Genomic DNA, 70891 nt, shown 5'->3' on the forward strand with positions numbered 1-70891 from the left:
GTCATTATTTGTGCCGTTAACTCATTCATTTTGTTACGAATGCTACGTGCATTCAGATAAAGAACTTTCAAATATGTTTTGTAACACTTAGTTCCTGTTTTTTCCCTTTTTAGTACTTTACTTTTTACTCCATACCTTCTGTCCCTTCCTGACACATTCTGTTTTTTAATTCCCCCACTGCTACCTAAGTCTATGACCTTCTCTGTTGTCATTTCTATTATTTGCTCTCTAGAAACCTCCCCCCCACTAATTAGTTTAAATGAGTGTGTTTTGGTGTGACTGGAGATGGTGAGTGTGTGTTGGTGTGACTGGAGATGGTGAGTGTGTGTTGGGGGTGTGACTGGAGATGGTGAGTGTGTGTTGGGGGTGTGACTGGAGATGGTGAGTGTGTTGGCGTGACTGGAGATGGTGAGTGTGTGTTGGGGGTGTGACTGGAGATGGTGAGTGTGTGTTGGAGTGACTGGAGATGGTGAGCGTGTCTTGGGGGTGTGACTGGAGATGGTGAGTGTGTGTTGGGATGTGACTGGAGATGGTGAGTGTGTGTTGGTGTGACGAGATGGTGAGCGTGTGTTGGGGGTGTGACTGGAGATGGTGAGTGTGTGTTGGTGTGACTGGAGATGGTGAGCGTGTGTTGGGGGTGTGACTGGAGATGGTGAGTGTGTGTTGGAGTGACTGGAGATGGTGAGCGTGTGTTGGGGGTGTGACTGGAGATGGTGAGTGTGTGTTGGAGTGACTGGAGATGGTGAGCGTGTGTTGGGGGTGTGACTGGAGATGGTGAGTGTGTGTTGGAGTGACTGGAGATGGTGAGTGTGTGTTGGGGTTGTGACTGGAGATGGTGAGTGTGTGTTGGGGGTGTGACTGGAGATGGTGAGTGTGTGTTGGGGGTGTGACGAGATGGTGAGTGTTTTGGGGGTGTGACTGGAGATGGTGAGTGTGTGTTGGTGTGACTGGAGATGGTGAGCGTGTGTTGGGGTGTGACTGGAGATGGTGAGTGTGTGTTGGAGTAACTGGAGATGGTGAGTGTGTGTTGGGGTTGTGACGAGATGGTGAGTGTGTGTTGGGGGTGTGACTGGAGATGGTGTGTGTGTGTTGGGGGTGTTACTGGAGATAGTGAGTGTGTGTTGGTGTGACGAGATGGTGAGTGTGTGTTGGGGGTGTGACTGGAGATGGTGAGTGTGTGTTGGGGGTGTGACTGGAGATGGTGAGTGTGTGTTGGGAGTGTGACTGGAGATGGTGACTGTGTGTTGGGGGTGTGACTGGAGATGGTGAGTGTGTGTTGGGGGTGTGACTGGAGATGGTGAGTGTGTGTTGGAGTGACTGGAGATGGTGAGAGTGTGTTGCGAGTGTGACGAGATGGTGAGTGTGTGTTGGGGGTGTGACTGGAGATGGTGTGTGTGTGTTGGGGGTGTTACTGGAGATGGTGAGTGTGTGTTGGGAGTGTGACTGGAGATGGTGACTGTGTGTTGGGGGTGTGACTGGAGATGGTGAGTGTGTGTTGGGGGTGTGACTGGAGATGGTGAGTGTGTGTTGGGGGTGTGACTGGAGATGGTGAGTGTCTGTTGGGGGTGTGACTGGAGATGCTGAGTGTGTGTTGGTGTGACTGGAGATGGTGAGTGTGTGTTGGTGTGACTGGAGATGGTGAGTGTGTGTTGGGGGTGTGACTGGAGATGGTGAGCGTGTGTTGTGGGTGTGACTGGAGATGGTGAGTGTGTGTTGGGGGTGTGACTGGAGATGGTGAGTGTGTGTTGGGGGTGTGACTGGAGATGGTGAGCGTGTGTTGAGGGTGTGACTGGAGATGGTGAGCGTGTGTTGGGGTTGTGACTGGAGATGTTGTGTGTGTGTTGGGGGTGTGACGAGATGGTGAGTGTGTGTTGGGGGGGTGACTGGAGATGGTGAGTGTGTGTTGGGGGTGAGACTGGAGATGGTGAGTGTGTGTTGGGGGTGAGACTGGAGATGGTGCGTGTGTGTTGGGGTGTGACTGGAGATGGTGAGTGTGTGTTGGGCGTGTGACTGGAGATGGTGAGTGTGTGTTGGGAGTGTGACTGGAGATGGTGAGTGTGTGTTGGGGGTGTGACTGGAGATGGTGAGTGTGTGTTGAGGGTGTGACTGGAGATGGTGAGTGTGTGTTGGGCGTGTGACTGGAGATGGTGAGCGTGTGTTGGGGGTGTGACTGGAGATGGTGTGTGTGTGTTGGACGTGTGACGAGATGGTGAGTGTGTTTTGGGGGTGTGACTGGAGATGGTGAGTGTGTGTTGAGGGTGTGACTGGAGATGGTGAGCGTGTGTTGGGGGTGTGACTGGAGATGGTGTGTGTGTGTTGGAGGTGTGACGAGATGGTGAGTGTGTGTTGGGGGTGTGACTGGAGATGGTGAGTGTGGGGGTGTGACTGGAGATGGTGAGTGTGTGTTGGGGGTGTGACTGGAGATGGTGAGTGTGTGTTGGGTGTGTGACTGGAGATGGTGAGCGTGTGTTGGGGTGTGACTGGAGATGGTGAGCGTGTGTTGGGGGTTTGACTGGAGATGATGAGCGTGTGTTGGGGGTGTGACTGGAGATGGTGACTGTGTTGCGGGTGTGACTGGAGATGGTGAGTGTGTGTTGGGGGTGTGACTGGAGATGGTGAGTGTGTGTTGGGGGTGTGACTGGAGATGGTGAGTGTATGTTGGGGGTGTGACTGGAGATGGTGAGCGTGTGTTGGGGGTGTGACTGGAGATGGTGAGCGTGTGTTGGGGGTGTGACTGGAGATGGTGAGTGTGTGTTGGGGGTGTGACTGGAGATGGTGAGCGTGTGTTGGGGGTGTGACTGGAGATGGCGAGTGTGCGTTGGGGCTGTGACTGGAGATGGTGAGTGTGTGTTGGGGGTGTGACGAGATGGTGAGCATGTGTTGGGGGTGTGACTGGAGATGGTGAGTGTGTGTTGCGGGTGTGACTGGAGATGATGAGTGTGTGTTGGGGGTGTGACTGGAGATGGTGAGCATGTGTTGGGGGTGTGACTGGGGATGGTGAGTGTGTGTTGGGGCTGTGACTGGAGATGGTGAGTGTGTGTTGGGGTTGTGACTGGAGATGGTGAGTATGTGTTGGGGGTGTGACTGGAGATGGTGAGTTTGTGCTGGGGTGTGACTGGAGATGGTGAGTGTGTGTTGGGGGTGTGACTGGAGATGGTGAGTGTCTGTTGGGGGTGTGACTGGAGATGGTGAGTGTGTGTTGGGGATGTGACTGGAGATGGTGAGTGTGTGTTGGGGGTGTGACTGGAGATGGTGAGTGTGTGTTGGGGGTGTGACTGGAGATGGTGAGTGTGTGTTGGGGTGTGACTGGAGATGGTGAGAGTGTGTTGTGGGTGTGACTGGAGATGGTGAGTGTGTGTTGGGGTGTGACTGGAGATGGTGAGTGTGTGTTGGGGGTGTGACTGGAGATGGTGAGTGCCTGTTGGGGGTGTGACTGGAGATGGTGAGTGTGTGTTGGGGATGTGACTGGAGATGGTGAGTGTGTGTTGGGGGTGTGACTGGAGATGGTGAGTGTGTGTTGGGGGTGTGACTGGAGATGGTGAGTGTGTGTTGGGGGTGTGACTGGAGATGGTGAGCGTGTGTTGGGGGTGTGACTGGAGATGGTGAGTGTGTTTTGGGGGTGTGACTGGAGATGGTGAGTGTGTGTTGAGGGTGTGACTGGAGATGGTGAGCGTGTGTTGGGGGTGTGACTGGAGATGGTGTGTGTGTGTTGGAGGTGTGACGAGATGGTGAGTGTGTGTTGGGGGTGTGACTGGAGATGGTGAGTGTGGGGGTGTGACTGGAGATGGTGAGTGTGTGTTGGGGGTGTGACTGGAGATGGTGAGTGTGTGTTGGGTGTGTGACTGGAGATGGTGAGCGTATGTTGGGGGTGTGCCTGGAGATGGTGAGCGTGTGTTGGGGGTTTGACTGGAGATGATGAGCGTGTGTTGGGGGTGTGACTGGAGATGGTGACTGTGTTGCGGGTGTGACTGGAGATGGTGAGTGTGTGTTGGGGGTGTGACTGGAGATGGTGAGTGTGTGTTGGGGGTGTGACTGGAGATGGTGAGTGTATGTTGGGGGTGTGACTGGAGATGGTGAGCGTGTGTTGGGGTGTGACTGGAGATGGTGAGCGTGTGTTGGGGGTGTGACTGGAGATGGTGAGTGTGTGTTGGGGGTGTGACTGGAGATGGTGAGCGTGTGTTGGGGGTGTGACTGGAGATGGCGAGTGTGCGTTGGGGCTGTGACTGGAGATGGTGAGTGTGTGTTGGGGGTGTGACGAGATGGTGAGCGTGTGTTGGGGGTGTGACTGGAGATGGTGAGTGTGTGTTGCGGGTGTGACTGGAGATGATGAGTGTGTGTTGGGGGTGTGACTGGAGATGGTGAGCATGTGTTGGGGGTGTGATTGGAGATGGTGAGTGTGTGCTGGGGTGTGACTGGAGATGGTGAGTGTGTGTTGGGGGTGTGACTGGAGATGGTGAGTGTCTGTTGGGGGTGTGACTGGAGATGGTGAGTGTGTGTTGGGGATGTGACTGGAGATGGTGAGTGTGTGTTGGGGGTGTGACTGGAGATGGTGAGCATGTGTTGGGGGTGTGACTGGAGATGGTGAGTGTGTGTTGGGGCTGTGACTGGAGATGGTGAGTGTGTGTTGGGGTTGTGACTGGAGATGGTGAGTATGTGTTGGGGGTGTGACTGGAGATGGTGAGTTTGTGCTGGGGTGTGACTGGAGATGGTGAGTGTGTGTTGGGGGTGTGACTGGAGATGGTGAGTGTCTGTTGGGGGTGTGACTGGAGATGGTGAGTGTGTGTTGGGGATGTGACTGGAGATGGTGAGTGTGTGTTGGGGGTGTGACTGGAGATGGTGAGTGTGTGTTGGGGGTGTGACTGGAGATGGTGAGTGTGTGTTGGGGTGTGACTGGAGATGGTGAGAGTGTGTTGTGGGTGTGACTGGAGATGGTGAGTGTGTGTTGGGGTGTGACTGGAGATGGTGAGTGTGTGTTGGGGGTGTGACTGGAGATGGTGAGTGCCTGTTGGGGGTGTGACTGGAGATGGTGAGTGTGTGTTGTGGATGTGACTGGAGATGGTGAGTGTGTGTTGGGGGTGTGACTGGAGATGGTGAGTGTGTGTTGGGGGTGTGACTGGAGATGGTGAGTGTGTGTTGGGGGTGTGACTGGAGATGGTGAGCGTGTGTTGGGGGTGTGACTGGAGATGGTGAGTGTGTTTTGGGGGTGTGACTGGAGATGGTGAGTGTGTGTTGAAGGTGTGACTGGAGATGGTGAGCGTGTGTTGGGGGTGTGACTGGAGATGGTGTGTGTGTGTTGGAGGTGTGACGAGATGGTGAGTGTGTGTTGGGGGTGTGACTGGAGATGGTGAGTGTGGGGGTGTGACTGGAGATGGTGAGTGTGTGTTGGGGGTGTGACTGGAGATGGTGAGTGTGTGTTGGGTGTGTGACTGGAGATGGTGAGCGTATGTTGGGGGTGTGACTGGAGATGGTGAGCGTGTGTTGGGGGTTTGACTGGAGATGATGAGCGTGTGTTGGGGGTGTGACTGGAGATGGTGACTGTGTTGCGGGTGTGACTGGAGATGGTGAGTGTGTGTTGGGGGTGTGACTGGAGATGGTGAGTGTGTGTTGGGGGTGTGACTGGAGATGGTGAGTGTATGTTGGGGGTGTGACTGGAGATGGTGAGCGTGTGTTGGGGTGTGACTGGAGATGGTGAGCGTGTGTTGGGGGTGTGACTGGAGATGGTGAGTGTGTGTTGGGGGTGTGACTGGAGATGGTGAGCGTGTGTTGGGGGTGTGACTGGAGATGGCGAGTGTGCGTTGGGGCTGTGACTGGAGATGGTGAGTGTGTGTTGGGGGTGTGACGAGATGGTGAGCGTGTGTTGGGGGTGTGACTGGAGATGGTGAGTGTGTGTTGCGGGTGTGACTGGAGATGATGAGTGTGTGTTGGGGGTGTGACTGGAGATGGTGAGCATGTGTTGGGGGTGTGACTGGAGATGGTGAGTGTGTGTTGGGGCTGTGACTGGAGATGGTGAGTGTGTGATGGGGTTGTGACTGGAGATGGTGAGTATGTGTTGGGGGTGTGACTGGAGATGGTGAGTGTGTGCTGGGGTGTGACTGGAGATGGTGAGTGTGTGTTGGGGGTGTGACTGGAGATGGTGAGTGTCTGTTGGGGGTGTGACTGGAGATGGTGAGTGTGTGTTGGGGATGTGACTGGAGATGGTGAGTGTGTGTTGGGGGTGTGACTGGAGATGGTGAGTGTGTGTTGGGGGTGTGACTGGAGATGGTGAGTGTGTGTTGCGGTGTGACTGGAGATGGTGAGAGTGTGTTGTGGGTGTGACTGGAGATGGTGAGTGTGTGTTGGGGTGTGACTGGAGATGGTGAGTGTGTGTTGGGGGTGTGACTGGAGATGGTGAGTGCCTGTTGGGTGTGTGACTGGAGATGGTGAGTGTGTGTTGGGGATGTGACTGGAGATGGTGAGTGTGTGTTGGGGGTGTGACTGGAGATGGTGAGTGTGTGTTGGGGGTGTGACTGGAGATGGTGAGTGTGTGTTGGGGGTGTGACTGGAGATGGTGAGCGTGTGTTGGGGGTGTGACTGGAGATGGTGAGCGTGTGTTGGGGGTGTGACTGGAGATGGTGAGTGTGTGTTGGGGGTGTGACTGGAGATGGTGAGCGTGTGTTGCGGGTGTGACGGGAGATGGTGAGCTTTTTTTGGGGTGTGACTGGAGATGGTGAGCGTGTGTTGGGGGTGTGACTGGAGATGGTGAGTGTGTGTTGGGGGTGTGACTGGAGATGGTGATCGTGTGTTGGGGGTGTGACTGGAGATGGTGAGTGTGTGTTGGGGGTGTGACTGGAGATGGTGAGTGTGTGTTGGGGGTGTGACTGGAGATGGTGAGTGTGTGTTGAGGGTGTGACTGGAGATGGTTAGTGTGTGTTGGACGTGTGACGAGATGGTGAGTGTGTTTTGGGGGTGTGACTGGAGATGGTGAGTGTGTGTTGAGGGTGTGACTGGAGATGGTGAGCGTGTGTTGCGGGTGTGACTGGAGATGGTGTGTGTGTGTTGGAGGTGTGACTGGAGATGGTGAGTGTGTGTTGGGGGTGTGACTGGAGATGGTGAGTGTGTGTTGGGGTGTGACTGGAGATGGCGAGTGTGTGTTGGGGGTGTGACTGGAGATGGTGAGTATGTGTTGGGTGTGTGACTGGAGATGGTGAGCGTGTGTTGGGGTTGTGACTGGAGATGGTGAGTTTGTGTTGGGGGTGTGACGAGATGGTGAGCGTGTGTTGGGGTTTGACTGGAGATGGTGAGCGTGTGTTGGGGGTGTGACTGGAGATGGCGAGTGTGCGTTGGGGCTGTGACTGGAGATGGTGAGTGTGTGTTGGGGGTGTGACTGGAGATGGTGAGTGTGTGTTGGGGGTGTGACTGGAGATGCTGAGTGTGTGTTGGGGGTGTGACTGGAGATGATGAGTGTGTGTTGGGGGTGTGATTGGAGATGGTGAGCATGTGTTGGGGGTGTGACTGGAGATGGTGAGTGTGTGTTGGGGCTGTGACTGGAGATGGTGAGTGTGTGTTGGGGTTGTGACTGGAGATGGTGAGTTTGTGTTGGGGGTGTGACTGGAGATGGTGAGTGTGTGCTGGGGTGTGACTGGAGATGGTGAGTGTGTGTTGGGGGTGTGACTGGAGATGTTGAGTGTCTGTTGGGGGTGTGACTGGAGATGGTGAGTGTGTGTTGGGGATGTGACTGCAGATGGTGAGTGTGTGTTGGGGGTGTGACTGGAGATCGTGAGTGTGTGTTGGGGGTGTGACTGGAGATGGTGAGTGTGTGTTGGGGTGTGACTGGAGATGGTGAGAGTGTGTTGTGGGTGTGACTGGAGATGGTGAGTGTGTGTTGGGGCTGTGACTGGAGATGGTGAGTGTGTGTTGGGGTTGTGACTGGAGATGGTGAGTGTGTGTTGGGGGTGTGACTGGAGATGGTGAGCTTTTTTTGGGGTGTGACTGGAGATGGTGAGCGTGTGTTGGGGGTGTGACTGGAGATGGTGAGCGTGTGTTGGGGGTGTGACTGGAGATGATGAGTGTGTGTTGGGGGTGTGACTGGAGATGGTGAGCATGTGTTGGGGGTGTGACTGGAGATGGTGAGTGTGTGTTGGGGCTGTGACTGGAGATGGTGAGTGTGTGTTGGGGTTGTGACTGGAGATGGTGAGTGTGTGTTGGGGGTGTGACTGGAGATGGTGAGTGTGTGTTGGGGTGTGACTGGAGATGGTGAGTGAGTGTTGGGGGTGTGACTGGAGATGGTGAGTGTCTGTTGGGGGTGTGACTGGAGATGGTGAGTGTGTGTTGGGGATGTGACTGGAGATGGTGAGTGTGTGTTGGGGGAGTGACTGGAGATGGTGAGTGTGTGTTGGGGGTGTGACTGGAGATGGTGAGTGTGTGTTGGGGTGTGACTGGAGATGGTGAGCGTGTGTTGGGGGTGTGACTGGAGATGGTGAGCGTGTGTTGCGGGTGTGACTGGAGATTGTGAGCGTGTGTTGGGTGTGTGACTGGAGATGGTGAGTGTGTGTTGGAGGTGTGACTGGAGATGGTGAGGGTGGGTTGGGGGTGTGACTGGAGATGGTGAGTGTGTGTTGGGGGTGTGACTGGAGATGGTGAGCGTGTGTTGGGGGTGTGACTGGAGATGGTGAGTGTGTGTTGGGGGTGTGACTGGAGATGGTGAGCGTGTGTTGGGGGTGTGACTGGAGATGGTGAGTGTGTGTTGGGGGTGTGACTGGAGATGGTGAGTGTGTGTTGGGGGTGTGACTGGAGATGGTGAGTGTGTGTTGGGGGTGTGACTGGAGATGGTGAGCGTGTGTTGGTGTGACTGGAGATGGTGAGTGTGTGTTGATGTGACTGGAGATGGTGAGTGTGTGTTGGGGGTGTGACGAGATGGCGAGCGTGTGTTGTGGGTGTGACTGGAGATGTGTGTGTGTTGGGGGTGTGACAAGATGGTGAGTGTGTGTTGGGGGGGTGACGAGATGGTGAGTGTGTGTTGGGGGTGTGACTGGAGATGGTGAGTGTGTGTTGGGGGCGTGACTGGAGATGGTGAGCGTGTGTTGAGGGTGTGACGAGATGGTGAGCGTGTGTTGGGGTTGTGACTGGAGATGTGTGTGTGTTGGGGGTGTGACGAGATGGTGAGTGTGTGTTGGGGGGGTGACTGGAGATGGTGAGTGTGTGTTGGGGGTGTGACTGGAGATGGTGAGTGTGTGTTGGGGGTGAGACTGGAGATGGTGAGTGTGTGTTGGGGTGTGACTGGAGATGGTGAGTGTGTGTTGGGCGTGTGACTGGAGATGGTCAGTGTGTGTTGGGAGTGTGACTGGAGATGGTGAGTGTGTGTTGGGGGTGTGACTGCAGATGGTGAGTGTGTGTTGAGGGTGTGACTGGAGATGGTGAGTGTGTGTTGGGGGTGTGACGAGATGGTGAACGTATGTTGGGGGTGTGACTGGAGATGGTGTGTGTGTGTTGGACGTGTGACGAGATGGTGAGTGTGTTTTGGGGGTGTGACGAGATGGTGAGTGTGTGTTGAGGGTGTGACTGGAGATGGTGAGCATGTGTTGGGGGTGTGACTGGAGATGGTGTGTGTGTGTTGGAGGTGTGACTGGAGATGGTGAGTGTGTGTTGGGGGTGTGACTGGAGATGGTGAGTGTGTGTTGGGGTGTGACTGGAGATGGTGAGTGTGTGTTGGGGGTGTGACTGGAGATGGTGAGTGTGTGTTGGGTGTGTGACTGGAGATGGTGAGCGTGTGTTGGGGGTGTGACTGGAGATGGTGAGCGTGTGTTGCTGGTTTGACTGGAGATGGTGACTGTGTTGCGGGTGTGACTGGAGATGGTGAGTGTGTGTTGGGGGTGTGACTGGAGATGGTGAGTGTGTGTTGGGGGTGTGATTGGAGATGATGAGTGTATGTTGGGGGTGTGACTGGAGATGGTGAGCGTGTGTTGGGGGTGTGACTGGAGATGGTGAGCGTGTGTTGGGGGTGTGACTGGAGATGGTGAGTGTGTGTTGGGGGTGTGACTGGAGATGGTGAGCGTGTGTTGGGGGTGTGACTGGAGATGGCGAGTGTGCATTGGGGCTGTGACTGGAGATGGTGAGTGTGTGTTGGGGGTGTGACTGGAGATGGTGAGCGTGTGTTGGGGGTGTGACTGGAGATGGTGAGTGTGTGTTGGGGGTGTGACTGGAGATGATGAGTGTGTGTTGGGGGTGTGACTGGAGATGGTGAGCATGTGTTGGGGTTGTGACTGGAGATGGTGCGTGTGTGTTGGGGCTGTGACTGGAGATGGTGAGTGTGTGTTGGGCATGTGACTGGAGATGGTGAGTGTGTGTTGGGGGTGTGACTGGAGATGGTGAGTGTGTGTTGGGGGTGTGACGAGATGGTGAGTGTGTGTTGGGGGTGTGACTGGAGATGGTGAGTGTGTGTTGGGGGTGTGACTGGAGATGGTGAGTGTGTTGGGGGTGTGACTGGAGATGGTGATCGTGTGTTGGGGGTGTGACTGGAGATGGTGAGTGTGTGTTGGGGGTGTGACTGGAGATGGTGAGTGTGTGTTGGGGGTGTGACTGGAGATGGTGAGAGTGTGTTGGGGGTGTGACTGGAGATGGTGAGCGTGTGTTGGGTGTGTGACTGGAGATGGTGAGCGTGTGTTGGGGGTGTGACTGGAGATGGTGAGCGTGTGTTGTGGGTGTGACTGGAGATTGTGAGCGTGTGTTGGGTGTGTGACGAGATGGTGAGTGTGTGTTGGAGGTGTGACTGGAGATGGTGAGGGTGTGTTGGGGGTGTGACTGGAGATGGTGAGTGTGTGTTGGGGGTGTGACTGGAGATGGTGAGCGTGTGTTGGGGGTGTGACGAGATGGTGAGTGTGTGTTGGGGGTGTGACGAGATGGTGAGCGTGTGTTGGGGGTGTGACTGGAGATGGTGAGTGTGTGTTGGGGGTGTGACTGGAGATGGTGAGTGTGTGTTGGGGGTGTGACTGGAGATGGTGAGCGTGTGTTGGGGTTTGAGCAGGAGGAGTGACGTTGGGCCTGATATACCTATCAATTCAGTTCATGAAAAGCGACGAGTTAAGTTAGTAACTATATGTTTTTATTGGCTAAATAACAGAGCCCACCCTCATGGGTGATCGGATCCAACAAGGAGGAATACCAGCCAGTCGACCACCTTTATACCTGGGCAAGCAGGCGGAGCCATGGGCGGAGTCAGCTGTGGTCAGCCCAGGTATAACAGCGTGGCAAGAGGTGACCTTGTGTAGTGATACAACAGTGTAAACAGTGATAACCATAGTGTAATGATATAAACAGTGATAACCATAGTGTAACGATAGTGAACGATAAAAGTGGTTTACCACATTCACCCCTTGTTTAAATTTGAGTCCGGCGGGGTGAAGTGTACTACCAGTTCGGGTATGTCAGTCTGTCCGGAGGCCTCGTAAGCCTTTCTGATCGGCGCAGCAGCGGCGGCGGTGGCGCAGTATCCGATGTTAATGCAGGTGTCTGCGTGGTCGGCGAAGGCTCGTGGGGTTCCGGCATGCCGTCTACCTGGGCTGGATTTGCGGGGGTGGTGGGGCGTAACGGTGGTGTCTCAGGGGTGCCCGAGGGTGCGAGGTCTCGTAAGGAGACTGTGTCCTCCCGCCCGTCTGTGTATGCCACATAGGCGTACTGGGGGTTGGCGTGCACGAGGTCCACCCTCTCGACCAGGGGGACTGTTTTATGGGCCCTCGCGTGCTTTCGCAGCAAGACGGGCCCCGGAGAAGTCAGCCATGTTGGTAGCGAGGTTCCCGTAGTCGACTTCCTGGGGAAAACAAACATTCGTTCATGGGGCGTGGCGTTAATGGCCGTGCAAAGCAGTGACCGGATGGAATGCAGCGCTGCCGGGAGGACTTCCTGCCAGCGAGAGGTTGGGAGGCCCTTAGACTTTAAGGCTAAGAGAACGGCCTTCCAGACAGTCGCGTTCTCTCTTTCCACCTGGCCGTTCCCTCGGGGGTTGTAGCTGGTGGTCCTGCTTGCAGCAATACCTCTCGCTAGTAGGAACTGGCGAAGTTCCTCGCTCATGAAGGATGAGCCCCGGTCGCTATGCATATAGTTCGGGAACCCGAACAAGGCGAAGAGGTTGTTCAGGCATTTGATGACCGTGGTACTGGTCATGTCTGGGCAGGGGATGGCAAAGGGGAAATGGGAGTACTCATCAATAATGTTGAGGAAGTACACATTACGGTCAGAGGACGGGAGGGGCCCCTTAAAATCGATGCTCAAGCGCTCGAAGGGGCGGGTGGCCTTGATCAGGCTTGCTCTGTCCGGCCTAAAGAAATGCGGTTTGCATTCGGCACAGGTTTGGCAGTTCCTGGTCATGGTCCTGACCTCCTCGATGGAGTAGGGCAGGTTGCGGGCCTTAATGAAGTGGTAAAGTCTGGTGACCCCGGGGTGGCAGAGGTCGTTGTGGAGGGTCTGCAGTCTATCAATTTGCGCGTTGGCGCATGTACTTCGTGATAGAGCATCTGGGGGTTCGTTCAGTTTACCAGGCCGGTACAAGATATCATAATCGTAGGTGGAGAGCTCGATTCTCCACCTCAAGATCTTGTCGTTCTTGATTTTGCCCCTCAGCTTGTTATTAAACATAAAAGCGACCGAGCGCTGGTCGGTGAGGAGGGTAAATCGTTTGCCTGCCAGGTAATGCCTCCAGCGTCGTACTGCCTCCACGATCGCCTGGGCCTCCTTCTCGACCGAAGAGTGTCGGATCTCAGAGCCCTGGAGGGTCCTTGAGAAGAAGGCCACAGGCCTCCCCGCCTGGTTAAGGGTTGCAGCTAGGGCGAAGTCGGATGCATCGCTCTCCACTTGGAAAGGGATAGACTCATCCACCGCGTGCATTGTGGCCTTAGCAATGTCTCCCTTTATGAGGGAGAAGGCTGCGCATGCTTCTGCCGTCAGGGGGAAGGAGGTGGACTTCATGAGGGGTCTGGCTTTGTCCGCATAATTGGGCACCCATTGGGCATAGTAGGCGAAGAGCCCCAGGGTTCTCTTCAGCGCCTTTGGACAGTGGGGGAGGGGAAGCTCCATGAGGGGGCGCATTCTTTCGGGGTCGGGGCCGATGACTCCGTTCTCTACTACGCAGCTGAGGATGGCAAGACGCGAGGTGTTAAACACACATTTCTGCTTATTGTAGGTGAGGTTCAGCCGTTGGGCCGTACGGAGGAATCTCTCCAGATTAACATCATGGTCCTGCCGGTCACGGCCGCAGATGGTGACGTTATCTAGATAAGGGAACGTGGCATGCAGCCCGTTCTGTTCAATCATCCGGTCCATCTCCCTTTGGAAGACCGAAACCCCGTTGATGACGCCGAAGGGAACCCTAAGGAAGTGGTAGAGGCGGCCATTCGCCTCGAAGGCGGTATACTGGCGGTCCTCAGGGCGGATAGGGAGTTGGTGATAGGCCGACTTAAGGTCGATGGTAGAGAATACCCGGTACTGTGCAATCTGATTGACCATATCAGATATGCGGGGAACGGGGTATGCGTCCAGCTGGGTGTACCGGTTTATGGTTTGGCTGTAGTCGATGACCAGGCGGTTTTTATTGCCGGTCTTAACGACTACGGCCTGGGCACGCCAGGGGCTGGTGCTCCCCTCGATGATGCCCTCCTTCAGGAGACGCTGCACCTCAGAGCTAATAAAAGCTCTGTCCCCGGCGCTGTACCGCCTGCTCTTGGTAGCGACGGGTTTACAGTCGCGGGTGAGGTTAGCAAAGAGGGAGGGGGTGGGACCTTGAGGGTGGATAGGCCGCAGGTGGTACGCGGTGGGCGGTTTAAAAGCTGCTGGTTGTAGACTGTGAGTGGGGGGAGGGGTCCACCGTATGCCAAAGTGACACTTTGAAGGTGGGATTGGAAATCCAGCCCTAGTAGGATGGCAGCGCAGAGCTGGGGCAGGACGAGAAGTTTAAAATTTTTATACTCCGTGCCCCTAACCGACAGGGTCACAACACAGTAGCCGCTGATGTCTGTAGAATGAGACCTCGACGCCATCGAGATCCGGTTGCGCGTTGGCCGGACAGTGAGGGAGTAGTGGCTCACCGTGTCTGGATGGATGAAACTCTCCGTGCTTCCGCTGTCGAACAGGCAGGTCGTGGCGTGGCCGTTTACTTTGATGTCCATCATGGACTTGGACAGGTGATGCGGGCGAGCTTGGTCAAGTGTGACGGAGGCTAGTGTATGGCTGAGCGAGCTGCTGTAGTCTGCGGGTGAGGCGGTGGTCAGTTCTGGAGACAAGGTGGCGGTCGAGTGTGGTGAACAAAATGGCGGCGCCCACGATGTTGAATAAAATGGCGGAAAAGATGGCCGCCCCCACAACTCACATGAGGCACTGCCGGCGTCGGTGGCCTTGATCAAAGATGGCCGCCCCATGACTCACACGAGGGGATACTGGCATCTGTGGCCTTGATGAAAGATGGCCGCCCCCACAACTCGCATGAGGCACTGCTGGCGTCTGTGGCTTTCCCCCTGCAGGCCTTCGCGAAGTGGCCTTTCTTGTGGCAGTCGGAGCAGGTCACATTTCTTGCAGGGCAGCGCGCCCTCGGGTGTTTCGCCTGGCCACAGAAAAAGCAGCCGGCGGCCCGATCGCGGGGCTCCGATGTTGCAGCCGGTACCGGGGGTGGCGGTCCCGATCGGTTCCGGGACACCGACGCTGTGGTAGGTCCCAGAGGCGGCGGTGCGAGGGGTATTGCGGCCGGGGTCGGGCCCGAGTCCCAGGGTCGCGCAGCACAGTACCTGGAGTACGCCTCGAGGTCCCGATGGGCCACTTCCAAGGAGCGAGCGAGGATAGCAGCTGTTTTCAGGTCGAGGTCCTTTGATTCCAGCAGTCTTTGCCATGAGTAGTCTGACCGAAGGCATCTCGGATGTTTCCATCTGTATGTTCTGCAGCTGTTACGGCTTTAAAGTCACAGTCCCTGCCGAGTATTTGCAGCGCCCGTAAGAAATCATCAACCGACTCTCCTGGCTGTTGCGAGCGGGATCTTAGGAGATGCCTGGCGTACATTGAGTTTACAGGGCTCCGTTACTGTTCTTTTAGCAGGTTGAGGGCGTCCTTGTATGTGGCAATGTCCCGGATGAGTGCAAATACTTTAGGGCTCACCTGAGCGGTCAGAACTCTTAGTTTGGATGCCGGAGGCACGCCGGATTCTCCCAGGTAGGCTTCGAAGCAGCTCAGCCAGTGTTCGAAGTCGAGGGCTGAATTCGCAGCCTGTGGGTTTAGATCCAGGTACGGCGGCCGGAGGGCTCGTAGCCAGGCCGGCTGCTGGGGCTGTTGTAGACGGCCGTTTGGCTGGGGCTGTACGTCTGACTGGTCGTTTGGCTGCTCCGTTGTAGACATTTCAAAATTTAGCCAATAAAATTGATATACCTATCAATTCAGTTCATGAAAAGCAACGAGTTAAGTTAGTAACTATAGGTTTTTATTGGCTAAATAACAGAGCCCACCCTCGTGGGTGATCGGATCCAACAAGGAGGAATACCAGCCAGTCGACCACCTTTATACCTGGGCAAGCAGGCGGAGCCATGGGCGGAGTCAGCTGTGGTCAGCCCAGGTATAACAGCGTGGCAAGAGGTGACCTTGTGTAGTGATACAACAGTGTGAACAGTGATAACCATAGTGTAACGATATAACAGTGATAACCATAGTGTAACGATAGTGAATGATAAAAGTGGTTTACCACAGGGCCCAGAAGGTGACGGTGGATTGTGCTGCTCGAGCTGAAGGGGAACAGCATTACATGGGAGGAAGTGAGACATTCAGAGACTATTCCTGCTCGCAGTGCAGCAGTTTATAAAATCCTGGAGTATTTATTATAGAAAATGGGTTATAAATATCCCCGTTACTAGTCTGTGTATCAGTCACAGCCCAGAGTAACACCTTGTGTCGTGAAACAGGCCGTGGGAGGGTCACCAAACCCAGAGTGTGACCGTGTTTAAAGGGGTAACTTTTTTAAACTAAGAATCAGAATAATTTTGCTTTTCCAGTGTGAGCTGCGGCTGAGATTGAGGGGAGATGATGGAGGGAGGAGAAGAGATTTTGATTCTGCTGTTCCTCCTCCGCTCTCCTGAAGGAACTGACTCAATCACAGTCCAGAGTCTCGAGCACAGAATCCAGGCTGACACTCCCAGTGCAGTCCTGAGGGAGCGCAGCACTGTCAGAGGGGCAGTACTGAGGGAGTGCTGCACTGTCGGAGGGGCAGTACTGAGGGAGCGCTGCACTGTCGGAGGGGCAGTATGGAGGGAGTGCTGCACTGTCGGAGGGGCAGTATGGAGGGAGTGCTGCACTGTCGGAGGGGCAGTACTGAGGGAGTGCTGCACTGTCAGAGGGGCAGTACTGAGGGAGTGCTGCACTGTCGGAGGGGCAGTACTGAGGGAGCGCTGCACTGTCGGAGGGGCAGTACTGAGGGAGTGCTGCACTGTCGGAGGGGCAGTACTGAGGGAGTGCTGCACTGTCGGAGGGGCAGTACTGAGGGAGCGCTGCACTGTCGGAGGGGCAGTACTGAGGGAGCGCTGCACTGTCGGAGGGGTGGGACTGAGGGAGCACTGCACTGTCGGAGGGGCAGTACTGAGGGAGCGCTGCACTGTCGGAGGGGCAGTACTGAGGGAGTGCTGCACTGTCGGAGGGGCAGTACTGAGGGAGCGCTGCACTGTCGGAGGGGCAGTACTGAGGGAGTGCTGCACTGTCGGAGGGGCAGTACTGAGGGAGTGCTGCACTGTCAGAGGGGCAGCACTGAGGGAGCGCTGCACTGTCGGAGGGGCAGTATGGAGGGAGTGCTGCACTGTCGGAGGGGCAGTATGGAGGGAGTGCTGCACTGTCGGAGGGGCAGTACTGAGGGAGTGCTGCACTGTCAGAGGGGCAGTACTGAGGGAGTGCTGCACTGTCGGAGGGGCAGTACTGAGGGAGCGCTGCACTGTCGGAGGGGCAGTACTGAGGGAGTGCTGCACTGTCGGAGGGGCAGTACTGAGGGAGTGCTGCACTGTCGGAGGGGCAGTACTGAGGGAGCGCTGCACTGTCGGAGGGGCAGTACTGAGGGAGCGCTGCACTGTCGGAGGGGTGGGACTGAGGGAGCACTGCACTGTCGGAGGGGCAGTACTGAGGGAGCGCTGCACTGTTGGAGGGGCAGTACTGAGGGAGTGCTGCACTGTCGGAGGGGCAGTACTGAGGGAGCGCTGCACTGTCGGAGGGGCAGTACTGAGGGAGTGCTGCACTGTCGGAGGGGCAGTACTGAGGGAGTGCTGCACTGTCAGAGGGGCAGCACTGAGGGAGTGCTGCACTGTCGGAGGGGCAGTACTGAAGGAGTGCTGCACTGTCGGAGGGGCAGGACTGAGGGAGTGCTGCACTGTCGGAGGGGCAGTACTGAGGGAGTGCTGCACTCTTGGAGGGGCAGTATGGAGGGAGCGCTGCACTGTCGGAGGGGCAGTACTGAGGGAGTGCTGCACTGTCAGAGGAGCAGTACTGAGGGAGCGCTGCACTGTCGGAGGGGTGGGACTGAGGGAGCACTGCAGTGTCGGATGGGCAGTACTGAGGGAGCGCTGCACTGTCGGAGGGGCAGTACTGAGGGAGCACTGCACTGTCAGAGGAGCAGTACTGAGGGAGCGCTGCACTGTCGGAGGGGTGGGACTGAGGGAGCACTGCAGTGTCGGATGGGCAGTACTGAGGGAGCGCTGCACTGTTGGAGAGGCAGTACTGAGGGAGCGCTGCACTGTCAGACGTTCAGTACTGAGGGAGTGGCGCACTGTCGGAGGGGCAGTACTGAGGGGGCGCTGCACTGTCAGAGGGGCAGTACTGAGGGAGTGCTGCACTGTCAGAGGGGCAGTACTGAGGGAGTGCTGCACTGTCAGAGAGGCAGTACTGAGGGAGCGCTGCACTGTCAGAGGGGCAGTACTGAGGGAGTGCTGCACTGTCGGAGGGGCAGTACTGAGGGAGTGCTGCACTGTCAGAGGTGCTGTCCTTTGGATGAGACGTTAAGCTGAAACCCCATCTATTCTCTCAGGTGGATGTAAAAATCCCACGACAATATTCGAAGAAGAGCAGGGGAGTTATCCCCGGAGTCCTGACCAATATTTATCCCTCAACCAACATCATTAAATAAAGGATAATTTGCCACTTATGTCATTTGGTATCTTCACGAAAGTCATTGAGCCGCCTCCTATTGGCTGCTGTGATTCACAACTGGTGATTATTTCTGTAACGCTGCAGCTAATGGGAGGCGGAGTCTGAGGGTGGGGTCAAAGGCCGAAGGTCGATGATCGAAGGTCAGGAGCAGCACCTATTCCAAAATTCATTCATTTTTTTTCTCTCCAAACAGGGAACTGATGCCTGAAGGAAGAGATGATCGATGGGAAACAGACTCTGGGCAGTAAACAGTCATCACATTGGGTCCCAGTACTGACTGATCAGCCAATCAGAACATCTGTCTGACAGCGAACAGCTGGGGGAAAACAGCTGGAATCCCAACACCCAGCACATCTGCACCAACACTGAGAAAACAGCTGGAATCCCAACACCTGGCACATCTGCACCAACACTGGGGAAACAGCTGGAATCCCAACACCCGGCACATCTGCACCAACACTGGGAAAACAGCTGGAATCCCAACACCCGGCACATCTGCACCAACACTGGGAAAACAGCCGGAATCCCAACACCCGGCGCATCTGCACCAACACTGGGAAAACAGCTGGAATCCCAACACCCGGCACATCTGCACCAACACTGGGAAAACAGCTGGAATCCCAACACCTGGAACATCTGCACCAACACTGGGATAAACAGCTGGAATCCCAACACCCGGCACATCTGCACCAACACTGGGATAAACAGCTGGAATCCCAACACCCGACACATCTGCACCAACACTGGGATAAACAGCTGGAATCCCAACACCCGGCGCATCTGCACCAACACTGGGAAAACAGCTGGAATCCCAACACCTGGCACATCTGCACCAACACTGGGAAAACAGCTGGAATCCCAGCACCCGGCGCATCTGCACCAACACTGGGGAAACAGCTGGAATCCCAACACCCAGCACATCTGCACCAACACTGGGGAAACAGCTGGAATCCCAACACCTGGAACATCTGCACCAACACTGGGAAAACAGCTGGAATCCCAACACCCAGCACATCTGCACCAACACTGGGAAAACAGCTGGAATCCCAACACCCGGCGCATCTGCACCAACACTGGGAAAACAGCTGGAATCCCAACACCTGGCACATCTGCACCAACACTGGGAAAACAGCTGGAATCCCAGCACCCGGCGCATCTGCACCAACACTGGGGAAACAGCTGGAATCCCAACACCCAGCACATCTGCACCAACACTGGGGAAACAGCTGGAATCCCAACACCTGGAACATCTGCACCAACACTGGGAAAACAGCTGGAATCCCAACACCCAGCACATCTGCACCAACACTGGGAAAACAGCTGGAATCTCAACACCTGGAACATCTGCACACATTGCTCCATGTTACTGGAAGAACATGTGGAATCCTACCAACAGGAAGAGCGATAAATAGCTGGAATCCTAACACCTGGCTCATCTGCAACCACCGAGATCACCGCTCTCTGTGTGGGGTCTAGTCGGAGCAGAGACCCCCTGAATCACCCCCAGACAGACCGAGATCATCGCTCTCTATGTGGGGTCTAGTCGGAGCAGAGACCCCCTGAATCACCCCCAGACGGACCGAGATCACCGCTCTCTGTGTGGGATCCAGTCGGAGCAGAGACCCCCTGAATCACCCCCAGACAGACGGAGATCACCGCTCTCTGTGCGGGGTCCAGTCGGAGCAGAGACCCCCTGAATCGCCCCCAGACAGACCGAGATCACCGCTCTCTGTGCGGGGTCCAGTTGGAGCGATGCGTCTGTCCGGTTTGTTGCCCCTTCAGGCCCTTTGGGCGGCCCTGTCTCTCGCCGCTCAGCACTTCCCGTCCTGGGGTCACTACGACCTGTGTAAGGCTCAGGTTCACTGGGACCAGGGGCTGAGTTGGGATTACATGGCCTGCCAGCCCGAGGCCGCCCTGCTCACCAGGTTCCTGAAGGTCAGGTTGGATCCCTCTGACAGTACGTGTGGAGAGACCCCCGAGATGTACTGTACGCTGGTGAGTAGAAGCCTTTCTGAGCCAGCCTCTGTTGTGTGTCGCGCTGTGAATGGACGCTCACTGAACGGCCTTTATCAAAGGGAATTCCATCCAAACTCCTACATTTGCTTCATGAACAGAGGCATCAAGTCCAAAAGCAAGCGAGTTATGGTGAACCTTTATAAATCACTGGTGAGGCCCCAGCTGGAGTATTGTGGCCAATTCTGGGCACCACACTTTAGGAAGGATGTCAAGGCCTTGGAGAGGGTGCAGAGAAGATTTACTAGAATGTTGCCAGGGATGAGGGACTTCAGTTATGTGGAGAGACTGGAGAAGCTGGGATTGTTCTACTTAGAGCAGAAAAGGTTAAGAGAAGATTTAATAGAGGTGTTTAAAATCATGAAGTGTTTTGATCGAGTAAATAAGGAGAAACTGTTTCCAGTGGCAGGAGGGTCGGTAACCAGAGGACACAGAATTAAGATAATTAGCAAAAGAACCAGAGGGGAGATGAGGAGAATGTTTTTATGCAGTTTTTGTGATCTGGAATGCGCTGCCTGAAAGGGCGGTGGAAGCAGATTCAATAATAACTTTCAAAAGGGACTTGGAGAAACGCTAGAAAAGGAAAGATTTGCAGGGCTCTGGGGAAAGAGCAGGGAGTGGGACTAATTGGAGAGCTCTTTCAAAGAGCCGGCACAGGCACGATGGGCCGAACGGCCATCTTCTGTCCTGTCTGATCCTATGATTCTATTCAGTGTGGTCTTTGAATAAATCCTTCAAGCAAACTTTAAATATCGAGGCCCTAAACGGAGCAACATTTGGAGTCCGGCGATTCTCCCTTGTGGATTATTATCTTGGTGGAGTTTTTTTATTCATTCTCGGTATGTGGGAATTGTCAGCAAGACCTGCATCTATTGCCCATCCCTAGTTGCCCCTTGAAAAGTGGTGCTGGGTGTTCCTCTTGAACCGAAGGAGACATTACGACAGGTAACCAAAATCTTGGTCACAGAGGTCGGTTTTAAGGAAGGACTGTAAGGAGGAGAGAGAGGTAGAGAGGCGGAGTGGTTTAGGGAGAGAATTCCAGAGCTTAGGGCCCAGGCAGCTGAAGGCACGGCCGCCAATGGTGGGGCGAAGGAATTGGGGGATGGGCAGAGGCCAGAGTTGGAGGAGCGCAGAGATCTCGGAGGGTTACAGGGCTGAAGGAGTTTACAGAGATAGAGAGGGGCAATTTTACTGGACTGGGAGCCAATGTAGTTCAGTGAGCACAGGAGTGATTGGTGGATGGGACTTGGTCTGAGTTACGATATGGGCAGCAGAGTTTGGGATGAGCTACCGGAGGGTGCAAGGTGGGTGGCTGGCCAGGAGAGCGTTGGAATAATCGAGTATAGAGGTGAGAAAGGTGAGGGTTTCAGCAGCAGTTGAGCTGAGCCGGCTGGAGACGGGCGATGTTACGGAGGTGGAAGTAGGCGGTCTTGGTGATGGTGAGGACATGGAGATGGAATAACAGTCTGATAAGTTGCATTTAGTGAGACTGTGAGGATATGTAACCCTGCTGGACTGAACAGCAAAGGTCAGGACACGTAAAACACAAAACTAGCTGCTTCACAGCATCTCGGCATAAGGGGTGGCAGTGATTGTAAAATTAGACACAGTAATAGATGTGAGGAGGAAGGTCGAATGTTTATAAACACCCCCCTGGAGCCCCTGGCCCTGTGTCTGAACCCTGTCCAATATCTCCAGTGGGGAATATGTCCAATTGTGTCTGAACCCTGTCCAATATCTCCAGTGGGGAATATGTCCAATTGTGTCTGAACCCTGTCCAATATCTCCAGTGGGGAATATGTCCAATTGTGTCTGAACCCTGTCCAATATCTCCAGTGGGGAATATGTCCAATTGTGTCTGAACCCTGTCCAATATCTCCAGTGGGGAATATGTCCAATTGTGTCTGAACCCTGTCCAATATCTCCAGTGGGGAATATGTCCAATTGTCTCTGAACCCTGTCCAATATCTCCAATGGGGAATATGTCCAATTGTGTCTGAACCCTGTCCAATATCTCCAGTGGGGAATATGTCCAATTGTGTCTCTGAACCCTGTCCAATATCTCCAGTGGGGAATATGTCCAATTGTGTCTCTGAACCCTGTCCAATATCTCCAGTGGGGAATATGTCCAATTGTGTGTCTGAACCCTGTCCAATATCTCCAGTGGGGAATATGTCCAATTGTGTCTCTGAACCCTGTCCAATATCTCCAGTGGAGAATATGTCCAATTGTGTTTCTGAACTCTGTCCAATATCTCCAGTGGGGAATATGTCCAATTGTGTCTCTGAACCCTGTCCAATATCTCCAGTGGGGAATATATCCAATTGTGTCTGAATCCTGACCAATATCTCCAGTGGGGAATATGTCCAATTGTGTCCCTGAATCCTGTCCAATATCTCCAGTGGGGAATATGTCCAATTGTGTCTGAACCCTGTCCAATATCTCCAGTGGGGAATATGTCCAATTGTGTCTGAACCCTGTCCAATATCTCCAGTGGGGAATATGTCCAATTGTGTCTCCGAACCCTGTCCAATATCTCCAGTGGGGAATATGTCCAATTGTGTCTCTGAACCCTGTCCAATATCTCCAGTGGGGAATATGTCCAATTGTGTCTGAACCCTGTCCAATATCTCCAGTGGAGAATATGTCCAATTGTGTTTCTGAACCCTGTCCAATATCTCCAGTGGGGAATATGTCCAATTGTGTCTCCGAACCCTGTCCAATATCTCCAGTGGGGAATATGTCCAATTGTGTCTCTGAACCCTGTCCAATATCTCCAGTGGGGAATATGTCCAATTGTGTCTCTGAACCCTGTCCAATATCTCCAGTGGGGAATATGTCCAATTGTGTCTCTGAACCCTGTCCAATATCTCCAGTGGGGAATATGTCCAATTGTGTTTCTGGTCACTGATGTTTATAATGTTCAGTCTCTCTGGGGCTGCTGGGAGACTTTTCATTTCCTGAGGATCCGATTTCACCCAAAAGACACCAGACTGGATCCCAATCAGTGTTGCTGTAATCTCACCGTGCCTGACAATCTGATCTGAGCGGGTTTCAGTCCGATATAAACTGTCCTGCAAATGAAGTCATTGAGATGTAAATTCAGGACTGTTTCTAAATGTTAATTATCCTCTCGTTGAGTTAATCATCTCCTCAAGATAACTGGTTCCTACATCATTGCTGGAGGCAAAACTCCTTGTTTAATCATCAGCCATATGTTTCACCAATAATTTAAAATGTGTAATTTATTGCAGAACATGCAGTTTATCAGAGGGAATTATTCTCCAGCTCAATTAGTAATCTGTTATATAAATACTAGGGCCTAGAAATTCAGTTGGCGCCGCGCCAGGGCTTTAGCGCCGGAAAGTTAGCGCCGGCGCTAAGTCCCCCTGCGCGCGCCAAAAATTCAGTAGCGCCGCGCCCAAATGGCTGCCGGCGCTACTGAAGGGTGTTTGCGCCTGAAAATGGGCGCTACCTGCCGCTTTGCGGCGCTATTCCGGCGCTGCGGCGCCCGATGCGGTGCGGCAGGCTCGGGAAGTGCAGGCCTCCTCCTTCAGTTAAGGAGGAGCTGCCTGCACCCGCCCGCTGGCTGGTAAACTCATCAGAAAAATGAGCCCGGCACCTCGGGGAAGTGCCGGGCTCGCAGCCCGGAAGCATCTGTTCCGCGGGGGGGGGGGGTGGAGGAGTCCGGGGAGGGAGGTGCGGGCAGGCGGCCGGCGGGAAAGCGGCCGGCCGCCGCGCGACCTTAAGGCGCAGGCGCTAACTGATGTAAGACTCTGTTGCCAGAGTCTTAGTTGCGGCTGCCACGGGCGAGGCGGCCGCAACTGAATTTCGGCGCTGGGGCCCATCGGCATGGCAACCGGGACGCTGTGCACACCGATGACGTCATCGGTGCCGGCGCAGCGCAACCGGTCTACCGCCGATTCTAGGGCCCCAGGGAATTTCTAAACTGGCCATAACTCCGGCGCTAGGCCCTCTAGCGCCTCAAATGCGGCGCTAAGGCTACTCAATTTCTAGGCCTAGGAGTCTTTGAGGTGAATCTTGTAGCAGTTCCACATTGCACTGTGGGAGCTGTGTGTGAAACACTGCCCGGACCCAGTGAGACCAGACTCGGTGTCACTGTGTCAGCTTCACCTCCTCAGGACCTCCCAAAACACTTCACAGCCAATGAAGTACTTTTTGAAGTAAATCATTTTTCTGTCAACGATATGGCGGCCGCTGCACTTTATCGGCCTTTATCCCGTAGTTTGCATGTTTGAATATGGAACAGTTTTTTCCACGTGTACTCGCTCCTTCTTTCCCAATCTGTTCCGTCTCCTGAACTTCTGTTCTCTGATTCTGTATTCACTGTGAGTGGGTGAGTGAGACGGAAAGACTCCAGGGTGAGAATGTATTCAGACTGTGACTGTAAACATGGTGCAAAGACATTCATTCCTGCTCAGAATCTGTAGATTTTAAAATTCTCATCCTTGCGTTCAAACCGCTACAGCCCTACAACCCTCCGTGATCTCTGCGAACCTCCAATTCTGGCCTCTTGTCCATCCCCGATTTTAATCGCTCCACCATTGCCGGCCGTGCCTTCAGCTGCCTGGGCCCTAAGCTCTGGAATTCCCTCCCTAAACCTCTCCGCCTCTCTCTCCTCCTTTAAGATGCTCCTTAAAACCTCCCTCTTTGACCCAGCCTTTGGTCACCTGTCCTAATATCTCCTCATGTGTCTCGGGGTCAGTTTGTCTGATTTACGCTCCTGTGAAGCACCTTGGGAGGTTTTACTGTGTTAAAGGCGCTATATAAATGCAGGTTGTTGTTGCGGCGATGTGATGTGCCGGGATACGGTGGTGCAGGGTGATGTGCCTCAATTATTCCGAGACTCGAAGTTAGCAGAACAAAAGTAAGGCTTTTATTAACTCAGAACATAACACGTAAAATAGAGAGATGTCTACTTTCAGGAGGCTGATGCCGGACTGAAGTTAGATTACAAAGGAGCCAGGTATGGGCGGAGCCCTGCACACAACCAGTTCCAGCACATTCCAATACATAATACATGAGGACTGGGGGAAGGGAAAAGACACAGAAAGCAGGCAGTTACAAGACACAGAAAACAGGCAGTGATGAATGGAATATATTTCATCACATTCACCCCTTCTATAGATTTAGTCTGTTCGGGGGTTTGATAGTCCTCTGCGACCGACGTGGCTGTTGTGGTGCCGCGGGTGTCGGTTGGGTGTCCCCGGTAGCCTCCTGGGTCTCTGCCGGGGGTGCCGCCGGGGTTGTTGAAGGGGTAGTTGGTGGGGGTGCCGTTGGTCGATGTTCTTCCGGGGGTGATGAAAGAATAGTGGGTGGGTAAGGGTTGCTGTGATCGTCGTCGCTGCTATTGCCGTGGTTGTTGTCGATGCCGGCTGGGGCGACGTCTTTTATGGACACGGTGTCCTCCCTTCCGTCGGCGTGCCGGACATATGCGTATTGGGGGTTGGCGTGGAGTAGGTGTACTGGCTCCACGAGAGGGTCCGTCTTGTGGCCCCTCACATGCCTTCGCACGAGTACTGGACCTGGGGTGGAGAGCCATGACGGCATGGATACGCCTGAGGTGGATTTCCGAGGAAAGACAAACATTCGTTCATGAGGCGTGGCATTAGTGGCCGTACACAATAGCGACCGTATCGAATGGAGCACATCCGAGAGGACTTCCTGCCAGCGGGAGATAGGGAGGCCCTTGGTCCTTAGAGCTAGAGTGACTGCTTTCCACACTGTCCCGTTCTCTCGCTCCACCTGGCCATTACCCCGGGGGTTGTAGCTGGTGGTACGGCTCGTGGCGATCCCCTTGGACAGCATGTACTGGCGTAGCTCTTCACTCATGAAGGACGCCCCCCTATCCGTGTGGATATAGCTCGGCATACCGAACAGGCAGAACAGGCTGTTGAGGCATTTAATGACCGTGGCGCTGGTCATGTCTGGGCAGGGGAAGGCGAATGGGAAATGGGAGTATTCGTCCACAATGTTCAGGAAGTAAACATTGCGGTCGACGGACGGGAGGGGGCCCTTGAAATCTAAGCTGAGCCGCTCGAAGGGCCGTGTAGCTTTGATTAAGTGGGCTCTATCTGGGCGGTAGAACCGAGGCTTGCACTCAGCGCAAGTGCGGCAGTTCCTGGTCAGAGACCGAACTTCCTCAATCGAGTAGGGTAAGTTACGGGACTTTATGAAGTGGAACAGCCGCGTGACCCCTGGGTGGCAGAGGTCGTTGTGGAGGGTCTGTAGCCGATCCTCGGTGGCGCTGGCACACATCCCTCGTGAGAGGGCATCAGGGGATTCGTTAAGGGCCCCTGGCCGGTAAATGATGTCGTACTCGAAAGTGGAGAGCTCGATCCGCCACCTAAGAATCTTATCATTTTTAATCTTCCCCCTCTGTTTATTGTTGAACATAAACGCTACCGATCGCTGGTCGGTAAGTAGGGTGAAGCGTCTGCCGGCTAGGTAGTGGCGCCAGTGGCGCACTGCCTCCACGATGGCTTGGGTCTCCTTTTCCACGGAGGAGTGTCTGATCTCGGGGCCTTGGAGGGTCCTCGAGAAGAAAGCTACGGGCCGCCCCGCCTGGTTGAGGGTGGCCGCCAAGGCGAAGTCGGACGCATCACTTTCCACTTGAAATGGAGTGTTCTCATCCACTGCCTGTAGCGTGGCCCGCTCAATATCCTGCTTAATGCTTTTGAAGGCGGCGTGGGCCTCAGCAGAGAGCGGAAAAGAGGATGCTTTCAAGAGGGGGCGGGCTTTGTCGGAGTAGTTGGGGACCCATTGGGAATAGTAAGAAAATAACCCCAGGCACCTTTTCAGGGCTTTGGGAGTGTTGGGCAGGGGCAGCTCCCGTAGGGGGCGCAGTCGGTCGGGGTCTGGTCCGATTTCCCCATTCTCCACCACGCTGCCTAGTATGCAGAGGCGCGTGGTGTTGTAAACACACTTGTCCTCGTTGTAGGTGAGGTTGAGTTTTTGTGCGGTTTTCAGGAACCTCTCGAGGTTCGAGTCGTGATCCTGCTGGTTGTGACCGCAGATGGTGACGTTGTCGAGGTAGGGGAAGGTTGCCTGCAAGTGGTGGTCATCGACCATGCGATCCATCTCCCTCTGAAAGACCGAGACCCCGTTCGTCACCCCAAAGGGGACTCTGAGGAATTGGTAGAGGCGTCCGTTCGCCTCGAAGGCGGTGTACGGGCGGTCCTCTGGTCTGATAGGGAGCTGGTGGTACGCTGACTTGAGGTCGATGGTGGAGAACACCCGGTATTGGGCGATTTGGTTCACCATTTCTGATATGCGGGGTAGCGGGTAGGCGTCTAGTAGGGTGTACCTGTTGATCGTTTGACTATAGTCGATCACCATCCGTTTCTTCTCGCTACCCCTTACCACTACCACTTGGGCGCGCCACGGGCTGTTGCTGTGTTCAATAATGCGCTCTTTCAGGAGCCTGTCTACCTCGGTCGCGATAAACCGCCTGTCCTCCCAGCTGTACCTCCTGCTTTTGGTCGCTATTGGCCGGCAGTTAGGGGTAAGGTTCGCAAATAGCGAAGGCGGCTTTACCTTCAGGGTAGCCAGACCGCACACTGTGAGGGGCGGCTGGGACCCACCGTACTTGAGCGTGATGCTTTGGTGGTTGCACTGGAAATCCAAACGCAAGATCACGCTCGCACATAGATTCTTCATGATTAATACTTTAAAATTATCATACACAGTTCCGTTAACGCACAATTGTATCGTGCAGTAACCCAGAATGGTCGATGTCTGGGTTTTATCGGCCATAGAGATGGTACCCTGAGCAGGGACCACCTTTAGGGAGAGTTGTTGTGCCAGTTCAGGGTGGATAAAACTCTCCGTGCTTCCACTGTCAATTAAGCATTTAACCCGGCACCCGTTTACCTCGATGTCCACCATTGATTTAGATAGCGGATGTGGCCTGGTCTGGTCCACTGTGACCGATGCCACTGTAGGGCCCTGATCGAGACAAGATGGCGTCCACACTGTCTGCTCATAAGATGGCGGACCCCACGAGGTCGGGCAAGATGGCGTCCAAGATGGCCGCTCCCACGGCGCACACGCGGCGGTGGCTGGTTTTCCGGCGGTTGGTTTTCCGGCGGGGTTCCCTCTGCACACCTTCCCGAAGTGCCCCTTCTTACCGCACTTAAAGCAGGTGGTGCCTTTCGCCGGGCACAGGTTTCTGGTGTGCTTTGGCTGCCCGCAGAAGTAGCAGTTGGGTCCTTGACGCGTCGCGGCTGTCGTAGGGCTTCTGGGGGTAGAGCTGGGCCCCGCCGGTGTCGGGCTGCCGGGCGGGGAAGATGCCTTCCAAGATGGCGGCGCCCTCGGCGCACACGTGGCGGCGTGGGCGGCGCGGGCTGAAGAGTAGGCGTCCGAGTTTCTCTGGGCCATCTCCAGGGACCGCGCGGTGTCCGCAGCCTGTTTCAGGTCCAACCCCGTTTTTTCCAGCAGTCTTTGCCGGATGTGAGTGGAGCTGAGGCCTGTGATAAAGGCATCGCGAACAAGCTCGTCGGTGTGCACTGCGGCTTTTACATCTCGGCACTTACAGTCCTTGCCAAGCTTTTTCAGGATGCTTAGGAACTCCTCCACCGATTCCCCAGGTCGCTGTGCGCGAGTAGCGAGTAAATGCCTAGCATACACCTCATTCGTAGGCTGCTGGTAATGCACCTTTAAGGTGTTGCAGGCGGCCAGGTACGTATCGGCGTTTTGGATGAGGGGGTAAACCCGGTGGCTTACCCAATTCCGTAGCATTCCGAGTCTCATCTTCGCAGTGTCCGTAGCGTCTTTGACGGCTGCGGAATTGTCCAGGAAGAATTCCATACAGTCAAACCAGTGTCCGAAGCGTGCTGATGCGTCCGGAGCATGTTGATCCAAATCCAAACGTTCGGGTTTCAGGAGTTGATCCATAGTGTTGAAAATTGAGTTAATAAAATTGATGTGCCTCAATTATTCCGAGACTCGAAGTTAGCAGAACAAAAGTAAGGCTTTTATTAACTCAGAACATAACACGTAAAATAGAGAGATGTCTACCTTCAGGAGGCTGATGCCGGACTGAAGTTAGATTACAAAGGAGCCAGGTATGGGCGGAGCCCTGCACACAACCAGTTCCAGCACATTCCAATACATAATACATGAGGACTGGGGGAAGGGAAAAGACACAGAAAGCAGGCAGTTACAAGACACAGAAAACAGGCAGTGATGAATGGAATATATTTCATCACACAGGGATTCTGTTCCCGGACTAATAATCCTGAGAACGTGAGTTCAAATCCCACCGTGGGGCAGTTTGAAAAATTGAAATAAAATCTGGGATCAGAGACCATGAATCTGTCGGATTGTTGTAATAAACCCAACTGGTTCACAATGTCCTTTAGGGAAGGAAACCTGCCGTCCTTACCCGGGCTGGGCCGATATGTGACTCCAGGCCGTGAGGACAGGGCCCTTTAATACGGGTCCAGGTTTTTAAATCTCTGCTGTTTTATCTTTAGCTGTGAGCTGTAAAATCAGACTGAACAAAGATCCAGTGATGGGCGAGTTTCTCTGAAGTGTGGGAGCGAGGTTAGAGTTCAGACAATGCGCTCTATTTATATAAAAAGGCCGCGGCTTCACAGAGTCTGACTCGGATTCTCTGCTCCACTTCCCTCAATATCACTCATTTTACCAAAGTCTCTCGGCAGCAGCATGTCGGGGAATGAGACCAGCCTGGTTATAGCTCACACAGGGACAGGAGGAGGCCATTCAGCCCCTCCAGCCTGTTCCACCATTCATAGGAACACAGGGGCAGGAGGAGGCCATTCAGCCCCTCCAGCCTGTTCCACCATTCATAGGAACACAGGGACAGGAGGAGGCCATTCAGCCCCTCCAGCCTGTTCCACCATTCATAGGGACACAGGGACAGGAGGAGGCCATTCAGCCCCTCCAGCCTGTTCCACCATTCATAGGAACACAGGGACAGGAGGAGGCCATTCAGCTCCTCCAGCCTGTTCCACCATTCATAGGAACACAGGGACAGGAGGAGGCCATTCAGCCCCTCCAGCCTGTTCCACCATTCATTGGGACACAGGGACAGGAGGAGGCCATTCAGCCCCTCCAGCCTGTTCCACCATTCATAGGAGCACAGGTACAGGAGGAGGCCATTCAGCCCCTCCAGCCTGTTCCACCATTCATAGGGACACAGGGACAGGAGGAGGCCATTCAGCCCCTCCAGCCTGTTCTGCTATTTAATCAGATCATGACTGATCTGTATCTCCACTCTATTTACCTGCCTTGTCTCCGTATCCATTGATACCCTTACCCAACAATAATCTCTCGAAATAACAACAGAAAATGCTGGAAAAACTCAGCAGGCCAGGCAACATCCATGGAGAGAAATTAGAGTCGATGTTTCGGGTCGAAACCCTTTTTCAAAACTGGAAAGGAAATGAAATAGATCGAAGGCCGGGCTGCGATAGAACAAAAGAAGTAAAAGAGACATTAAGAGGTATTCAAAACCAGACGAGATGGTGATAGGACAGTGGAGACAAAAGACGGCTGAGATTAGGTGTGAAGTGTACTGGCAGGATGGGAGACAGCTGCCATGTGGGAGAGAGAAAAAAAAGGAAAAGGGCGGAGGGAGGGAAGACCCAAAACAAAGGGGTGGAAAAAAATATAAGTAAAAATGTAATAGGGGCCGAGGTTATGATCTGAAATTGTTGAACTCGATATTGAGTCCGGAAAGCTGCAAAGTGCCTAATCGGAAGATGAGGTGCTGTTCCTCGAGTTTACGTTGAGCTTCTGTGGAACAATGCAAGAGGCCAAGGATGGTGAGGTCCGAGTGGGAATGGAGCGGTGAATTAAAATGACAGGCGACCGGAAGCTCGGGGTCACCCTTACGGACTGAACGGAGGTGTTCCGCAAAGCGGTCACCCAATCTGCATTTGGTCTCCCCAATGTAATCTCTCGATCTCAGTCTCCAAAGACTCCAATTGATACTTGAAGGGGAAAGATTTGCAGGGCTGTGGGGGAAGAGCAGGGAGTGGGACTAATTGGAGAGCTCGTTCAAAGAGCCGGCACAGGCACGATGGGCCGAATGGCCTCCTCCTGTGCTGTCTAATTCTCTGATGCTTTGTTCTCTGGAATACAAACTTTACATCAATTATTCAAAGACTGTCCGGGCAGAGATTGCGAGCGACGTAATTAGTAACCAAGGTCACGGCATCAGCTGGTCAATAGTCAGTGAGCCTCATGTCCTGGACACCCTGAAATACTGATCATGAGGCTGGGGATCAATTGGATTTCTCCAATTCCCTTTGGAAAGTTACTATTGAATCTGCTTCCACCGCCCTTTCGGGCAGCGCATTCCAGATCACAACAACTCGCTGTAAAAACATTCTCCTCATCTCCCTCTGGTTCTTTTGCCAATTTCCTTCAATCTGTGTCCTCTGGTTACCGACCCTCCTGCCACTGGAAACAGTTTCTCCTTATTTACTCGATCAATACTCCGCATTATTTTGAACATCTCGATTAAATCTCCTCTTAATCTTCTCTGCTCTAAGGAGAACAATCTCAGCTTCTCCAGCCTCTCCACATAACTGAAGTCCCTCATCCCTGGCACCATTCTAGTAAATTCTGTAAAAGCTTTTATAGATATGTGAAGAGAAAAAGATTGGTGAAGTCAAGCGCAGGTCCCTTGCAGTCAGAATCAGGGGAATTTATAATGGGGAACAAAGAAATGGCTGACCAATTAAATATATATTTTGGTTCTGTCTTCACGGAGGACACAAATAACCTCCCAGAGATGTCGGGGAACATAGGGTCTGATGAAAGGGAGGAACTGAAAGAAATCAGTATTTGTAGGGAAATGGTTTTAAGGAAATTGATGGGATTGAAGACGGATAAATCCCCAGGGCCTGATAATCTACATCCTAGGGTACTTAAGGAAGTGGCCCTAGAAATAGTAGATGCATTGCTGATCATCTTCCAACATTCGATGGAATCTGGAACAGTACCCATGGATTGGAGGGTAGCTAATGTTACCCCACTATTCAAAAAAGGTGGTAGAGAGAAAACGGGGAATTACAGACCAGTAAGCCTGACATCGGTAGTGGGGAAAATGCTAGAGTCCATTATAAAAGATGTAATAGCAGAGCATTTGGAAAACAGTGACAGGATCGGAGAAAGTCAACATGAATTTACAAAGGGTAAATCGTGCTTGTCTAATCTACTGGAATTTTTTGAGGATGTAACTGGTAGAATAGATAAGGGAGAACCAGTGGATGTGGTGAATTTGGACTTTCAGAAGGCTTTCGATAAGGTCCCGCATAAGAGATTAGCATGTAAAGTTAAGGCACATGGGATTGGGGGCAAGTTATTGACTTGGATAGAGAACTGGTTGGCAGACAGAAAGCAAATAGTTGGAATAAATGGGTCTTTTTCCGAGTGGCAGGCAGTGACTAGTGGGGTACCGCAGGGATCGGTCCTAGGATCCCAGCTATTCGCAGTATATATTAATGATCTAGGCGAGGGAACTAGATGTAATATCTCCAAGTTTGCAGATGACACAAAGCTGGGTTGGCGTGTGTGTTGTGAGGAGGATGCAGAGAAACTCCAGTATGATTTGGACAGGTTGGGTGATTGGGCAGATGCATGGCAGGTGTAGTATAATGTGGATGAATGCGAGGTTATCCACTTTGGTGGCAAAAACAGGAAGGCAGTTTATTATCTGAATGGCAAAAGATTGGGAGAAGGGGAAGTGCAACGAGACCGAGGCGTCCTTGTGCACCAGTCTCCTCATTTACACTATCAAAACCCCTCATTATTTTGAACATGTCGATTAAATCTCCCCTTGATCTTCCCTGCTCTAAGGAGAACAATCCCAGCTTCTCCAGCCTCTCCACATAACTGAAGTCCCTCATCCCCTGGCACCATTCTAGTAAATCTCCTCTGCACCCTCTCCAAGGCCTTGACATCCTTCCTAAAGTGCGGTGCCCAGAATTGGACACAATACTCCAGCTGAGGCCTAATCAGTGATTTATAAAGGTTTAGCATAACTCCCTTGCTTTTGTACACAGTATTGAAGAACTGTACACGGTATTCTATGAACCGTACACCGTATTCGGAGTGTGGTTGCCCCAATGATTTACAAAGTGACAGGATTACCTCACTATTTCACTCCCTTTATATTCAGTCACTGTCCATCAGTTTGAAGGAGGATGTGGTTAACCAGAAATCCTTGTCTCAGTGAATTCACTACATGTGTTGTGAGCTTCGCTCGAACTGTGGAATTAAAGGGAGCATCATCACTACTTCTGTAGAAACACAGTCTGAGCCTCGCTCGGCTAAAAGTCTGACAGCCAATTATTTCTGAATCCGAGCACAAATTATGAAATCCCAGTGGGTCGTGACAGCTGGTGAATGTTAACGTGGAGTTTCTGCTTCTCAACTTTAAAATAAAGACTCGCATTTCTGTAGCACCTTTCATGACCTCACGATGTCCCGTGGAGTGTTTGATGGAGCAGTGTAGAGGGAGCTTTACTCTGTATCTAACCCGTGCTGTACCTGCCCTGGGAGTGTTTGATGGGACAGTGTAGAGGGAGCTTTACTCTGTATCTAACCCGTGCTGTACCTGCCCTGGGAGTGTTTGATGGGACAGTGTAGAGGGAGCTTTACTCTGCATCTAACCCATGCTGTACCTGCCCGTGGAGTGTTTGATGGAGCAGTGTAGAGGGAGCTTTACTCTGTATCTAACCCGTGCTGTACCTGCCCTGGGAGTGTTTGATGGGACAGTGTAGAGGGAGCTTTACTCTGTATCTAACCCGTGCTGTACCTGCCCTGGGAGTGTTTGATGGGACAGTGTAGAGGGAGCTTTACTCTGCATCTAACCCGTGCTGTACCTGCCCTGGGAGTGTTTGATGGGACAGTGTAGAGGGAGCTTTACTCTGTATCTAACCCGTGCTGTCCCTGCCCTGGGAGTGTTTGATGGAGCAGTGTAGAGGGAGCTTTACTCTGTATCTAACCCGTGCTGTACCTGCCCTGGGAGTGTTTGATGGGACAGTGTAGAGGGAGCTTTACTCTGTATCTAACCCATGCTGTACCTGTCCTGGGAGTGTTTGATGGGACAGTGTAGAGGGAGCTTTACTCTGTATCTAACCCGTGCTGTACCTGCCCTGGGAGTGTTTGATGGGACAGTGTAGAGGGAGCTTTACTCTGTATCTAACCCATGCTGTACCTGTCCTGGGAGTGTTTGATGGGACAGTGTAGAGGGAGCTTTACTCTGTATCTAACCCGTGCTGTACCTGTCCTGGGAGTGTTTGATGGGACAGTGTAGAGGGAGCTTTACTCTGTATCTAACCCGTGCTGTACCTGCCCTGGGAGTGTTTGATGGGAAAGCGTAGAGGGAGCTTTACTCTGTATCAACCCGTGCTGTACCTGCCCTGGGAGTGTTTGATGGGAAAGCGTAGAGGGAGCTTTACTCTGTATCAACCCGTGCTGTACCTGCCCTGGGAGTGTTCGATGGGACAGTGTAGAGGGAGCTTTACCCTGTATCTAACCTGTGCTGTACCCGTCTCCGTTTCCAGGAGAACCCGTACATGTGCAACAACGAGTGTGACGCTCACACGCCCGAGCTCGCACACCCGCCCGAGCTGATGCTGGATGACGAGGGGCGGATTCCCAACACCTTTTGGCAAAGTGTCTCCTGGAGGAGTTTCCCTGAGCCCCTCCTGATCAATATCACTCTGTCCTGGGGCAAGAGCATCGAGCTGACCGAGGACATCGTCATCACCTTCGAGTCGGGCCGGCCAGAGCAGATGGTCCTGGAGAAATCTCTGGACCACGGCCGGACGTGGCAGCCCTACCAGTTCTACGCGGCCGACTGCCTCACCTCCTTCGGGATGGAGCCGAGAACGGCCCAGGATCTGAGCCAAGCCTCGGTGCTGGACATCATCTGCACGGAGGAGTACTCCAGGGGCTACGTGTGGAAGATGGACAAGATGGTTCGCTTTGAGATCCAGGAGCGTTTCGCCCTGTTCGGGGGGCCCCGTCTCCGCGACATGGCCTCGCTGTACGGCCAGCTGGACACCACCAAGGACCTGAGGGACTTCTTCACCCTGACCGACCTGCGGCTCAGGCTGCTCCGGCCGGCCACTGGGGCCACCAGTGTTGACCAGCACAACCTCTCCAAATACTTCTACGCCATCTCCAACCTGGACATTCGTGGGCGGTGAGAGCTCCTCGCCCCTTCTGGCCAGAGTCACTGACCCCACATTTCACACCGTGGGGGCGCCGTGTCAGTCCAACATCTGGGGAAGCTCACAGGGCCAACATCTGGAGGGCACTCTATCAGGGCCAACATCTGGAGGGCACTCTATCAGGGCCAACATCTGGAGGACCCTCTATCAGGGCGAACATCTGGGGGACACTCTATCAGGGCCAACATCTGGGAGGCACTCTATCGAGGCTAACATCTGGAGGGTACTGTATCAGGGCCAACATCTGGAAAACACTATCAGGGCCAACATCTGGGAGGCACTCTATCGAGGTTAACATCTGGAGGGTACTGTATCAGGGTCAATATCTGGGAGGCACTCACAGGGCTAACATCTGGGGGACACTCTATCAGGGCCAACATCTGGGGGCAATCTATCAGGGCTGACTCTGGAGCGCTGTCCTATGAGGAGAGATTGTGTAGATTGGGCCTATAATCTCGGGAGTTTAGAAGAATGAGAGGTGATCTCATCTTCTACCTATATATATAAACGGATGCTTCTTTCTGTCTGTCTGTCCTTCTGTCTGTCTGTCCTTCTGCCTGTCCTCGGGTGTGCGTCTGTCCGGCTATGCGCTCGAAAGGTACAGGGCGTACCTACGCGTGCGTTATGTCAAAAGAAAGCTTACCTTTCCAAAACGGTCTTAAGCGTATTTACGTTTCGGCCGGACAAAAATTGCGCCCGCGGTATCTGAAAAACGTTCAACATTCCGCTCATTAGCATCTCATTAGCGATAGAGTGACATCGAGGTCGACCAATCGTACGGCGGGTTCCTGATGCGTGCGGCCAGGCCCTCCTACGGTCGAGTGACGGGACGATTGACCAATCCTACGCTTCGGTGACCTGACGGTCGAACAATCGGTGCGTGTGTGGGCGGGCCTTATCATTCTGAACCGAGGTGAGTGGCCGCCATCTTGATTTTTCACGATTTTTTTCCCACACTTTCTGTGTGTTAGGGAACTGAGGTAAATATTTGAATGATGTGTTCGGGAATTAATTAACAATTTATTTGAGTTTTAAATTGTGTTTAGCAACAGTAGGAAATTAAGTGATCCCCTAACCGCCGCCGTCCCCCCACTCCTCCTCACCCTCGTGCAGGGGGGACTCGGGGCTGCTCTCCGCCCGCTGCAGGCAGGCCTGAAGCTCAAACAATTTCTCTCTCTCTCTCTCTCTCCTCTTCCCTCTCTCTCTCTCTCCTTCTCCTCTTCCCTCTCTCCCTCTCCTTCTCTCTCTCCTCTTCCCTCTCTCTCTCTCTCTACTTCCCCCTCTCTCTCTTCCCGTGAGTGCGGGACCGGCAAAACCGGCGTTTTTTAAACAGCTGTCCCCGATCTCAATCGGACACGGGAGTCTGCCAACCGGGTCCAAAGGCCCGCCTTGTTCACCAGCAGGAACCTCGGCCTCCCGTTGTCGGACTGACTCCGTTCTGCTACCGAGGTGAGCCCGGTCGGGCCTGAGGCGCTAGCGAGGGAGAGGGGAGGCAGGGAGAAAAAGGAAAGGAGGGAGAGGAGAGGGGAGAGGGGGAGAGGGGGGGGGTGAGTGTGAGGGAGAGGGGGGGGTGAGTGTGAGGGAGGGGGGGAGTGTGAGGGAGAGGGGGGGAGTGTGAGGGAGAGGGGGGGAGTGTGAGGGAGAAGGGGGGGAGTGTGAGGGAGGGGGGAGTGTGAGGGAGAGGGGGGGAGTGTGAGCGAGAGGGGAGGGGGGAGTGTGAGGGAGGGGGGGGAGTGTTTGTGTGGGGGGGGAGTGTCTTCCCACCCACTCGCTCTCTCTCTCCCCCCACACTCGCTCTCTCTCCCCCCCCCACTCGCTCTCTCTCTTCCCCCCCAGTCGCTCTCTCTCTTCCCCCCAGTCGCTCTCTCTCTTCCCCCTCCAGTCGCTCTCTCTCTTCACCCCCCAGTCGCTCTCTCTCTTCCCCCCCCAGTCGCTCTCTCTCTTCCCCCCCCCAGTCGCTCTCTCTCTTCCCCCCCGTCGCTCTCTCTCTTCCCCCCCCCGTCGCTCTCTCTCTTCCCCCCCAGTCGCTCTCTCTCTTCCCCCCCAGTCGCTCTCTCTCTTCCCCCCCCAGTCGCTCTCTCTCTTCCCCCCCCCAGTCACTCTCTCTCTTCCCCCCCAGTCGCTCTCTCTCTTCCCCCCCAGTCGCTCTCTCTCTTCCCCCCCAGTCGCTCTCTCTCTTCCCCCCCAGTCGTTCTCCCTCTTCCCCCCCAGCCGCTCTCTCTCTTCCCCCCAGTCGCTCTCTCTCTTCCCCCCCCAGTCGCTCTCTCTCTTCTCCCCAGTCGCTCTCTCTCTTCCCCCCCAGTCGCTCTCTCTCTCTCTTCCAACAACAACATGCCCTCAAAAGACCCTCGGCACCGCCGGGCACTTCAGCTAGTTGAAACATATAAGATGCTAAGGGTTTTGACAGGGTAGATACTGAGAGGTTGTTTCCCCTGGCTGGAGTGTCTAGAGCTAGGGGGGCATAATCTCAGGAAAAGGGGTCTTTCATTTAAGACTGAGATGAGGAGGAAATTCTTCACTCAGAGGGTTGTGAATCTTTGGAATCTCTACCCGAGAGGGCTGTGAATGCGGAGTCGTTGCGTATATTCAAGGCTGAGATCAAAGGATTTCTGGACTCTCGGGGAATCGAGGGATATGGGTTTCGGTCACGAAAGTGGAGTTGACGTCGAAGATCAGCCATGATCTTGAATGTTGGTGCAGGCTCGAGGGGCCGTATGGCCGACTTCTGCTCCTAATTCTTATGCTCTTATATTCTACAGGGGCAACATCTGGGGGCCACTTTATCAGGGCCAACATCTGGAGGACACTCAATCAGAGCCAACATCTGGAGGGCACTCTATCAGGGCCAACATCTGGAGGGCACTCTATCAGGGCCAACATCTAGGGGACACTCAATCAGAGCCAACATCTGGGGGACACATCAGGGCCAACATCTGGAGAGCACTCTATCAGGGCCAACATCTGGTGGACACTCTATCAGGGCTAACACCTGGGGGACACTATCAGGGCTAACATCTGGAGGGCACTCTCTCAGAGCCAACATCTGGAGGACCCTCTGTCAGGGCCAACATCTGGGGGACACTCACAGGGCCAACACCTGGAGGGCACTCACATGGCCAACATCTGGGGACACTCTATCAGGGCCAACATCTGGGGGGCACTCTATCAGGGCCAACATCTGGAGGCACTCATAGGGCCAACATCTGGAGGACACTCTATCAGGGCCAACATCTGGGGGTCACTCTATCAGAACCAACATCTGGGGGTCACTCTATCAGAACCAACATCTGGAGGGCACTCTATCAGGGCCAATATCTGGGGGCACTATCGGGTCCAACATCTGGAGTGGCTCCCACTCTATCGGAGATTACCGGAGGGTGAGAGCTCCTCACCGCTTCTGCTCCGAGTCGCTGATGTGGGCGCTCGGTAACTGGGGAGGTTTTCCAGCGATAGATCAGGATCCTCCCCCGGCCGACTCGGCACCGTCAGCTGCCCCTGTGTGGGATGTGAAAGCTTCCCTGTATGGCTCAGTGACAGTGTGCACAGACCAGCACTGTGACAGCTCCCCCTGCCCCTGGGGATGGGCTCGTTAGCGAGCTTTCAGAGTCCTGCTGGCTGGCTGGTGATGAGGCAGCGATTTCCTACTCGGTGTTCAGCCAATCGAGCAGCACGGAGCGAGCAGAATCTGTCCCTTTACTATCAACACTGCCGACCTCCAGTCTCATCAGGATTCAGAGAATCAGAGAATCAGACAGCACAGGAGGAGGCCATTCGGCCCATCGTGCCTGTGCCAGCTCTTTGAAAGAGCTCTCCAATTAGTCCCACTCCCTGCTCTTTCCCCACAGCCCTGCAAATCTTTCCCTTCAAGTATTTCTCTAATTCCCTTTTGAAAGTTCCTATTGAATCTGCTTCCACCGCCCTTTCAGGCAGCGCATTCCAGATCACAACAACTCGCTGTAAAAACATTCTCCTCATCTCCCCTCTGGTTCTTTTGCCAATTCCCTTCACTCTGTGTCCTCTGGTTACCAACCCTCCTGCCACTGGAAACAGTTTCTCCCTATTTAATCTATCAAAGCCCTTCCTGATTTGATGAATTATTCTGACTGAACGCTCCCTTCGTGTTCAATCTATATTCAGTCTGGGTCAGTGAGTTCCCATTCACCCATCACACAATCTCCGGGGCTCGGAGCCATTCCCTCATTATTCTACACTCAGCCTCTGGGAGACTCGCTCCAGCTTTTAGTTGCGGAGAATCTTCAGACACTAATTGGAGAACAGGAGCAGTGAAATGTTTACACTGCTGTTAATGTGACTCCAAGGAACTCTCTGGGTTTCTGCTTAGTTTAGCAAACAGTGCCCAGAACTGCCAACTTGCTGACTGTGCAAGGTACAATCTGCAGATTGTGAAGCTTCACCTTCGCAGTGAGTTAAACAGCGGCTCGATGCTGTTAGCACAGAGTCACCGAGACCAGCGTTCTCACGTTTCACGGCACAGAGACCGTCACAGCACTTTGGTCCGTTCCAAACCGCAATTACTGAACAACAGCAACCTGCATTTATATAGCACCTTTAACATAGTAAAACATCCCATGGTGCTTCACAGGAGCATAATCAGAGAGAACTTTGACACCGAGACACAGAAGGAGATATTAGGACAGGTGACCAAAAGCTGGGTCAAAGAGGGAGGTTTTTAGCAGCGTCTCAAAGGGGGAGAGAGAGGTAGAGAGGTTTAGGGACGGAAACATTGCTGTTTGTGGGATCTTGCTGTGCGCAAATTGGCTGCTGCGTTTCCAACATCACAACAGTGAGCACACTTCAGAAGTACTTCATTGGCTGTGAAGCGCTTTGGGACGTCCTGAGGTGGTGAAATGCTCTGTAGAAATGTAAGGTCATTCTTCCTTAGAATGAGGGGCCAGAGAAAGATTAAATGTGAGAGATTGAGGAGAGAGGGCAGGAGAAACGTCTTCACACAGAGAGTGGTGAGGCTGTGGGATTCACTCCCAGGGTCCGAGGTTGAGGAGTTTGTGATCGGGAGAGTGGAGGAGCCCGGGACAGAGTTCTCACTGTGTGGGGTGGGGTTAAAATCCACCCTTTCATCTTTTGGATTGTAGGATTGTCCAGGAGTAAAGTAGATCAGCGAATCTATCCCACTGATCCCAAATCTCAGCCTGTGCTTCCTCTTTATATCCTGAATCACTGATATCCGCTTCTGTCAGTTTTACTCTCCCGTTTCCTGGAGATTAGTGTGGGAAAGGAGAGTAAATTGTTGTGTAAACCACTCATTCTCTCACTGAATGTTGCTCATTCACCTGATCGGAACCTGTAGCTCACGATTAACTAACACTGTAACCACGACAGGGAGTTCAATCTTCAAATGAATGAATTAATCATCTTAGGCAGTCCCTCGGAACCGAGGATGACTTGCTTCCACATTAAAAATGAGTTCTCCGGTGACTGATGAGTCCAGTGCAGGACCTACAGTCTCTCTCACAGGTGGGGCAGATGGTGGTTGAAGGGGCGGGTGGGTGGGGTGCTTGAGTTTGACGTGCGCTCCTTGCGCTGCCTGCGCTTGGCTTCCGCTTGCTCCCGGCGAAGAGACTCGAGGTGTTCGGCACCTTTCCGGATGCTTCTCCTCCACTTTGTGCGGTCTTGGGCCAGGGATTCCCAGGTGTCGGTGGGGATGTTGCACTTTTCAAGGAGGCTTTGAGGGTGTCCTTGAAGCATTTCCTCTGCCCACCTGGGACTCTCTTGCCGTGCCGGAGCTCCGAGTAGAGCGCTTGTTTTGGGAGTCTCGTATCGGGCATGTGGACAATGTGACCCGTCCATCGGAGCTGATCGAGCATGGTCAAAGCTTCGATGCTGGGGATGTTGGCCTGAGCAAGAACACTGTCGTTGGTGCGCCTATCCTGCCAATGGATTTGCAGGATCTTGCGGAGGCAGCGTTGGTGGTACCTCTCCAGTGCTTTGAGGTGCCTGCGGTACATGGTCCATGTCTCTGAGGCATGCAGCAGGGCGGGTATCACTGCTGCTCTGTAGACCCTGAGCTTAGTGCCGGGTTTGAGGTCCTGGTCTTCAAACACTCTCTTCCTCAGGCGACCGAAGGCTGCACTGGCACACTGAAGGCGGTGTTGGACTTCGTCATCGACATCTGCCCTTGTTGACAGTGGGCTCCCGAGGTATGGAAAGTGGTCCACGTTGTCCAAGGCCTTGTCGTGGATTATTAATGATAGTTTATAAACATCCAGCAAAAGATGTGGCTGGTATTAGTTTAGTGTTGAGTTGTAACAGAGTTAATATTTAATGATTCCTCAATCATCAATTACTGGTCATTTACACCTCCTGGACTCCCGGCTGCTCCTCGCCCGGCGGGAATTGAATGATTTCAGTTTAAACCTTTGAAGAGATTCCCAGGTTTAACCCTTTCTGAGCAAACCCTGGGACAATCCGGCCCGTTTGGTATTTGGGTGAAATTGGGGAAAGTGGGGACTGACCCAGGAGAAGAGGGAAGGTGGAGATTATCAGTCTTTCAGTCTTCATCTTCAGTCTCCGCTCCGAGTGTCTCCTCCTCATGTGTCCCGGTGTCACATTCTGTCCGAGCTACGCTCCTGTGAAGCACCTTGGGACATTTTACTACGTTAAAGGCGCTATAGAAATGCAAGTTGTTGTTGTCACTGACCTAAACTGGCTCCCGGTCCAACAACACCTCGATTTAAAAATTCTCATCCTTGTTTTCAAATCCCTCCATGTCCTCACCAGTCCCTATCTCTGTAACCTCCTCCAGCCTCACAACCCTCCGAGATCTCTGCGCTCCTCCAATTCCGGCCTCTTGTCCATCCCCCACTCCCTTCGCTCCACCATTGGCGGCCGTGCCTTCAGCTGCCTGGGCCCTAAGCTCTGGAATTCCCTCCCTAAACCTCTCCGCCTCTCTCTCCTCCTTTAAGATGCTCCTTAAAACCTCCCTCTTTGACCCAGCCTTTGGTCACCTGTCCTAATATCTCCTTATGGGGCTCGGGGTCAGTTTGTCTGATTTACACTCCTGTGAAGCACCTTGGGAGGTTTCACTAGTTACAGGCGCTATATAAATACAGGTTGTTGTTGTAGTTGCAGGTGTTGTTCTTAAGGGAGAATGAACTTGCATTTCTATAGCGCCTCTCATGACCTCAGGGTGTCCCAAAGCGCTTTACAGCCAATGAGGTGCTTTTGTGGGATGTGCTGAGGGTGAGAGGCGCTCTATCAATGCAAGCTCTTGCTCTGAGGGGCCTGGAACAGTTTGAAATGCAATAAGTGTCAGAAAGTGTTGGTGTCGGGAGGGCTGAGCTGGGAAAGGGAGAGCGGAGTCCCGGAGCGGAGAGTCCCGAGTCTAACCCAGCTGCTCAGCCCATTTGAAAGCAGCTGCCCTTGTTTTTTGCCAGGTGTAAGTGCAATCTTCACGCCAACAACTGTATCTTGGAGAAGGGGAAGCTGAGTTGTGAGTGCGAGCACAACACGACGGGGCCGGACTGCGGGAGATGCAAGAAAGGCTTTCAAGGCGGAGCGTGGAGAGCGGGCTCGTACCTCCCAATCCCCAAAGGGACGGTCAATGTGTGTGAGTAACCCGAGCTTCCCGGCCCGGCCCAGTGCCGGCGCAAGATCGCTTCAGATTTCATTCTCAGCCCAACTCCCTGCAACGCATCGACTCCAAAATACAACCCAATGGATGGTTGTGATTGTGTTAATGTGGAAAGTGATCCCAGCGGGAGATTGTCCAGACCCAGGGAGAGGAACAGAGTCCGAGCCCACAGCCCACTGAGAGAGGGAGAGGGAGAGAGGGGGGAGAGAGAGGGAGAGAGGGGGGAGAGAGGGAGAGAGAGAGGGGGAGAGAGAGGGGGAGAGAGAGAGAGAGAGAGAGGGGGAGAGAGCGAGATGGGGAGAGGGGGAGAGAGAGAGAGAGTGGGAGAGGGAGAGAGAGAGGGGGAGCGTGAGAGGAAGGGAGTGAGAGAGGGAGAGGGAGGGAGAGAGAGGAAGGGGGAGAGAGAAGGAGGGGGAGAGAGAAGGAGGGGTGAGAGAGCGAGAGGGTGAGAGAGAGGGAAAGGGAGAGAAGGTAAGAGAGAGGGGGGAGGGAGAGAGAGAAAGTAAGAAAGAGACAGAAAGTAAGAGAAGTAAATAAAGAGAGAGAGAGACAAGCTCTCCAATTAGTCCCAGTCCCGGCTCTTTCCCCACAGCCCTGCTAATCTTTCCCTCCAAGTATTTCTCCAATTCCCTTTTGAAAGTTCCTATTGAATCTGCTTCCACCGCCCTTTCAGGCAGCGCATTCCAGATCACAACAACTCGCTGTAAAAACATTCTCCTCATCTCCCCTCTGGTTCTTTTGCCAATTCCCTTCACTCTGTGTCCTCTGGTTACCGACCCTCCTGCCACTGGAAACAGTTTCTCCTTATTTACTCGATCAAACCCCTCCTGATTTCGAGCGCCTCTATCAATGTGATTTGGGAGTCAGTGAGCGAGCTGGAATCGCTGGCATTATGTAGAGGGTGAGGTTATAATAGCCCATGGGTGATTTTTGCTGAAATCTCTCTCCGGACACACACACAGATACAGAGCCAGCAGTGAGGTGTAGACTGATGTGAGAATGGAATGTTAATGGCTGGATGAACATCTGGGGAACAGCTGGGGAGGGTGAAAGGAGAATAAGCCTCTGTGTAACAATATCTGAAGCAGATCAGGAAGTGAAGGTTGTGAGGGACATCTGTGGCCATTGCTGTGTGTGGAATGTCCCGAGATCAATATACAGACAGTGAGAGGACTGGGCAGTGAGCGAGGGGTCTGTGTGATGACTGACACCCTTACCTATTAACCCTGCGGACTTACACACTAATCACACGGAGTGGGAACGGAGCCACGGACTAACCTCAGGCTCACCTTCCATCAGCTCTTCAGCAACTCTAGCTGGTGTGACCCAGGGCTGGTGTGAGTGCTCAGAGGATGCAGCCCGCCAATCCCCATCACTTCATTGTTCCTGAGTTTGAGTGAGGTCCATGTCATCAACACTCCATGTGATGGGTTGGATTAGTGTGTTTATGGAGACAGATTGTGAATCAGACGTCTCTCTAACTCTCTTTGTTTCTGTTTCCCTCTCCAGGCCTCCCTGACACTGTCGCGAGTGGCCGTAAGTAGGACTTACGCTCTCTGACCTGTGACCTGCTGACCCAGAGCCCATTTCAGTATCTGGAACAAACCCTTCCCCTCAAACCTCCCTCATGTCTCACTGACTGAGGAACAGGTGTAGGTGTGAGCAGGGGCTGAGTGTGAGCAGGTGTAGGTGTGAGCAGGGGCTGAGTGTGAGCAGGTGTAGGTGTGAACAGGGGCTGAGTGCGAGCAGGGGCTGAGTGTGAGCAGGGGCTGAGTGTGAACAGGTGTAGATGTGAACAGGGGCTGAGTGTGAACAAGTGTAGGTGTGAGCAGGGGCTGAGCGTGAACAGGTGTAGGTGTGAGCAGGGGCTGAGTGAACAGGTGTAGGTGTGAGCAGGGGCTGAGTGTGAACAGGTGTAGGTGTGAGCAGGGTCTGAGTGTGAGCAGGTGTAGGTGTGAGCAGGGGTTGAGTGTGAACTGGTGTAGGTGTGAGCAGGGGCTGAGTGTGGACAGGTGTGGGTGTGAGTAGGGTCTGAGTGTGAGCAGGTGTAGGTGTGAGCAGAGTCTGAGTGTGAGCAGGTGTAGGTGTGAGCAGGGTCTGAGTGTGAGCAGGTGTAGGTGTGACCACGTGTAGGTGTGAGCAGGGTCTGGGTGTGAGCAGGTGTAGGTGTGAGCAGGTGTAGGTGTGAGCAGGGTCTGAGTGTGAGCAGGTGTAGGTGTGAACAGGGGCTGAGTGTGAGCAGGGTCTGAGTGAACAGGGTCTGAGTGTGAGCGAGTGTAGGTGTGAGCAGGGGCTGAGTGTGAGCAGGGTCTGAGTGTGAGCGGGGGCTGAGTGTGAGCAGGGTCTGAGTGTGAGAAGGGTCTGAGTGTGAGCAGGGGCTGAGTGTGAACATGTGTGGGTGTGAGCAGGGTCTGAGTGTGAGCAGGGTCTGAGTGTGAGCGGGGGCTGAGTGTGAGCAGGGTCTGAGTGTGAGCAGGGTCTGAGTGTGAGCAGGTGTAGGTGTGAGCAGGGTCTGAGTGTGAGCAGGGTCTGAGTGTGAGCAGGGTCTGAGTGTGAGCGGGGGGTGAGTGTGAGCAGGGTCTGAGTGTGAGCAGGGTCCGAGTGTGAGCAGGGTCCGAGTGTGAGCAGGGTCTGAGTGTGAGCAGGGGCTGAGTGTGAGCAGGGTCTGAGTGTGAGCAGGGGCTGGGTGTGAGCAGGGTCTGAGTGTGAGCAGGGTCTGAGTGTGAGCAGGGTCTGAGTGTGAGCAGGGGCTGAGTGTGAACATGTGTGGGTGTGAGCAGGGTCTGAGTGTGAGTAGGGTCTGAGTGTGAGCAGGGTCTGAGTGTGAGCGGGGGCTGAGTGTAAGCAGGGTCTGAGTGTGAGCAGGGTCTGAGTGTGAGCAGGTGTAGGTGTGAGCAGGGTCTGAGTGTGAGCAGGGTCTGAGTGTGAGCAGGGTCTGAGTGTGAGCAGGGTCTGAGTGTGAGCGGGGGCTGAGTGTGAGCAGGTGTAGGTGTGAGCAGGGTCTGAGTGTGAGTGGGGGCTGAGTGTGAGCAGGGTCTGAGTGTGAGCAGGGGCTGAGTGTGAGCAGGGTCTGAGTGTGAGCAGGGTCTGGGTGTGAGCAGGGGCTGAGTGTGAGCGGGGGCTGAGTGTGAGCAGGGTCTGAGTGTGAGCAGGGTCTGAGTGTGAGCAGGGTCTGAGTGTGAGCGGGGGCTGAGTGTGAGCGGGGACTAGGATCAGGAGTCTGCTTGTTCCTGTATCTATGGAGTAAAGTATAATCTCCTCGAGCGGTGCAGCAGATACGAAGCAGGGAAGTTGTAATATTTACGATGCACATCTTAGTTGAGAGGAAAGTGCTTCTTAACTCCGTCTCAGTGAGAATATTCAGTGGGAAGTGGAGGGAATATTTGTAGAAAGCTGTTTGGTTGCTGAGCCCGAGATCAATGGGGATTTGTTGTAATCCTGTAATCCCAGATACAGGAATGGGAGCTGGGTGAGTGTCTCGGCCTCAATCTGTTCCCCTTTGTTCCCGGATTTTACATCAACTCGGTCCCGTTTATTTAACCCTTCGCATGCTGTCCATGTCATTCCAAACCATCCGTCACATTAAACCCCCAAACCAGCCCCACACTGACCGGGAGCGACCATAACTCCCCACACTGACCGTGGGTGACCATAACTCCCCACATTGACCGGGAGTGAATGTAACTCCCCATACTGACCGGGAGTGACCATAACTCCCCATACTGACCGGGAGTGAATGTAACTCCCCATACTGACCGGGAGTGACCATAACTCCCCATACTGACCGGGAGTGACCGTAACTCCCCATACTGACCGGGAGTGAATGTAACTCCCCACACTGACCGGGAGTGACCATAACTCCCCATACTGACCGGGAGCAGAGTGACCATATCTCCCCACACTGACCGGGAGTGACCGCAACTCCCCACGCTGACCAGGAGTGACCATAACTCCCCATACTTACCGGGATTGACCATAACTCCCAATACTGACCGGGAGTGACCATAACTCCCCATACTGACCGGGAGTGACCATAACTCCCCATACTGACCGGGAGTGACCATAACTCCCCACACTGACCGGGAGTGACCATAACTCCCCACACTGACCGGGAGTGACCATAACTCCCCACACTGACCGGGAGTGACCATAACTCCCCATACTGATCGGGAGTGACCATAACGCCCCACACTGAACAGGAGTGACCATAACTCCCTATACTGACTGGGAGCAGAGTGACCATAACTCCCCATACTGACCGGGAGTGACCATAACTCTCCACACTGACCGGGAGTGACCATAACTCTCCACACTGACCGGGAGTGACCATAACTCCCGATAGTGACCAGGAGCAGAGTGACCATAACTCCCTATACTGACCGGGAGTGACCATAACTCCCCATACTGACCGGGAGTGACCATAACTCCCCATACTGACCGGGAGTGACCATAATTCCCCACTGACCGGGAGTGACCATAACTCCCCACACTGACCGGGAGTGACCATAACTCCCCATACTGACCGGGAGTGACCAGAACTCCCCATACTGACCGGGAGTGACCATAACTTCCCATACTGACTTGGAGTGACCATAACTCTCCATACTGACCGGGAGTGACCATAACTCCCCACACTGACCGGGACTGGGGGACTGGGGCACTTTGGCCTTCTATGAAATGTTACACTTTGACCCCAAACCAGCCTCCTTCCTGCCCAGGGACAGCCAGAACCTACAGGAAGAAACAGACACTCAAACCTTCATCACTGACACAAAGTTAACTAAAGATAAACGAGTTCTAATGTCTGGCGATGAATCTCCATTTTGTGCTGAATTACTGAGCGTGTTGTTGCTGGATTGAGTCACGCTGAATAATAACAGGGAGACTCAGTCACATCCTGCATTACACAGTTTGCCTTTCAAACCCTCAACCTACTCGAATGCACCGAAATCCCATAATAACAGTCTGTCACCGGCCTCACCCCATTAAATCATCGGCTCCGCGGACCAGATTCCCGCTAATTAGTGATCGATCCGCTTCGAGCTACAACACAGGCAGTGAGTAGACCCGGAGAAGCGACTGATTGAGTCGACATTGGCTCCCGGTCCAGCAACACCTCCAATTTATAATTCTCATCCTCACGTTCAAATCCCTCCATGGTCTCGCCCCTCCCTGTCTCTGTAACCTCCTCCAGCCATAAGACCCTCCGAGATCTCTTCACTCCTCCAGCCATAAGAACTTCCAATGGTCAAGAATCTCATCACTAGAGGTCGTGAACCCAGAGCAAGGTAGGAGCTCTCATATTGTGTTCGCTCAGTACTGCCCCTCTGACAGTGCACCGCTCCCTCAGTACTGCCCCTCTGACAGTGCGGCGCTCCCTCAGTACTGCCCCTCCGACAGTGCAGCGCTCCCTCAGTACTGCCCCTCTGACAGTGCGGCGCTCCCTCAGTACTGCCCCTCCGACAGTGCAGCGCTCCCTCAGTACTGCCCCTCTGACAGTGCGGCGCTCCCTCAGTACTGCCCCTCTGACAGAGCAGCTCACCCTCAGTACTGCCCCTCTGACAGTGCAGTGCTCCCTCCGTACAGCCCCTCCGACAGTGCAGCCTTCCCTCCGTACTGCCCCTCCGACAGTGCAGCACTCCCTCAGTACCGCCCCTCTGACAGTGCAGCGCTCTCTCAGTCCTGCCCCTCTGACAGTGCAGCACTCCCTCAGTACTGCCCCTCCGAAGGTGCAGCACTCCTTCAGTACTGCCCCTCCGACAGTGCAGCACTCCCTCAGTACTGCCCCTCCGACAGTGCAGCGTTCCCTCATTACTGCCCCTCGGACAGTGCAGCATTCCCTCAGTACTGCCCCTCCGACAGTGCAGCACTCCCTCAGTACTGCCCCTTCGACAGTGCAGCGCTCCCTCAGTACTGCCCCTCCGACAGTGCAACGCTCCCTCAGTACTGCCCCTCCGACAGTGTCGCACTCCCTCAGTACCGCTCCTCCGACAGTGCAGTGCTCCCTCAGTACTGCCCCTCCGACAGTGCAGCACTCCCTCAGTACTGCCCCTCCGACAGTGTCGCACTCCCTCAGTACTGCTCCTCTGACAGTGCAGGGCTCCCTCAGTACTGCCCCTCCGACAGTGCAGCACTCCCTCAGTACTGCCCCTCCGACAGTGCATCACACCCTCAGTACTGCCCCTCCGACAGTGCAGCGCTCCCTCAGTACTGCCCCTCCGACAGTGCAGCGCTCCCTCAGTACTGCCCCTCCGACAGTGCAGCACTCTCTCAGTACTGCCTTAGTGTTGGTCTGGATTATGGACTCGAGTCTCTGGAGTGGGACTTGAACCCACGACCTTCTGACTCCGAGGCGAGAGTGCTGCCCACTGAGCCACGGCTGAAAGGCCCCTAACTTGGCAGTACTGTATAAAACCCGGCACAGGACTCTATAAACCCGGGATTGGGACCATCCATTGCCATCTGCCTGATTCACTGCAAACCGTAACTAGCCGGGAGTCTGATGTTCTCCCCTCACTGCTAAAAGCCTCAGTGTTCCCTCCCTCCCATTCCAGCCATTTCCTCCCCACCTCTCATTCCTGCAGCATGTGACCCTCTCGCAGCCTGCGACCCGTCTACGTCCTGTCTACGTGCCGTCTACACTCTCTGTCTTTTCCTTGCAAGACTGCGAATGCTTTGGCCACTCGTACCGGTGCAGTTACCTCGAGCTGCTCTCCACCGCCATTTGCGTGAGCTGTAAGCACAACACTAGAGGGCGACACTGCCAGTTATGCCGGCTGGGCTTCCACCGAAACCCTTCAGCACAGCTGGACCACCACAACGTTTGCCTCGGTCAGTTCCTGTTACAATCTCCGCTCTCGCCTCCTTCCTTCACCCTTCTGCTTTCAGCCCGAAACAAGATAAAGAAACAAAGAAAATACCTTCGATAGGGCTGAGCAAAAGGGTGTCGGAAATCAGCTCCCCTTTCCCCAGTGACTAGGCCCCAACCCAACCTTTCCCTAGCGATGAAGCCTGGTCCAGCCTTTCCCTAGCGATGAGGCCTGGTCCAGCCTTTCCCTAGCGATGAGGCCTGGTCCAGCCTTTCCCTAGCGATGAGGCCTGGTCCAGCCTTTCCCTAGCGATGAGGCCTGGTTCAGTCTTTCCCTAGCGATGAGGCCTGGTCCAGTCTTTCCCTAGCGATGAGGCCTGGTCCAGCCTTTCCCTAGCGATGGGGCCTGGTCCAGCCTTTCCCTAGCGATGGGGCCGGTCCAGCCTTTCCCTAGCGATGAGGCCTGGTCCAGTCTTTCCCTAGCGACAAGGCCTGGTCCAGCCTTTCCCTAGCGATGAGGCCTGGTCCAGCCTTTCCCTAGCGATGGGACCTGGTCCAGCCTTTCCCTAGCGATGAGGCCTGGTCCAGCCTTTCCCAGCGATGGGGCCTGGCCCAGCCTTTCCCTAACGATGAGGCCTGGCCCTTGCTTTGTTGCGGTGAATCGAAAGCCCTGTGTTTTGATGATATAACCGTTCCCTCCCTGTCTCCATTGTTTTTCAGGAATTTGTATGTTGTTTGTATTCTCGGTAAACGACCATCCCGACTCGTAGCAGCGTCGCTCGCCTCTGCTCAATGTTGCCCCTCCCCCCAGTGTCCAACAACAATCCTCTCTCCATTTCCTCATCTCCTCCCATTCTCCACACACAGAATTACACAGAATGTACAGCACAGAAACAGGCCATTCATAGGAACATAGAAACAGGAGGAGGCCATTCAGCCCTGCGAGCTGGTTCCACCATCCAGTTCGATCAGGGCTGATCTGTATCGTAACTCAATCAACCCGCCTCGGTTCCGTAACCCTTAATGCCCTTACCCAACAAAAATCCATCAATCTCAGTTCTGAAATTTCCAATTGACCCCCAGCCTCAACAGCTCTCTGGGGGAGAGAGTTCCAGATTCCCACTAACCCTTTGTGTGAAGAAGTGCTTCCTGACATCACCCCTGAACGGCCTGGCTCTAATTTTAAGGTTCTGCCCCCTTGTTCTGGACTCCCCCCACCAGAGGAAATAGTTTCTCTCTATCGACCCGATCAACTCCTTTGATCATCTTAAACACCTCGATTCGATCACCCTTTAACTCAGGGGAATACAAGCCCAGTCTGTGCAGCCTGGCCTCAGAATTTAACCCTTTTAGCCCCGGTGTCAGTCTGGTGAATCTGGGCCGCTCCCCCTCCAAGGCCAGTCTATCCTTCCTGAGGGTCGGGGCCCTGAACTCATAGAATCATAGAAAGTTACAGCACGGAAGGAGGCCATTCGGCCCATCGTGTCCACGCCAGCCAACAGAGAGCTCTCCAGCCTAATCCCACTTCCCAGCTCTTGATCCGTAGCCCTGCAGGTTAGAACATCCCAAGTGCACATCCAGGTACTTTTTAAATGTGGTGAGGGTTCCTGCCTCTACCACCCTTTCAGGCAGTGAGTTCCAGACCCCCACAACCCTCTGGGTGAAGAAATTTCCCCTCAAATCCCCTCTAAACCTTCCACCAATTACTTTAAATCTGTGCCCCCTGGTTTTTGACCCCTCTGCTAAGGGAAATAGGTCCTTTCTATCCACTTTATCTAGGCCCCTCATAATTTTATACACCTCAATAAGGTCTCCCCTCAGCCTCCTCTGTTCCAAGGAAAACAGACCCAGCCTATCCAGTCTTTCCTCATAGCTAAGATTCTCTACTCCCAGCAACATCCTTGTAAATCTCCTCTGTACCCTCTCTAGTGCAATCACATCTTTCCTGTAATGTGGTGACCAGAACTGCACGCAGTACTCTAGCTGAGGCCTAACCAGTGTTTTATACAGTTGAAGCATAACCTCCCTGCTCTTGTATTCTATGCCACGGCTAATAAAGGCAAGCATTCCGTATGCCTTCTTAACCACCTTATATACGTGGCCTGCTACCCTCAGGGATCTCTGGACATGCACTCCAAGGTCCCTTTGTTCCTCTACACTACTCAGTGTCCTACCATTTAACGTGTATTCCCTTTCCTTGTTAGCCCTCCCCAAATGCATTACCTCACACTTCTCCGGACTGAATTCCATTTGCCACTGTTCTGCCCACCTGACCAATTTATTGATATCTTCCTGCAGTCTACAGCTGAACGCAGTGTCCAGATGCAGTCTATCCAGAGCTCTGTGCAGCTGGAACATAACTTCCTCCCCTTTGTGTTCCAGCCCCCGAGAGAAAGGACAACATTCCATCAGCCTTTCTCATTAGTTTTTGTACCTGTCCACGAGCTTTTAGCCCAACTGGTCCGTGCCGGTGTTCCTGCTCCACTCGAGCCTCCTCCCGTCCTTCCTCATCTCACCCTATCACCATATCCTTCTATTCCCTTCTCCCTCATGTGTTTATCCAGCTTCCCCTTCAATACATCTGTGCTATTCTCCTCAACCACTCCCTGTGGGAGCGAGTTCCACATTCTCACCACTCTCTGGGTAAAGAAGGTTCTCCTGAATTACCGATGGGATTTATTAGTGACGATCTTATATTTATTGCCCCTAGTTTTCGACTCCCCACAAATAGAAACATCTTCTCTACGTCTACCCGATCAAACCCCTTCATAATCTTAAAGACCTCGATCAGGTCCCCCCTCAATCTTCTCTTTTGTGGAGAAAAGAGCCCCAGCCTGTTCAGTCTTTCCTGATAGTTATAACCTCGCAGTTCTGGGATCATCCGTGTGAATCTTATTTTGCACCTTCTCCAGTGCCTCTATATCCTTTTTATAATATGGAGACCAGAACTGTGCAGAGTGCTCCAAGTGCGGTCTAACCAAGGTTCGGTACAAGTTTAACATCACTTCTGTGCTTGTGAATTCTACCCTCTAGTGAGGAACCCAGTGCTTGGTTTGCTTTTTCGGGCCTTGTTAACCTGTGTTAATTCTGTGCCGTGGCCCCAGGGAGTGGAACACGGGCCGTGTGCAGTCAGTGTGTGGGGGATTGAAGCTGTTTGTAAAGTGTTGGAGACTTGTTTCACCCCCAGAGTCTGACCCTCCCTTGTCCCGGCTCGCACTCATTCCTGTGGCTGAGGTTGTGTCGATGTGTTTTATGGGGAACAGCCGTGTGCAGTGTGTGTGTTGTCTTGTTTCTGCAGACTGTAAGTGTCACCCTGATGGCTCGCTCCACCATCGCTGTAATGACACGGGATATTGTGACTGTAAGGAGGGGGCAACAGGGCCCAAGTGTGACAAGTGCCTGCCCGGATATTACTGGCACAGGGGCTGTCGAGGTAAGTAACCGTTCCAGCACCAGCCCCTCCCCTCACTCCGCCCCGGCTTCTGTGTGTCAGGGTCAGCAGAGTATCCAATAGCAGAGATACCGTGGGGGGAATCACAGAGGCTTTTAGTGAGTGAACCCTCCTGGACCCTCCCATCACCCGCCACACAATTAGTGGCACAGCTCCTCGCAAAGGGAGGTCTGGAGTTCAGTGAGGGACGTTTCATAGAACCACACAGCACAGGAGGAGGCCATTCGGCCCATCGTGCCTGTGTCGGCTCTTTGAAAGAGCTCTCCAATTAGTCCCACTCCCTGCTCTTTCCCCACAGCCCGGCAAATCTTTCCTTTTTTCCCTTTTCAAGGATTTCTCCAATTCCCTTTTGAAAGTTCCTATTGAATCTGCTTCCACCGCCCTTTCAGGCAGCGCATTCCAGATCACAACAACTCGCTGTAAAAACATTCTCCTCATCTCCCCTCTGGTTCTTTTGCCAATTCCCTTCACTCTGTGTCCTCTGGTTACCGACCCTCCTGCCACTGGAAACAGTTTCTCCTTATTTACTCGATCAAAACCACTCATGATTTTGAACACCTCTATTAAATCTTTCCTTAACCTTCTCTGCTCTAAGGAGAACAATCGCAGCTTCTCCAGCCTCTCCACACAACTGAAGTCCCTCATCCCTGGCACCATTCTAGTAAATCTCCTCTGCACCCTCTCCAAGGCCTTGACACCCTTCCTAAAATGTGGTGCCCAGAATTGGACACAATAATTGGACACAGACTTTAATCCTCAGTCTCACCTTAGGTATTTAATCATTAATTTATTCCCATTCACACATCCCCCCTGTGCTCGCTGAGCTACATTGGCTCCTTATGTGGCTCTGTGCCAACTTTTCTCTTATTTACGCTCCTGTGAAGCACCTTGGGATGTTTTACTATGTTAAAGGCGCTATATAAATGCAAGTTGTTGTTAAATAGAATCTACAGCACTCTGATCGATATTGAAATTCATTGGCCATTTACTCGCCCATTCTACGAGTTTATTCATGTTTTCCTGTATTTTGTCGCAGTCATTCTCTGTATTAACTACACCCCCACAATCTGGTGTCATCCACAAATTCTAAAAATATACTTCCGATTCCCGAGTCCGAATCGTTTCTGTAAATAGTGAACAACAGTGGTCCCAGCACCGATCCTTCTGGAACATCACTTCCCAGCTTTTGCCAGTCTGCGTAATTACCTTTAATTCTCTGTTTTTTGTTTTGTAGCCAGCTTGCTATCCATTCTGCTACATCTCCCCGGACTCCGCATGCTCTGACCTTAGTCAAGACTCTACTACACGATACTTTATCCAAGGCCTTTTGAAAATCCAAATATATTACATCTACTACATTACCCCTGTCTACCCTTTCTGTTACTTCTTCAAATAATTCAATAGGCCTGGTCAAGCATGACCTTCCCTTTTGGAATCCGTGCTGACTAATCTTCATTATATTTTCAGATTCTAGATATTTTTCTATTACATCTTTGAGTAAGAATCTTTCCCACCACCGATGATAAGCTAATTGGTCTATAGTTCCCTGGACTTGTTCTATGTACCGCTTTGAATCTAGGAATCACATCAGCTGTCCGCCAGTCCTCTGGCACTATTCCCTTTTCTAATGAATCTTTATTATATATATGTAACAGTGCCCCTGCTATCTCTTCCCTAACCTCTTTTAATATGCACAGATACAATCCACCCGGACCAGGGGTTTTATCCTCTCTGAGTTTGATCAGTTTATCAATTATCTCCCCCTTTCCATCTTCAATGTCTTTCTATCTTTTTTGCTCTATTCCTCTAGTGTCATGTCCACCATGTTAATCTCCCTGGGAAACACGGAGCCAAAGTCATGATTCAATATTGCTGCCATTTCGCTGTCATTACCTGTCAGTTTATCGTGTGTATCCCTCAGTGGCCCGATCCCGATCCTGATTTTCATTTTGTTGTTTATGTGTCTGGAGAATACTTCACTGTTGCTTTTGATATTCTGTGAAAATGTGGAGTTCCTCTTTCCTAACTGTTTCTTCACTTCTTTCCTCACCTCTTCGCGTTCCCTTTTACAATTCGGGCTGACTATTCTTTATTATATTCTGGGTTTCGAGATGTTTCTCTAATAAAATGTTGTTGTGACAGTGAGAGCCTGGGAGCGGTGAGAGTTGAACCAATCTGGAAGGTGGGGAGATGGTCAATGAGCTGATCTTTCTTTTCTCTGGCCTCTTGCAGCGGGCGTGTGCGATAACTTGCTGACACGGTGTCAGAACGGAGGAGTGTGTGAGGACAATGGGAGGTGTCGGTGCCTCGCTCCCTACACCGGGCTCCTGTGTGAGAAAGGCCAGTGCGGGGAGGAAGCGGGAGGGTGCGTCTCCCAATGCCCGCGGGAGCCCACCTTACACCGGCTGCTGCTGGCGCTGACTGCGCTGCTAACCTCCGCTAACGGCCGCCCGCCGCTCTGACCCGCTTCCAGCGCCATGGCCGCTCACGGGAAGGTGCGAAGAGCGCAGGAGAATCCAGCCTTTACTGCGTCGCCGTTAGAACACGCTCCCCTCCCCCGACCCCCCGGGAAAGGCAAACTGGAGCCGAGGCCGGAGCCCAGCCACCCACCCAGCCCGACTGGATCTGAGAGCCCGGAAGGAATGGGCAGTCAGTGGGGACTGGACTCTCTGACTCCCCGCGGGCCCGAGGCAGCTGCTAATATTCATTCTGCAATCGCCAGCCGCTCGGCCCATGTCCAGCTTTGGGACAAAGAAAGAAAGAAAGGACTTGGATTTCTACAGAGCCTTTCACCCCCTCAGGACGTCCCAAAGCGCTTCACAGACAATGAAGAACTTTACAGCAAACAGCAATGTGAGAATCAGCAGACAATCTGTTTTACTGATGTTGGTGGAGGAATAAATATTGTCCAGGACTCCGGGGAGAACTCCCCTGCTCTTCTTCCAAATAGTGTCCTGGGATCTTTTACATCCCTGAGAGAGCAGACGGGGCCTCGGTTTAACGTCTCATCCGAAAGACGGCACCTCCGACAGTGCAGCACTCCCTCAGTACTGCCCCTCCGACAGTGCAGCACTCCCTCAGTACTGCCCCTCCGACAGTGCAGCACGCCCTCAGTACTGCCCCTCCGACAGTGCAGCACTCCCTCAGTACTGCCTCTCCGACAGTGCAGCGCTCCCTCAGTACTGCCCCTCTGACAGTGCAGCACTCCCTCAGTACTGCCCCTCCGACAGTGCAGCACTCCCTCAGTACTGCCTCTCCGACAGTGCAGCACTCCCTCAGTACTGCCCCTCCGACAGTGCAGCACTCCCTCAGTACTGCCCTTCCGACAGTGCAGCGCTCCCTCAGTACTGCCCTTCCGACAGTGCAGTGCTCCCTCAGTACTGCCCTTCCGACAGTGCAGCACTCCCTCAGTATTGCCCCTCCGACAGTGCAGCGCTCCCTCAGTACTGCCTATCCGACAGTGCAGCGCTCCCTCAGTACTACCCTTCCGACAGTGCAGCACTCCCTCAGTACTGCCCCTCCGACAGTGCAGCGCTCCCTCAGTACTGCCCCTCCGACAGTGCGGCGCTCCCTCAGTACTGCCCCTCCGACAGTGCAGCACTCCCTCAGTACTGCCCCTCCGACAGTGCGGCGCTACCTCAGTACTGCCCCTCCGGCAGTGCGGCACTCCCTCAGTACTGCCCCTCCGACAGTGCAGCGCTCCCTCAGTACTGCCCCTCCGACAGTGCAGCACTCCCTCAGTACTGCCCCTCCGACAGTGCCGCCCTCTCTCGCTCATTCACTCACACACTTTACGCACAAGTTACACTCCATCACTCTTGTTCCATTTACTCTCTCCCTCTGTTCCTCACTCACCCCTTTCTCCTACCTCACCCCCTCTTCACTCACCCACCCTCTTCGCTCTCTCCCTCACCCTCCCTCCCTCCCTCTCTCACCCTCGCTCCCTCCCTCCCTCCCTCTCTCGCTCCCTCCCTCTCTGTCTCTCTCTCCCTCTCTCTCTCTCCCCTTCTCGCTCTATCTCTCTCTCCCTCTCTCCCTCCCTCCCTCCCTCCCTCGCTCTCCCTCTCTCTCCCCCTCTCCCTCCCTCTCTCTCTCTCCCTCCCCCTCTCGGTCTCTCTCCCTCTCCCCCTCCCCCTCCCCCTCCCCCTCTCTCTCTCCCTCTCTCCCTCCCTCCCTCTCTCCCACTCTCAGTCTCTCTCTCCCTCTCTCTCTCCCTCTCTCTCTCTCTCTCCCTCCCTCCCTCTCTCTCCCTCCCTCCCTCTCTGCGAGGGGTTGCTGAGTGGGGACCAGGCCTCTCTGTCGGTACTTCGTGAACTGAGGGAATGTGACGGGGGGCTTCGAGCGACCTACAGCCTGGGCTTCAGTGAGCGATGCTGTGTGATCCTGGTCGCTGGGTTTTTGTGTAATCGCTTCCCCCGACCCCCTCCTTCTGAAATCCGGCTCCTATCCTGGTCTCTCCATGGGGGCCACATCAGTTCCCTGTGGGAATGGTCCTGAGCAGCGATCAGAGCGTTAGTGCGTTTATTGATCTTTTGGATTAAGATGAAGTGATTTTCTTGCAATCCCACAAGGTGCGATGTGGTTGTTGTATGAAGAGCGGTTTGTGTTGGTGAATATATCTGTCACTGTGGGATTCCAGTGATGGGCCAATCACAACATTTTCTTTGTGTGATTTTCCTGTGCACAGATTTCTCTGGAACTGCAATTTGCTGCATCAAAGAATCGGAGTTTGCGGGTCGGGAAAGTGTCCTGAGATCCGGCCAAGGACTCGTCGCTTTACACTGGACAACAATAAAAGCTCCTGCAGCAAGTGTCCTGGGCTCCGGATCCGGCTCCGCACTGGGTGTGGGAGGGTTCAGCGGGAGGGGATCAGGGAGGGGGAAAGGGGCAGCACTGGGGTGGCCATGTTGGCAATCACTGCAGCTTGTGGGACCGCACTGTGTGGAAATTCACTGCCGCATTTCCTACGTTGCAACAGTGACGACACTTCAAAAGTGTTTAATTGGCTGTAAAGCACTTTTCCGACTACATGAGAGGGCGGACAGGCCAATGCAGCACTTCCTCAGTACTGCCCCTCCGACAGTGCAGCACTCCCTCAGTACTGCCCCTCCGACAGTGCAGCACTCCCTCAGTACTGCCCCTCCGACAGTGCAGCACTCCCTCAGTACTGCCCCTCCGACAGTGCAGCACTCCCTCAGTACTGCCCCTCCGACAGTGCAGCACTCCCTCAGTACTGCCCCTCCGACAGTGCAGCACGCCCTCAGTACTGCCCCTCCGACAGTGCAGCACTCCCTCTGACAGTGCAGCGCTCCCTCAGTACTGCCCCTCCGACGGTGCAGCGCTCCCTCAGTACAGCCCCTCCGGCTGTGCAGCGCTCCCTTAGTACTGCCCCTCCGACAGTGCAGCACTGCCTCAGTATAGCCCCTCCGACAGTGCAGCACTCCCTCTAACAGTGCAGCGCTCCCTCAGTACTGCCCCTCCGACGGTGCAGCACTCCCTCAGTATAGCCCCTCCGACAGTGCAGCGCTCCCTCAGTACTGCCCCCTGACAGTGCAGCGCTCCCTTAGTACTGCCCCTCCGACAGTGCAGCACTCCCTCAGTACAGCCCCTCCAACTGTGCAGTGCTCCCTCCGTACTGCCCCTCCGACGGTGCAGCGCTCCCTCAGTACAGCCCCTCCGACAGTGCAGCACTCCCTCAGTACAGCCCCTCCGACGGTGCAGCGCTCCCTCAGTACAGCCCCTCCGACAGTGCAGCGCTCCCTCAGTACAGCCCCTCCGACAGTGCAGCACTCCCTCAGTACTGCCCCTCTGACAGTGCAGCACTCCCTCAGTACTGCCCCTCCAACAGTGCAGCACTCCCTCAGTACTGCCCCTCTGACAGTGCAGCACTCCCTCAGTACTGCCCCTCCGACAGTGCGGCGCTCCCTCAGTGCTGTCGCAGTGGGAGTGTCAGCCTGGATTCTGTGTTTGAGTCGGGACTTGAACCCACGACCTTCTGACCCAGAGGCGAGAGTGCTGCCCACTGAGCCACGGCTGACGGCTGACACCTGACACTTGGAGCGAGAAAAGGAGGCAATCTAATTGTGTGTGAAGAATAAAATAAGGTGAAAGTGCAGGTGAACTTTGACCTGTGAACCTTGACTGACCACGGCTGAGAAATGATCCAATTTGCCCTGAGTTGATTTTACACAGGTTTTGAAGCTTTTACAGTAAAATAGGAGAGAGATTGTGTCCCTGGTTCTGCTGTCTCCCACAGAACAGGGATTACAGCAACAACTAGACCTACTCGACAAATACTGCCAAAATTGGGCTCTAACAGTAAACCTAAAGAAAACCAACATCATGATTTTTCAAAAAAGGCCCAGATGTCAGGAAAACAAATACCAGTTTACCCTCAGTGATACCACTATAGGACACACTATGAGCTACACCTACCTTGGTCTAACTATTACAGCATCAGGGAGCTTCAGCATAGCAGTGAATGCACTAAAAGAAAAAGCCCGAAGAGCCCTATACGCAATAAAAAGAAAATTCTACAACATCCAAATCCCAATCAAAATCTGGCTCAAAATATTTGACAGCATAATCCTGCCTATTGCACTGTATGGTAGTGAAGTATGGGGCCCGCTAAATCACCAAAGCTACACTAAATGGGAAAAACACACAATAGAAGCCCTACATGCAGAATTCTGCCGAAGCATCCTTCGCACCCAAAGAAAAACGCCAACAAATGCATGCAGAGCCGAACTAGGCAGATACCCACTGATAATAAACATCCAAAAACGAGCACTAAACTTCCTAAATCACCTCAAATCTAGCTCCCCAGACACCCTTCATTTCAAAGCCTTTCAGACCCAAGAGCTAAACCCAGAAAAGAGTACCCTGATTCAGCTGCTACTGAAACTAAGTACTCAGCCGGACCCTGACCAGCCCCAGACCAACACAGCCGTCCAAACACCAATCCGAGTGAACCAAATCATTAAACAATGCAAAGAAACCTACCTGGAACATTGGAACAAAATAACCGAAAGCCAAAGCAGATTAGAATGTTACCGGGCCCTAAAAAGAGAATATAAACTGGCAGACTACCTCACGACCATCAGAGACACAAAACAGAGACAGACCCTCACCAGGTACAGACTAAGCGACCACCAACTGGAAATTGAAAAAGGCAGATACAAGAAATCCTGGCAGCCTAGAGAGAATAGAATGTGCGATCAATGTCTGGCCGGCGAGGTTGAAACAGAAATGCATTTCCTCCTAAAATGCGAAAAATTCAACACATCAAGAAACATATTATTCAACAAGCTAAGCCAAACAACCCCAGATTTCAAGGAATTGGATGACCTGTCAAAATTGAGATTAGTCCTAGGAGAAGGAGACAGACCATACCTTGGGGCCAAATATGTAACAACATGTCACAACCTGAGGACTGTTTAAAATTAAGACTGTTTAAAATTAATATTGAACGTACCAAATGAAGTACAAAGACTGTTTAAAATTAATATTGTTTAAAAGTAATATTGTATGTACCCAACAAATGTCAAATCGATTGACACCTACAGAATGTTGGAAAACTGTACCTTTTTGCTATGTAAGATTTGGCAATATGGTTCTCTGTAAACTTTCATGCCAATAAAGCATTTGAATTGGAATTGGAATTGGAATTGGTGTCCTGAAAATATTTCAGTCGATGGTGCACTAGACAGGGGCATTAATCATCATTTATTTCTTGTTCCGGAGAATCTCTTCCTGACCTGTCTCGGGAACTCTAGTAGAATATTTCCTGGTTTCACGGAATTATTGTCAAAGCCCCTTTATCTGACATTCCAGATATTAAATTTTGAAAAGTCACTCACCGGGTTCAGAGTGTCTCCACTGGGCACTTTTATCTCAATTGAACGCTCCGCTCTTGCTGAACAGATTGTTTAAAGATTTATAGGCAGATTTAAAATTTGCTTGTTGCTGATAACAGACAATGATTTGCACTTTGTGGAAGACTGCCCAGGTATGTCCTGTCCACAAAAAGCAGGACAAATCCAATCCGGCCAATTACCGCCCCATCAGTCTACTCTCAATTATCAGCAACGTGATGGGCGGTGTCATCGACAGTGCTGTCAAGCAGCACTTACTCACCAATAACCTGCTCACTGATGCCCAGTTTGGGTTCCACCAAGACCACTCGGCTCCTGACCTCATTACAGCCTTGATCCAAACATGGACAGAGGAGCTGAATTCCAGAGGTGAGGTGAGAGTGACAGCCCTTGACATCAAGGCAGCATTTGACCGAGTCTGGCATCAAGGAGCCCTAGTAAAACTGAAGTCAATGGGAATCGGGGGGAAAACTCTCCTCTGGCTGGAGTCATACCTAGCACAAAGGAAGATGGTTGTGGTGGTTGGAGGTCAATCATCACAGTCCCAGGACATCACTGCAGGAGTTCCTTAGGGCAGTGTCCTCGGCTCAACCACCTTCAGCTGCTTCATCAATGACCTTCGGTCCAACATAAGGTCAGGAATGGGAATGTTTGTTGATGACTGCACAGTGTTCAGCGCCATTCACAACTCCTTAGATAATGAAGCAGTCCATGCCTGCATGCAACCAGACCTGGACAATGTTCAGGCTTGGGCTGATAAGTAACAGGTAACATTTTCGTCACACAAGTGCCAGGCAATGACTATCTCCAACAAGCCAGAGTCTAACCATCTCCCCTTGACATTCAACAACATTACCATCGCTGAATCCCCACTATCATCATCCTGGGGGGGTCATCATTGACCAGAAACTTAACTGGACCAGCCACATAAATACTGTGGCAACAAGAGCAGGTCAGAGGCTGGGTATTCTGCGGTGAGTGTCTCACCTCCTTGACTCCCCAAAGCCTTTCCACCATCTACAAGGCACAAATCAGGTGTGTGATGGAATACTCTCCACTTACCTGGATGAGTGCAGCTCCAACAACACACAAGAAGCTCGATTTCATCCAGGACAAAGCAGCCCACTTGATTGGCACCCCATCCACCACCTTAAACATTCACTCCCTCCACCACCAGCGTATCGTGGCTGCAGTGTGTACCATCCACAAGATGCACTGCAGCAACTCACCAAGGCTTCTTTGGCAGCACCTCCCAAACCCGTGACCTCTTCCACCTAGAAGGACAAGGGCAGCAGGCGCATGGGAACACCACCACCTCCAAATTCCCCTCCAAGTCACATACCATCCTGACTTAGAAGTATATCGCCGATCCTTCATGGTCGCTGGGTCAAAATCCTGGAACTCCCTCCCTAACAGCACTGTGGGAGCACCTTCACCACACGGACTGCAGCGGTTCAAGAAGGTGGCTCACCACCACCTTCTCACGGCAGTTAGGGATGGGCAATAAATGTTGGCCTTGCCAGTGACGCCCACATCCCATATACGAATTTTAAAAAAACTTTAGATTTGAACCGTTCCACATGGACTGGAAATGGAACCCAGTGTTTGGGGGAAATTATTTCCCTTTTGTTTGCGGTTTTGAAGAGCTGTCTCTGTTGGGTGGCTTTGCATCAAAAGGTTTTGTGTCCTAACTCGCACCAAGTCCCGTTCACCCATCACCCCCTGTGCTCGCTGACCCACATTGGCTCCCGGTCGCGCAACACCTCCAATTTAAAATTCTCATCCTCGTGTTCGAATCACTCCATGGCCTCGCCCCTCCCTATCTCTGTAACCTCCTCCCTCCCTATCTCTGTAACCTCCTCCCTCCCTATCTCTGTAACCTCCTCCCTCCCTATCTCTGTAACCTCCTCCCTACCTATCTCTGTAACCTCGCCCCTCCCCATCTCTGTAACCTCCTCCCTCCCTATCTCTGTAACCTCGCCCCTCCCTATCTCTGTAACCTCCTCCCTCCCTATCTCTGTAACCCCCTCCCTCCCATCTCTGTAACCTCCCCCTCCCTATCTCTGTAACCTCGCCCCTCCCTATCTCTGTAACCTCCTCCCTCCCTATCTCAGCAACCTCCTCCCTCCCTATCTCTGTAACATCCTCCAGCCCTACAACCCTCCGAGATCTCTGCGCTCCTCCAATTCTGGCCTCTTGTCCATCCTCCACTCCCTTTGCTCCAGCATTGGTGGCCGTGCCTTCAGCTGCCTGGGCCCTGAGCTCTGGAATTCCCTCCCTAAACCTCTCCACCTCTCCTCCTTTAAGATGCTCCTTAAAAACTCACCTGCCCGAATATCTCCTGATGTGGCTCGGTGTCAAATATTGTCTGATTTACGCTCCTGTGAAGCCCCTTGGGACGTTTTCCTACATTAATGGCGCTATATAAATGCAAGTTGTTGCAGTGAGTTGCACGATGCACAGGCTGTGAGTGAGAATCTCCCTTTTTCTTGGATCAAATGTTATCGGCTTATGATGAAGCAACAATCTGTATGTGGGAAATCCTTTACCAGTTTCTCAGCCCTCGGTAAGGGAGGGGCTTAACCGACCATATTGAGGCCGAGGTTTGTCTTCCAGTCACTATTTTTAGATGTTGTGGGTCCAAAATCACAGAAATAAAATGAACCCAACTTCCTGCTGGAGATCCACCCAATCCGCTTCAAGAAAGAAAGGCTGGCATTTCTATAGCGCCGCCCACAACAACAACAACTTGCATTTCTATAGCGCCGCCCACAACAACTTGCATTTCTATAGCGCCCTCCACAACAACTTGCATTTCTATAGCGCCGCCCACAACAACAACGGTTTGCATTTCTATAGCGCCCTCCACAACAACAACAACTTGCATTTCTATAGCGCCGCCCACAACAACAACTTGCATTTCTATAGCGCCGCCCACAACAACTTGTATTTCTATAGCGCCGCCCACAACAACAACAACTTGCATTTCTATAGCGCTGCCCACAACAACAACTTGCATTTCTATAGTGCCGCCCACAACAACAACAACCTGTATTTCTATGTCGCCTATATTAGAAACATAGAAACATAGAAGATAGGAGCAGGAGTAGGCCATTCGGCCCTTCGAGCCTGCTCCACCATTCAACGAGATCATGGCTGATCAGCCAAACCCTAGCACCCGGTCCCTACACCGACAGCCATCCGACCCAAGCCCTATCCCCATAACCCCACGTATTTAATCCCCCCTAACACTAAGGGTCAATTTTTTTATATTTTTTATCATGACCTATCAACCTAACCCGCACATCTTTGGACTGTGGGAGGAAACCGGAGCACCCGGAGGAAACCCACGCAAACACGGGGAGAATGTGCAAACTCCACACAGACAGTCACCCGAGGCCGGATTTGAACCCGGGTCCCTGGCGCTGTGAGGCAACAGTGCTAACCACTATGCCACCGTGCTGGTAGTGAAACATCCCAGGGTGCTTCACAGGAGCGATTATCAAACCACATTTGACACCGAGCAACACGAGGAGATATTCGGGCAGATGAGCAAAAGCTGAGTCAAAGAGGCCGTTTTTAAAAGCTTCTTAAAAGAGGAGAGAGAGGAGGAGAGGTTTAGGGAGGGAATTCTAGAGCTTGGGGCCCAGGCAGCTGAAGGCACGGCCACCAATGGTGGAGCAATTATAATCAGGGATACACGTAGGCCAGAATTGGTGGAGTGCAGAGATCTTGAAATGTTGTCGGGCTTCAGGAGGTTACAGAGAGAGAGAGGACTCAGGACTTTACAGCTAATGAAGTACTTTTGAAGTGTACTCACTGTTGTAATGTTGGAAACACAGCAGGCAATTTGTGCACAGCAAGCTCCCACAAACAGCGATTAAATAAATGATCAGATCAGCTGTTTTTAGGTGTTGGTTGAGGGATAAATATTGGCCCCAGGACACCGGGGAGAACTCCCCTGCTCTTCTTCAAAATAGTGCAGTGAGATCATTTACATCCACCTGAGAGGACAGAAGGGTCCTTGGCTATATGTCTCATTTGAAAGACCGCATCTCCGACAGTGCAGCGCTCCCTCAGTACTGCCCCTCTGACAGTGCAGCGCTCCCTCAGTACTGCCCCTCTGAAAGTGCAGCGCTCCCTCAGTACTGCCCCTCTGACAGTGCAGCGCTCCCTCAGTACTGCCCCTCTGAAAGTGCAGCACTCCCTCAGCACTGCCCCTCCGACAGTGCAGCACTCCCTCAGTATTGCACCCCTGACAGTGCAGCACTCCCTCAGTACTGCCCCTCCGACAGTGCAGCACTCCCGCAGTACTGCCGTCCGGCAGTGCAGCACTCCCTCAGTACTGCCCCTCCAACAGTGCAGCGCTCCCTCAGTACTGCCCCCCCGACAGTGCAGCGCTCCCTCAGTATTGCCCCTCCGACATAAGAACATAAGAACATAAGAAGTAGGAGCAGGAGTAGGCCATACGGCCCCTTGGGCCTGCTCCGCCATTCAATAGGATCATGGCTGATCCGAATCTAGACTCACGTCCACTTCCCTGCCCTCTCCCCGTAACCCCTAATTCCCTTATCTGCTAGGAAACTGTCTATCTCCATTTTTAATTTATTTAATGTTGCAGCTTCCACAGCTCTCTGGGGTAGCAAATTCCATAGATTTACTACCCTCTGAGTGAAGAAGTTTCTCCTCATCTCAGTTTTGAAAGGGCAGCCCCTTATTCTTAGATTATGCCCCCTAGTTCTAGTCTCACCCATCAGTGGAAACATCCTCCCCGCATCCACCCGATCAAGCCCTCTCACAATCTTATATGTTTCGATAAGATCGCCTCTCATTCTTCTGAACTCCAATGAGTAGAGTCCCAACCTACTCAACCTTTCCTCATACCTCAACCCCCTCATCTCCTGAATCAACCGAGTGAACCTTCGCTGAACCGCCTCGAGAGCAAGTATATCTTTTCTTAAATATGGAAACCAAAACTGCACGCAGTATTCCAGGTGTGGCCTCACCAATACCCTGTATAACTGCAGCAAGACTTTCCTGTTTTTATACTCCATCCCCTTGCAATAAAAGCCAAGATTCCATTGGCCTTCCTGATCACCTGCTGTACCAGCATACTAACTTTTTGTGTTTCATGCACCAGGACCCCCAGATCCCTTTGTACTGTAGCACTTTGCAGTTTCTCTCCATTTAGATAATAACTTGCTCTTTGATTTTTTCTGCCAAAGTGCATAACCTCACACTTTTCAACATTATATTGCATCTGCCAAATCTCTGCCCACTCACTTAGCCTGTCTATGTCCTTTTGCAGGTTTTTTATGTCATCCTCACTCATTGCTTTCCCTCCCATCTTTGTATCGTCGGCAAACTTGGATATGTTGCACTCGGTCCCTTCCTCCAAATCATTAATATAGATTGTAAAGAGTTGGGGTCCCAGCACTGACCCCTGCGGAACACCACTAGTTACTGATTGCCAGCCCGAGAATGAACCATTTACCCCAACTCTTTGTTTTCTGTTAGATAGCCAATCTTCCACCCATGCCAGTATATTACCCCCAATCCCATGATTTCTTATCTTGATCAGTAATCTTTTGTGTGGAACCTTGTCAAATGCCTTTTGGAAGTCCAAATACACTACATCCACTGGTTCCCCTTTATCCACCCTGTATGTTACATCCTCAAAGAATTCGAGCAAATTTGTCAAACATGACTTCCCCTTCATAAAACCATGCTGACTCTGTCCTATTAAATTATGTTTATCCAAATGTTCTGTTACAGTTTCCTTAATAATGGACTCCAACATTTTGCCAACCACAGATGTTAGGCTAACTGGTCTATAGTTTCCAGCTTTTTGTCTACTTCCCTTCTTAAATAAGGGTGTTACATTAGCAGTTTTCCAATCTGCCGGGACCTTTCCTGAGTCCAGGGAGTCCTGGAAAATAATCACCAATGCATCTACAATCCCTACCGTCACTTCTCTCAAGACCCTAGGATGTAGGCCATCAGGTCCGGGGGATTTATCCGCCTTAAGTCCCATTATTTTACTGAGTACCATCTCCTTAATGATTTTAATCGTTTTTAGCTCCTCCCCCCCATTGCCCCCTGTTTATTCAGTGTTGGGATATTTTTAGTGTCCTCTACTGTAAAGACTGATACAAAATATTTGTTCAGCGTCTTTGCCATCTCCATGTTCCCCACCACTAGTTTTCCGGTCCCATCCTCTAAGGGACCAACGTTCACTTTAGCCACCCTTTTTCTTTTTATATAGCTGTAGAAACTCTTGCTATCTGTTTTTATATTTTTTGCTAGTTTACTTTCATAATCTATCTTCCCTTTCTTAATTAATCTTTTAGTTATTGTTTGCTGGCTTTTAAATGCTTCCCAATCTTCTATCCTCCCACTAGATTTGGCTACTTTATATGCCCTTGTTTTCAGTCGGATACTATCCTTTATTACTTTACTAAGCCACGGATGGCTGTCTTTTCTTTTACTCCCCTTTTTCCTCAGTGGAATATATTTATCTTGAAAGATGTGACATATCTCCTTGAATGTAGACCACTGCTCTTGTACCGACTTACACTTTAATCTGTTTTCCCAGTCCACTTTAGTCAATTCTACTCTCATACCTTCATAGTCTCCTTTATTTAAGCTCATTATGCTGGTTTGAGATCCAACTCTCTCACCCTCACACTGAATTTGGAATTCAACCATATTATGGTCACTCATTCCAAGGGGATCCTTTACTAGGACATTTTTTATTAATCCTGGTTCATTACACAGGACCAGATCTAAGATTGCCTGTCCCCTGGTTGGTTCAGTTACATACTGCTCAAGGAACCCGTCCCTAATACACTCTATGAACTCTTCCTCAAGGCTGCCATGCCCAATTTGATTAATCCAGTCAATATGAAAGTTAAAATCCCCCATGATTATAGCTGTTCCCTTATTACAAGCCCCAACTATTTCCTGATTTGCACTCCGATGAACAGAGTTGCAACTGTTAGGAGGCCTATAGACTACGCCCACTAGTGACTTTTTCCCCTTATTATTCCTTATCTCCACCCAAACTATTTCACTATCCTGATCCTTTGACCCAATATCATTTCTGCCTATTGCAGTGATTCCATCCTTGATTAACATAGCAACCCCACCTCCCTTTCCTTCCTGTCTGTCCTTCCTAATTGTCAAATACCCTTGTATGTTTAGTTCCCAGTCATGATTATCTTGCAGCCATGTTTCCGTAATGGCCACCAGATCATACCCATGTGTAGTTATTTGTACCGTCAACTCGTCTATTTTGTTACGAATGCTGCGTGCATTCAGATAAAGAACTTTCAAATATGTTTTCTGACAATTTATTCCTGCTTTTACCCCTTTTACTACTTTACCTTTATCATCATACATTCTGTCCCTTCCTGACACGCTCTGGTTTTTAATTCCCCCACTGCTACCTTGCTCTATTGCCTTCTCCGCTGTCATTTTTATTTTTTGCTCTCTTAAAACCTCCCCCCCACTAATTAGTTTAAAGCCCTCTCTACAGCCCTAGTTATTCGATTCACCAGGATTCTAGTCCCAGCACTGGCCAAGTGAAGTCCGTGCCAACGGAACAGCTCTCTCCTGTCCCAGTACTGATGCCAGTGTCCCAGGAAGCAAAACCCATTTCTCCCACACCAGGCTTTGAGCCACGCATTTAACTCTCTAATTTTATTTACCCTAGCCAAATTTGCACGTGGCTCAGGTAGTAATCCAGAGATTATTATCCTTGTGGTTCTGCTTTTTAGTTTGGCACCTAGCTGCTCAACCTCCCTTAGCAGAACCTCCTTCCTTGTCCTATCTATGTCGTTGGTACCAACATGGATCACGACAACTGGATCCTCCCCCTCCCACTCCAAGTTTGTCTCCAGCCCAGAGGAGATGTCCGTAACCCTGACACCGGGCAGGCAACACAGCCTTCTGGACTCTCGCTCTTGGCTGCAAAGAACTCTATCTATCCCCCTAACGATACTATCCCCTACCACTACAACATTTCTTTTATCTCCCCCCACTTGAATGGCCCCCCGCTCCACGGTGCTGTGGCCAGGTTGCTCATCCTCCCCGCAGTCCCCGTTCCCATCCCCACAGGGAGTAAGAGCCTCGAACCTGTTGGACAAGAGCAAGGGCTGCGGCTCCTCCAACACTACCTCCTGGATCCCCGTACCTGCCTCACTTCTAGTCACACCATCCTGACCCTGGCCACGGACTACATCTGAATTAATTAATCTAATTGGTGTGAATACCTCCTGATACACAGAGTCCAGGTAACTCTCCCCCTCCCTGATGTGTCTCAGTGTTTGAAGCTCGGACTCCAGCTCTTCAACACGGAGCCGGAATTCCTCGAGCAGCCAACACTTACTGCAAATGTGATCACCGTGAGCATCAATGGTGTCCACCAGCTCCCACATATTGCAGCAGCAACACATCGCCTGATCTCCCATTCTATGTAATTAATTAAATTTATTAATATTATTCTTAAATACCCTCTGCCCCGATTCTAGATGATGAATATCACACCTTAGAAACTATAAACCACAGAGTTTAAGCTTCAAAAGTGAGAAATACTCACCAACCAATCACTGACCCGCTTTCTGGTGACGTCACACTTGGATTACTTTTTACCTCTCTCCTTCCCTCTGAGGTCCGAGACTGGAGATTGGTAAACCTTACCTGGGTCTCTGAAACCTTTTTAAGCTTCCCACTCGTGCCTCCCGCCGACACCCTCAGTACTGCCCCTCCGACAGTGCAGCGCTCCCTCAGTACTGCCCCTCCAACAGTGCAGCGCTCTCTCAGTACTGCCCCTCCGACAGTGCAGCGCTCCCTCAGTACTGCCCCTCCGACAGTGCAGCGCTCCCTCAGTACTGGAGACTCCAGGCCGATCCCGGAGGGTTGGGGACCCGAGTTCAGGGAGGGTGTGGTGGGGAATCGGGGGTTCGGGGTGTAGCATTAACTCTGAGCCCTGTCCCCGGCATGAATATCTCCCCACTGGCATCGCCCCTTAGATCCACACACACATCACTGGTTCTGATTCACAGTCAGGCAACTTCAGCACAAAGGCCAATCACAGAGAAAGATCTGGAACTCCTCTCAAAACATCTCAAAATGATTGGTCGATCTCTCAATGAGATTTAATCACTCGGTGATCATTTCAGTAAAATACCGTGGAGGGATTTCTGGATCTCAGTTATTTATTGGGCTCCAGTGTGTTTAGCAATAATGTGAAGTGATGTGTGGATATCTTGGAATGTGTGCGCAGATTCACTGAAGGGATTTGGGAGATCTGGGAATGTCACATTTCTACACCAGATTAGCAAGCTGCGGTTTGGAGATGGGTTGAATTATTATACAGACGTTACAATCCAATTGACCTTTGAAGATAAATTGTTCTGATCTTTAAACTCAAGGTAAAATACCTGGGAATGAATTAAAGGGACATCTTCTCATTTGGAGAGGCTCCTGTTCATTTCAGACCAGCTCACTCAGAGTTCAGGAATCTGTGAATCAATTTGTATTCAGCATTATCAGTAACTCACCTTCAAGATAAAAAGGGCCGAGTCTCTTAAAGATGGATTGCCGTCCTCTATTTAAATAGATTTCCCGGTTTCAGAGTGACGAGTATTTAAACAGAACCTGACCACATCTCTCAGAAATGTCTCAAAGCTCCACACACACAATAAACACAGTCACTGCGGCTCAGGCAAAGGTGAAGATTTCAAAACACATTTCAAGGTTTATTTATCAAAGTGA

The 70891-nt window shown here is 52.6% G+C and overlaps 1 protein-coding gene across 1 annotated transcript; it reads left to right on the forward strand.

Moving 5' to 3' along the window:
* The first annotated feature begins 19721 nt into the window (after nucleotides 1-19721).
* On the forward strand, nucleotides 19722-56180 carry LOC147122460 (netrin-G1-like). The gene is made up of 6 exons (XM_085983618.1): nucleotides 19722-20118; nucleotides 34701-35344; nucleotides 42785-42957; nucleotides 44491-44517; nucleotides 53088-53222; nucleotides 55473-56180. The coding sequence occupies exons 1-6, from the start codon at nucleotides 19876-19878 to the stop codon at nucleotides 55700-55702; spliced, it is 1452 nt and encodes a 483-aa protein (XP_085839744.1). The 5' UTR covers nucleotides 19722-19875; the 3' UTR covers nucleotides 55703-56180.
* The last annotated feature ends 14711 nt before the right edge of the window (nucleotides 56181-70891 follow it).

This window comes from Somniosus microcephalus, chromosome 3 (genome assembly GCF_052327205.1).
Source record: "Somniosus microcephalus isolate GS21.2 chromosome 3, FLI_Smic_1.0, whole genome shotgun sequence".
Classification (NCBI taxonomy): Eukaryota; Metazoa; Chordata; class Chondrichthyes; order Squaliformes; family Somniosidae; genus Somniosus; species Somniosus microcephalus.

What these genes read in the sequence shown, in the direction of transcription:
- LOC147122460 (XM_085983618.1), top strand. Translation starts at nt 19,876, where the DNA reads ATGCGTCTGTCCGGTTTGTTGCCCCTTCAGGCCCTTTGGGCGGCCCTG. An exon ending in AACCTGGACATTCGTGGGCG is followed by an intron (nt 35,345 to 42,784) that starts GTGAGAGCTCCT and finishes GTTTTTTGCCAG; the next exon opens with GTGTAAGTGCAATCTTCACG. An exon ending in CAAAGGGACGGTCAATGTGT is followed by an intron (nt 42,958 to 44,490) that starts GTGAGTAACCCG and finishes TTCCCTCTCCAG; the next exon opens with GCCTCCCTGACACTGTCGCG.